The sequence below is a fragment of the Boleophthalmus pectinirostris genome, unplaced genomic scaffold (genome assembly GCF_026225935.1).
Source record: "Boleophthalmus pectinirostris isolate CB_2022bp ecotype Guang Dong unplaced genomic scaffold, ASM2622593v1 HiC_scaffold_1, whole genome shotgun sequence".
NCBI classification, from domain to species: Eukaryota; Metazoa; Chordata; class Actinopteri; order Gobiiformes; family Gobiidae; genus Boleophthalmus; species Boleophthalmus pectinirostris.
In genome coordinates, this window is record NW_026570970.1 from 10,297,076 (window position 1) to 10,369,164 (window position 72,089).

Consider the following 72,089-nt stretch of genomic DNA (forward strand, 5'->3'; position numbering starts at 1 on the left):
GACTGAACCAGGACTGAACCAGGACTAAACCAGGGACTGAACCAGGACTGAACCAGGACTAAACCAGGACTGAAAACAGGACTGAACCAGGACTAAACCAAAACAAAAAGGACTGAACCAGGACTGAACCAGGACTGAACCAGGACTGAAAACCAGGACTGAACCAGGACTAAACCAGGACTAAACCAGACTGAACCAGACTGAACCAGGACTGAACCAGGACTAAACCAGGACTAAACCAGGATTGAAACAGGACTGAAACAGGACTGAGCCAGGACTACACGAGGACTACACCAGGACTGAACCAGGACTGAGTGTTGGGACTGGCCCAGAGGTGCACCCACATACGCTGTCAGGTCATAAGAACTGAGACCAGACCGGGACTGAGACCAGATTAGTCCTGGTTCAGTCCTGGTTTAGTCCTGTTTTAGTCCTGGTTCAGTCCTGGTTCAGTCCTGTTTCAGCACAAAAGTTCGGCATCGCAGTTTAAGTCATGGAAACGAGAAACGGCCATTATCCGTTTTTTCCATTATTCATTTAAACACAAAATCGAAAACTGAAAAACAAATCGTTATCCGTTTTTTCATTTTGGTTTTGGAGTCAAATAATGAAGAAAATTGTTGTTTTTTCATTTTCTTATTTGTGGTTTTATTTTGAAAAACGAATGAACAAATGATACACAGATTCTTTCGCCCTGTAAGAATGTTCACCTCATCAAAAACATATCCGGAGTTTTATTTTGTTTGATTTCATTTATGTTTGTATAACTCTTTTTTATTAGTCTGTTTACATCTCCAAATCTCAAAACCCTCTGTTCCACCTTGTAATGTCATAAAGCGGTTTTCAAGTTAACAGCTCCTTTTATCTTTTGTGTAGTAGAGATTGGGAATTCCCGGGGTTGATATTATCCAAATGATTCTAGTGAAGGTGTATAGAGTTTTAAAACACAGTGGAGCACTTCCTCTATTACCACTTGACATCACAAGGGAACAGTGTTTATACATACTGCGCTGAATAACTCAAATGTGATTATTTAAATGCCATTACCATTGTACATGTATCATTTTGATGCCTAACTTTGTGCACTGCGAAACTAATAATGGTTTATGTTTTATAGGCATCTAACTGTACCTCATCTATGTCTCGTTGTGACTCTTATTTTTACTCAGTTTCTTGTGACAGCTAAAATTGTCATTAAAACTCTCTGACATTTTCGTTTTGTAACTGTAGCTTGTGAGGAAAAAGTTTGGAGACCCCCTGTTCTAGACGGTTTGCAAAAACCCTGGAAGTGCAAGTTCGGGCACCAGCCAATCAGCGAAGAGCCATATATTCTGTGTTGTCAACGATTCCCGAGATTGAGGATTTAAAGACGGAACAAAGAGAATGTTTGGTGAATTTTATCAAGGGGAAAGACGTTATTGCCCTTCTTCCTACGGGATTTGAGAAAAGCTCAATACAGTCGTCCCTCACTATAATGAGGTTCACCTTCTGCTGTCTCGCTGTTTCGCTGATTTTTTTTTTTGTGCAGGTTTGCATGCGTATTGCGTATTACGGGCGGACAGTAATTACACATGGGTGGGTCAGGACTAAACCAGGTCTAAACCAGGACTAATCTTGGACTTAAGAGAGAGAACACTGAAGCAGGGTGTCTGCAAAGCACAATCGGGCAATTGCCGCATTTACCTATGTGAGGTGCAGAGTTCTGCATCAGTCCTTTCTCCTGCGGTCACCTCTGAGCCTGTCCCGACGGTGAGTCCTGTTTCAGTTCTGGTTTAGTTCTGGTTCAGTCTTGGTTCAGTCCTGGTTCAGTCCTGGTTCAGTCCTGGTTTAGTCCTGGTTTACCCCTGTTTTAATCCTAATTCAGTCCTGGTTTAGTCCTCCTTGTTCAGTCCTGGAATCAGTCCTGGGTTAGTCCTGGTTTAGTCTTGGTTCAGTCCGTGCCGTATGCAGCGCAAAAGTTTGATATAATCTCGGGTGTGGTGCTGTAGTGCACGGGTACGGGTCTCCAGAAATGGACCCGTGCAGGTTTCTGCACTGTGGGCTCCATTACGGAATAAATTAATCTTCAGTTCGTTACATAAAGAAGGAGGAAAATAACAAAAGGTCGACAGCAGCAATAAGTTTTAAGAAAGATGCAGAAAGGGTTGTAAAAGTCCTGTGTGAGAAAAGTGTATAAAGTGTGTGCTGAGGGGTTTTACAGCCTTAAAACAGATATAATAATTGTAAAATATAAAGCAGACCACTTCACGGATTTCACCTATAGCGGCTTTTTTTTAGAACGTAGTTAGTGGCACATTACAAATAGCAGCGATTGGTTAAATAAAAAAGTACCTGCCTACCGTCGAGCGAACGAATTCCAACGCTGTGAGGTCAGACGGTTTCTACAAAGTGAAACGGGTCAATGAATCAGGTTAGTTGAACATGTGTGAATGAAACAAAACACAATACTGAATAACAACATCGAAAATCTTCCTGATATTTGGCATTGTTTTTTTTTCTGGGCTGGTGTCGAGTTGCATTTCAATTGTGGCCTTATTATAACAGTAAGGCCAATATGTGGAATACGTCACCTCACGATTAGGGATTAATACAAATAAAGCCGTGTTCAGCATACGGAGTGACCTTCTTTCCTTTCTTCTTGGTCTAATACTTTGTGTTACTGCCTGGAATCGTATTTCCACAATTCAAGATTATGTGACGTAAGTGGAGCTGACAGCTGTTGACATATATACAAGAACTACTTTTCCGAAAAGATCAAAACTCAACACCCCGTCCCCGCAATGTTCTACTGCGGAGCTCAGCTAATGGAGCAGGAATCAAATTATCCAAAGAATCCTCCATTGTTTTTCCAAAGAAGATAATGAATTTAATATTTCCTTTGATGAAATGCCAAAGGGATTTCGCAAAAACTTCAGCTACAAGACAGAAGAGTATCAAATACCCGTGACTAAACAGGGGGTATTACGCAAAATTGACTTCTTGGAATGTTCTGCCATGTTATAACGCCGTTCCCTCATCAAAAACATCCCGAAAGTGGCATTATATGTCATTCATTCATGTTTGAGTCATCTAGTGATCTCTCCCAGGCCATAATCGAACCCTCCTTGTGCAATTCTGTCCAAAATAATACACCTCGACTTCACAAACCTGACTCGATGTGCAGGAGTTTCATTAGCAGAGGACGTGCTGATTGTGTTGTGAAAGCGCTCTGACTGGGGAGTGACTTAGCATAGGGAGCAAAAGGAAAAGTGGCTCAGGGCGTCAAAAACAAATCTGAATTATCATCTTATTTAACTATTTGAAAACGTTATTTTTGGTTTTCCCGATGTTTGTTTTGTTGAAATTATGTTTAAAGTATCAGAAAATTCACAAGGGAACGGTGTTTTTTTTTTTTTTTTTTTTACCAGTAGCTCGCCATGGGATTTAAAAATTTTATTGTGCTGAATAAGTGAAATTTGATTATTTATATGCCATTACTATTGTACATGTTTCATTTTGTGCACTGAGAAATTAATAATGGTTTATGTTTAATAGGCGTCTAACTGTACCTCATCTACGGCTCGCTGTGGCTCTTATTTTTACTCAATTTCTTGTGACAGCTAAAATTTGTAGCTCTCTGACATTTTCGTTTTGTAAAAGTAGCTCACCGGGGAAAAAGGCTGGAGACCCCTGCACTTAGACGGTTTGCAAAAACCCCGGAAATGCAAGTTCGAGCACCGGCCAATCAGCAAAGAGCCATATATTCAGTGTTGGCAACGATTCCTGAGATTGAGGGTTTAAAGCCGGAACGAAGAGAACGTTTGATGAATTTTATCAAGGACAAAGACGTTATTGCTCTTCTTCCTATGGAATTTGATAAAAGTACATTATTATGGGCCTGGTCAAGCAGAAGTAAACAGCAAGGTCAAAAATTCAAGTTAATGCATCTGATATAAAAATGTATTCAACAGATACATATGTACTCTAGTTTATGAAACTGTTGACCTTTTTTCTGTACCATTTTTGGTTCTAAATTTACATACGTTTTAAACAGACCATGTATGAAACATGGAACAAAAATTATTTCAAAGACCTGCAAATTATGTAAATAAATGGATGTATTTCATCATATCTTGTGTTCTTCGATCTTTGAACTGTTGATTAAGGTACATGATTTTTCAAAAAAAATGTATTTAAAATGATAAAAATTTGCTTGAAAGGACTGACATATTTTATAGAAATAGTTTCCTTTCATTTTGAAGTAATATTAAAGTATTCGGAAGAAATAAGATGACAAATTATGCAAAATCCTGCACCTTCTACTTGTTTGCACAATTTTCCCTCCGTTACTTTTCCCTCCGTTACCATGACCTTTCTTAATAAAAAAATCTCATTACTCAAAAATTAAGAGGTTTTTCAACCTAATCTTGTACCATATGGTAGAAAACTATATGAAGCAAATATTCAAACCAGTTTGTTAAGGATATGTAAGTGAGAACCGCTAGTTATCGCTGTTTGTATTTATTGCCCAAAAAGTGCTGCATATTTCATTCCCTCTCTTACCGAAAAAATCTGCCCGTTTCCCTCCATTACCACTGGACCGGACCCTTATATATAAGTATTATTTGTACAATTCTGTCCAAAATAATACACTACGACTTCACAAACCTGACTTGATGTGCAGTAGTTTCATTAGCGGGATGCACATTGTGAAAGCGCTCTGACTGGGGAGTGACTTATCATGGGGAGCAAAAGGAAAGGTGGCTCAGAGCGTCAAAAACAAATCTGAATTATCATTTTATTTAACTATTTGAATATGTTATTTTTGGTTTGGTTGGTTGAAATCATGTTTAAAGTATCAGAAAATGTCTTAAAATTTGTAAATTGGGCCAAACTTTTGGATAAAATTCTCATCAATGTTTTAAAACTATCTTCTTAATATAAAAACTTTTCTTCCCAAAGTGCTTTTGATGGCAATAATTTATACCGACAATAGCTATAATCCCAATAATTTACGTCAAAGTGAATGAACGAGAATCATAAAAATCTGTCATGTGCACTTTAATAACAGGATTTAAAATGTCAGGGAAAAAAGTCGAATTTTTATTTCCTAGCAGACAGTTTTGCGAGCGCACCGTCCCTTGAATATTACAGTAATCCCTTTTCAAGCATCAGTAGCTCTCCCCGGGGTCTGCCTAAACTTCTGTCAGGTCACAGCCAGCCATGTAGCCTCTTTAATCTAACTATTACCATAATCTGGATTTTCACCGTAATCGTTGTTTGTGCGCGTTCTCCGTGAATATTGTTCCGCGGCGTTACATGATTCCCATTTGACTGAAATAACCCCAAACGCGGCGGCCTGTCCCCACATGGCTCCAGCGACACATATCACACACCAATCAATATAAATGTGAGGATTCGGAGCTGGAATAGGAAATGAAGGCTGATGCGGGAGGGTGAGGGAGTGTGGGGCTTTAAAGGACATGGATTAAAGTATATGTTCTGATGAAAAGCTAAATGATGGTTTAAACGATGGGTCATACAGTTCCTTTAAGGTCATAGTATGTTAAACAGACATTTTAAGAGCTTTGCTTTGTCATTTACCCACTTGAAGTTGTATTTAGAGTGATTTATGCATGGTTGAAAATATAGCTTCAAACATTTCTCTTTGCCCTACCCCATGCATGTTCACGGCTTTGTATTTACCTCATTCTCTTTTGTTTTGTTTTTTGTTTGTTTTTTTAATCTGTCATACATGTAGAATTCAGCAGTGTTGCATTGTGGTGCAAATTTGAAAAATCTTGAAAAATCTTACTACTATTAACTGTTACAATAACGATGATGTAACAATAACCAAAATATCGTGATATCATATCGTCATCGTCAAAGTTCTCACAGTAATATTGTGGACCATCACAATATATCGATTTGCTTCTCTTTGCTTAAATTAAGAGCTATGGTGCAATAACTAAAAAAAAGACACAGGGAACCACATTGACCATGATCCTTTGCTCCATTTCAGTGCAGACTACATGAAGAAATAATAGTTCTAAGCACTTTTATGTCTTTGTTCTTTGGATTAAGTCAAGGCATTTTAAGAGGAAAAAGTAGCATATTAACAGTTTTGTCAGCCTCCACAAAATATCACAATAAATATTGTACCATGAGGTTCACACCATGACAATATCATATCGTGAGCCTTGGTTATGGTTACACCCCTAGTTAGGGGTGTAACCATAACCAAAATATTGTGATATTGTATTGTCAAAAGTCTCAATAATATCATAGACCATCTCAATATATTGAATCACAAGTTTCTTTGCTTAAATTCATTGTTATGGTGCAGCAATAGCTAAAAACATCAGAGGGAACTACAGCAACCATGATCCTTTGCTCCGTTTTGGCACAAACTACATGAAGAAATAACAGTTCGAAGCACTTTTAAATCTTAGTTGTTTGAATTAAGTCTTGTCAAGGCATTTTAAGAGGAAAAAGTAACATATTCACAATTCTGTTAGCCTCCACAAAATATCGCAATAAATATCGTACTGTGAGATGTATATCATGAAAATACTGTACTGAGAGATTTTGATATTGTTACATCCCTAATCGTGAGCCTCCCCAACATAACGTGAGCTTTCCCACGATATCCCAATAAATATCCTGACGATATCGTATCATGAGACTTGGACCAAAATATCGTGATATTGTGTTGTCTCTCAGTAATATCATGGGCTATCACAATATATCAAATCACAAGTTTCTTTGATTAAATTCATTGTTATGGTGCAGCAACAGCTAAAAAACCAGAGCGGACTACATCAACCATGATCCTTTGCTCCGTTTTGGCACAAACTACATAAAGAAGTAACAGTTCTAAGCACTTTTAAATCTTAGTTCTTTGAATTAAGAGGAAAAAGTTGCATATTCACAATTTTGTTCGCCTCCACACAATATCGCAATAAACATCGTACTGTGAGATTTGGATATCGTTTCATCTCTATTAACTGTAGTTATGTGTTTGGCAGAACCTCACACTTTGACAAAACTTTACAAAGACGTGTGGGTCAGGAATCTGTCTTAATGATCGTGACTGACAGATTAACCAATCATAGAAAGAGATTAATCAATGAGAGAAATACTCGGTCCAGCACACATTTCTGCAGTCAAGTGTCTGTCTTCTGTGATACCTAAAAGGGCAAATTGGATTTAATATTTATTATTCTGCTTTCCTTCACATCCTATAAAGAAAAACGACGTAAAGAACACAAACAAACAAAGACAGGAGGCAGCTGGTCACCGCCTCGCTGCTTGTGGACTCTTCTCCGGTGTCACGTAAGGTCACCGGGTGGGGGCAGGCTGAGGTCAAGGCCAAACCCAAAAGGTCAACCAAGGATCCCTCTGACACGAGGAAGTAAGCTGCCATTATACTCCAATACAGAAACCTGACCCAAATATCATAAGCCCGAGAATTAGCCATTCAGGGGATAAGTCATGCAAAAGATTGGAGCACATGATGGACCTTCTGCGTTTTCTATTATGGTTCATTTTGCACACTCTCACAGGCCCAAGATTTACTTATAATTAAATTAGTCAATCAGAGAAAGCTTAGAGAGGATAATTTGGTAATTTGTAGTCACAATATTTTTTTATGTGAATTAAGCTTTATTGAAAATGTATAAGCATATAAGCAGGTTAATAGTTTTATAGGCTGCTTTTGTAGTTTCAAAATAAATCGAAGTTGTAATTGTAATCTTAAAGGAACATTTCTTTCAAACCTCGTTAACATAAATTTGACAAAGTAAACATTTGTTAAAGCTGAACTGTGTATCTTTGCTGGGGAGGGGGTTCTGCCAAGTGCTTGTCTCCATGGAGATGGTATTGCATTCTTTTATTAATCAGATTACAGTTTTTTTTTTTTGCTTGGATTCTTACCTTTAGCTGCGTCTTTCCACATACCTGACTTATAACTGGACGCGTGGTGACACCTGCTTGAATCTATGGAAATGGAAATAGTTTAATGCCACATTGTGAAACATTACAGGCACCAGAAAAGCTACATAGTGCACCTTTGATTTTTATATCCCATCCACAATATACGGTGCTACAAACAATGTGACACATGGAAGCGCTGATGTTTAATCTGTTAAGAAAGAAAGGAAAATGTAAAATCTGAAAAACAGAGGTGGGGACTTGCACGTTGTGATTTGGACTCGAGTCAGACTTGAGTCACTATTTTTAGGACTTGAGACTTGACTTGATAAAATGGACTCGGCTTGAACTTGAAGGTCAGTGACTCGGGACTTGACTCAGAGTTGAGGCCTGTGACTTGAGAAAACTTGATGCTTCTCCTGAAAAAATATATGTTTTATAAATGCTAATATCTGTTTACAGTTGGTATATGTGGTACTTAATTTTAAAGGAACAAACTGGAACATGTCCCTCCCACTTCTCTATTTTGTTACTTTGGATGAAACTGAAGTACTGTGATGTGTCATCAAATGTACTACAGTAATAAACGGTACAATACAGTAAAAAAGAGGGAACCACAAAGAACATTCTTTCTATTCTGACCGTAATGATTCACACTAAGATCTTGTTGACATTTAAAAAGAAAAAAAACTGCATTTCTACAACTACTACAACTAAATACTCATATATAAACATATCATGACTTTTCAAGTACAATTGCAAAAATTTAAGCACTTTAGTTTAAAGAAATTACTTGAAGCTCAAAGCAGATGACTTGGACTTGACCTGGCGTTATGGGCCAGTGACTCGAGACTCGACTTGGATTTGCCTGTATTTGACTTGGGACTTGACTCGGACTTGAGTTCAGAGACTTGAGACTTATAAAACAACGACTTTGTCCCACCTCTGATGAACAAAATCTAATAAAATAAAATCTAATAAAATTAAATAAAAATCTAATAAAATAAAACCGAATAAAACAAAACAAAATCTAATAAAATTTAATTAAATCTAATCAAATCAAACTAAAATCAACTACAATCAACTAAAATAAAATAAATAAAAAGTAAAATCAACTAAAATAAAGTAAAATAGAATAAAATATTAAAAGATATAACTATCCATATAAACCTGATGTAAAAAAAAAAAAAAGCAAAATGTACATACAGTAAATCTATCCAGATAAAAAAAAAATCCCCAAATATTACTATATTATGGTTTTGTTATTCCATGGTTTAAAAAAAAAAAAAAAAAAGTAACGTAAACAATAACAACATTTCAAGATATTTAATTTATATATTTAAAAAATATATATATAATATATATAATAATCTTATTTTTTGTTATGTCTTGTTATGTTTATTTTGTTATTAATGTGCTGGGAAAACATACACTCAAAATGAATCAGAATTATAACAACAAATCTTGCGTCATCGTTAACTCTACGGATCTTACATCAGTTCGCCGAGCATTACTCAACAGCGCGGCGTGGTTAGGTCCATCTTGAGCTTGTGGTGCCACCAGCTGCCAGAAGTGTCACAGGGTTAGTAGGCCTGGAGCCACACACATAATCAGCTTTATTAGTGCTGCCGCTAAAACCAATTTAAGAGCAGACTGGAGGGATCAGACGGGCCAGCTGTCCACACCAGCGCCCGCACAAAACACCAAAACAACACACCGGCTCGCCAACAGAGCGCGCTTCCAGCTTATTAGCATGTCAACACCAACATAAAAGAACACAAGAAAAGATTTTGTTGCAAAGATTTGGTTGGAAGGAGGAGGAGGATTTCGTGCATGCCGGATGTCGGAGCGAGCCAACATTTTCTGCTGGTGAAATAAAAGCGGAATTTATTATGGGAATTCGCAAAAATGCACTCATGTTTTCTTTTCAAGCTGCTTGTAACTGAAAATCTCATGCTGACATACTAATAGTCCCTGTGTTACGCTGGCTCCGATAACCAATAGGAATGCAGGGCTGTGTGTGACAAATATTTCATTGACTGGACAATTACAAATACGCTGCTGTTTCCTGAATGTTACTTCTATTCTACTGTTTTTGTGGTTGTTTTCTTTTAAATCAGCACGATGTATTTATTGGTAAAGGAACCGGAAGTTGACATTGATAGAAAGTTTTTCGGTTCCAGTACTACCTGACTTGCAAAAATATCGTAATATCATTTAATGTGATGATACAGTATTGATATCGTGGGCTGCGTATTTTTTGGTATATTTGACTAAATTATTTTGTTACAATGCTACAGTTTTGTTCCTTCTTTAGTGCTGTGTTTCCTACTTTTTTTTTTTTTTCACTAAAGAAGGAACAAAACTGTAGCATTTTAATGCTACAGTTTTGTTCCTTCTTTAGTGCTGTGTTTCCTACTTTTTTTTTTTTTCTTCACTAAAGAAGGAACAAAACTGTAGCATTTTGTTACAATGCTACAGTTTTGTTCCTTCTTTAGTGCTGTGTTTCCTACTTTTTTTTTCTGGGGACCCATATTTTGAAAGTCACAAACCTTTGGAAAATAAAGGTGGATTTGACCATTAATGAACATTAATGAGGATATTTTATTGTTGACTGAGTGTTACTCAAGTTTTAAACAATGAAAAACAGTAATTGAGCCAGCAATAAAAGGATCAATAAGTCGCCTATTTGGACTTTAAGGCCCCATCCACACTACTACGTATTCGAGTCGTTTTCGTTGTGGATGCAGTGTTCGCCCACACTAATCCGATGGAAGACGGCTCTAGAGATGGAACAATCTGGTGCCGCCAGCTCCCACGAATTCATCTGAGTGCGGCTCTGATCCGACACTGTGTGGACGCCTGAAAACGTTGATACGCTGACGTCACTGACTTGCGCCTTCCTGATTTGCTGGGTTTGTGACATCAGTCATGTGATGCTAAACAGTTTAAACAAACTATAGACAAATGGGAAGCAGCGTAGCTAGAACTACTTGCTAGTGCACAGTCCACGAAAAGACTCAGCTCGAAATCAGCTGCTGCAACTTATTAGTGTTTCAGGTGATTTCGCGTTAAAGTGCGAAGTATAGTTCTGTAGGTCTGTGCGTATGACCTGCAGACGTATAATCTCTGAAAAATTTAACATAAAGCATCTCCAATGCGACAGAAGCACAGAACAGACTCACCATCTGCAGAACACCCCTCTGTCACAGAAAGAACACTCATATTCCTCTGAGTCCTTTTTAATCCAACAGAAGCTGAACCGCATCAGCGCACAAGGAGCGAGCTGTTTTTTGAGTGCTTTTTTTCTTTGAGTTTATGCAAATTTGCCATGTGGTTTTAAGTTTTGTTGCTGTAAAACATAAACAAATATGCGCAAAGCTGTGTGGATAGGGAAGGCTTGCGGACACAGAAATGACATGTCTGGACGCAAATCCTTTCTGATACGGTGATACGTTTCAGTGTAAACATAGTCTAAATGTAGCCCATTTCTTTTTCTTTTCAGCATTCAATTGAACCAGCAATATTGGAACAAAATAGTCAGTAAAATAATTACAAAAAGATTAGAAATTATACAAAACATGTATTAACATTTCAACCTACATGCAGAAGGTGACCCCCCCCCAAAAAAAAAATCTCTTGCGACCCACCTGAGGGTCACTGTTTTCATAAAAATGTTTGTGTTTCATATTAAATTTGCACAAGAAGACTTTTAGTTTCACTGCCATGATTTAGCTTTTATTTTTATTGAACTGTATTGAATCAATTTGAAATATATCGTATCCAATCAAAACTATTGAGGTATGTATAGTATCGGCAACTTCTTGATACCCAGCCCTAGTTTTGGCCAGTAGCTGCAGGCAAAACATGTCAACAAAGTAAGTACACCTCCTACTGTATTGTCTTTAAAAAGAACCCAAGAAGTTAATGTACATAAGAAGATTTGCTGTGCAGTTTTGTATCATGTTTTTGTGTATTGGACAATATCTTTTAGCTAACGGTAAGGAGGATTCAAAAGTGCCCAGGAAAGATCGCTAACTTACTCAAACATGTTTTCTTTTTTTTTTTTTTTTTTTTGCCCCAGAACTGATAAATTGTAAATATATATGCGTATGTGTATATCCAGTATCTTACTCCATTGCAAGCTTACATGGTTCCAGAAAGTTGTGAACCTGCTTCTGTTTATCTGTCTTTTATATGTGACTAATTATGAAGTGTTTTCATCCTTTGTCAACCAGGAAGTTACACTGTTGGAAGCTGGTTGTTCTTAGAGTTTCTGTGACAGCCAAACTATAGCTACTTGGTCCCAGGAAGTTGTGAAACTGCGTATGTTTATCTGTCTTCTGTATGTGATTAATTATGAAGTGTTTTGATCCTTCGCAAACCAGGAAGTACGCTGGTGTGCTGTTAGCGTGCTAGTGGTTGTTATTAAAGTGTTTGCTCGGGCCTCTGAAAGTTATGAAATGTGCTTGAATACAGAATCGTTTGTATGCCAAGAACATGTTAGGAAAGTGAGGAATATCTTTTGTCAGCTTGTAAAGTGTTACAAAATTAAGAAGTCAGGTAACCTACAGAGGAACTATTTTACTTCTGTGGGGTATTAACTATTGCCAAGCTGGCGCCACCTAGTTCCTCCGCTCAATTTCATTTCTCTCCAGCGACTAGGTCAGGAATAAGAATACACTAGACGGTTCACAAAAACTCCAGAAGTGCAAGTTCGGGCACCAGCCAATCAGTGAAGAGCTGTACATTTTGTGTTGGAAACGATTCCCGAGATCGAGGATTTAAAGCCGGAACAAAGAGAATGTTTGGTGAATTTTATCAAGGGGAAAGACGTTATTGCCCTTCTTCCTACGAGATTTGGGAAAAGCTTAATATACGAGCTACCGCATTAGAAACGTGACGACCAAATAGCAGCGATTGGTTAAATGACAAAAAGTACCTGATTACTGTCAAGCGAACGAATTCCAACACTGCGAGGTCAGACGGTTTCTACGAAGTGAAACCGGCGGCTGAATCAGGCTATATTAACTAGGGATGTAACAATAACCGAAACATCGTCAAAAGTCTCACAGTAATATCGTGGACCGTCACAATATATCAAATTACAAGTTCCTTTGCTTAAATACATGGTTTTACAGTAGCAACAGCTTATAAACATCAGGAACTACATATCCCATGATTCATTTCAGTGCAAACAACATGAAGAGATATGTTTTCACTTGAATTCTTGGGATTATGACAGAAATAATTCACACCAAAAAGTGTTCCATCTACAATTACATTAGCCTCTTCAAAATATTGCAATAAATATCGTACTGAGAGATTTGGATATAACCGCTAACACATAACATCTAGGTCACCATTTTTTATTTTTTTTTGTGTTAAAAATGTTCAGTTCGCAGAGAGCAACATATTGTAAGTTGCACTTTTGTTTTTGATGCTCTGAGTCTCTCCTCCCTTTGCTCTCTGCACTAAGTCACTCCCCCTTCAGACCACTACCTCAACACAATCAGGACGGAGCACTACAGTTCTTCCATAGGTGGTTAAAAGATTAAACGTGCATTGTGTAACTTTTCTGGCGGAGGGTCCGTCACCTGCTTGTTTCTATGGACATGTCACTTGCTCAGCTTGGAATGTTCCACAGTGTGACATTAAACAGCAGCAGAAAGGTTTAATGCCATCCTGTGAAGCATTCCAGACAAAGCAATAACATCTCCATGGGGTAAAGCATTTGACGGACCCTCCACCAGAAATGTTACACAATGCACCTTTAAAAATATATATATTTAAAAGTCTTTTGTTACTCTTGAGAACTTTTAGCCATGTTATGATCCTGTTACTTCCTCAAAAATGTTAAGGTGCTCTGTGTATGCACTGTTCCACCTCGTGATGTCATTTAGTGGTAGTTTAAAGGTTGACCGAGCTACTTTAATCTTTTTTTTTTTAGTTGAGATTGACGATTCTGGGGCTGAAAACATCCAAATGATTCTAGTGAAGGTGTATGGAGTTTAAAAACACAGTGGAGCATTTACTGTATTACCGCATGACATCACAAGGTATTTTAAAGATAAACTCAGCCTAAATATGCGGGTTTTGTGTGTTTAAACATGTGCGAATGAAACAAAACCCAACTCAGAGCCTTGTATGTTTGGAGCTCGGTTTGGTCATATGGCTCCATCAGTGCTGTTATACTTTCCACACTCATTTTCACAGCACACTATCCTCGCCTCATTAACAAGTCGCTGACCCTGACAGTGACCCGGCAGCAGCCCTCTGACCTTTGAGCGTTTCCTCTCCTCCACCCACAGCAGCGCTCTTCTCCCGCCGCACGACCTGCCCACGCCGAGGCTAATTACAGCACAGAAGCAGGCTAACCCCATATTAGACAGAGGCAGCTACGGGAGTGACTGTGGTGTTACGTCAGGTGAAGGTTCGGATTTAACCAGTGAATCGAGGACTGTCCCTGGTCTGGTCTGCACTCCAGACAGTGACAGGGCAGACAGATTAGCTCAGAAAGGGTGAGTTTAAAAGGGATAGGAGGACTTGTGATTGTAGGTCAGTGGGACATAAGTTACGCACAGCAATTGTAAGACGACAAGAAACTTTATTGTAGGGCAAATGTTGGATGGACAGAAATAAGGTTAATGGAAAAAACTTTCAATTTAGTTGGAATCAGTGGAAGAAAACCAGCGACAGTGGGTCACATCAGTATAGTAAATGTGATGTGACGTCAGATAGCATCCATAATATACGCCCACGTTTAAAGAGACCTTTCAATCTTTGTTATTACAGCAACAATCAAAGGTCTCAAAAATGTACAATGTCTGTAATACACATGTAGGTTATGTTAATCTTTTAATGTAAAGTTTAAGAGTAACATGGTTGAATTTGTTACATTTTGCATGGGTTCTCTGAATAAGTCAAACTTTTTATTTGTGCTAATACAGATTATATTAATGACATGTCATTACATGTCACAGAGTGTGAGAAACCTGAGGGAAGCTGAAGCAGCTGCTACCACAGTGCACCTGTCAGTCAGAGGAGTGTGACCGGCGTCTTCAGGACAATGCCATTACAGTCATTACAGCGGAGTTAAGGATTAAGGAACACAAGCACGAACATCATAATTGTTAAACAACAGAGCTGCTCCGGGGGAATGCGGGCCATCCTGGGAATGACACACATGTACTTGTTTTTCCCACACTGTTGTGTGTGTGTGTGCGTGTGTGTGTGCATGGTGTCCATGTGTGTGCACGCGGCACATGTGTGATGCTGTCATGCATCCATGTGCACGGGATGTGAACAGCAGATTCTTCAGAGGGAGGATCTCACTTAATCTGCAGTTAACGGCTGTTTAAACAAGCTCCATAAATGTTTAACGGTGCTGCTCATGCCCTATTGAATAGGAGGCATTTTCCTTCATGTAAAAACAGGCGACCGGGGGCCTCACGGGCCCCCGACTGCATTTAATGTGTGTAAGAAGGCGGCCATTATCAGCAGCACAATGACACAATTCAGCAGGCTGTGTGTCTGCTGTTCCATTTGGTTTGTATCAGGGCCCCAGCCTCCTGATGGTCTGCTAATGGAAGAGTTCATCAAGAGCTAATGTCTGCAGAAATGAAGCCTTCACGCTTTTCGCTCAGAGACTTTTCTCCTGTAATACGCCCATTAAAGACCAGGTGGAGATGAGACGGTGAAGGAGCAGAGTACTTCACTGACAAACAGGTCTTTAACTTGACCATACATCTGATTCAGTGTGTCATATTTATATCTCGTGTTTCCAGATCATTTAATAAGTCCGTTTGGGAGCTGCCTGTGATGTGTGACGGTGGCCCACATGTGAACTGATGCTTCTCATGCAAATGCACATTACATCACCGGAACCTGCTTCTTAACAATGGACCACAGAACAATACAAAGTGACATCGCCAACTCAACGTCTTAATGAGCCTCTAATGAGAATTATCCCCAAGCACTGTTACAGTTATTGGGACTACGGCCATTTTATTCCTTCACGGGTTACAAATTCTATAGAAAATGTGCTTAGAGTAACTGTCCATCAAACATATATATATTTTATGTTTTTAATAATGATAATTTAGACCAGAGAAAATGTTAAATTCAAGGTGAATGTATAATGAACTACATCTCTTTCAGGATGTAGTAGTACTGCTATAACAGAACAACACAAAGAAATGAGGAACTTCAGTGACTAAAAGTTGTATTGCAAAAAATGAGAAGATTCTGTACACGTCAATAATCCAGTGACATTATGAACAAACATACAAAAGATGAGTGTTGTATTTCAACACTTCAGTGTGGAAATACAGGGAAATACCTTGGTCACATTTGCTGTAAACTCATAACTACAAACAACTTGAACAAAAATGCACGTGTTACATAAAATGAAGAAAAAACAATGTTGCATACAAATGACAATCAGCAGCAAAAACTATTGGAGCTTATCAAAATGTGTTTAAAATGACATAAATGAAGCACTGTGTGTAAGTAACTGCTACCTTAAATGAAATGACAATTCAAGTCTTTTTATGAGTTCACCAAAGTGTTTGTGCCGACATCTTGTGCAACTATTATCAAAAAGATGTGTTGAGTTAGCGGCAGGTCAGTCAAAAAAATCTAAAAACCTTTTCAAATTATTCTCAAACAGATCCAGTAACATTTATTTACGTAAAAGATCTTTAACTTGGCCAGCAGAACTATTCGCACGATATTTGTGTGTTCACAAACTTGCAAGATTCCAAAATCCAACTGGTAAATTCCAGCTGTTGTGATTGGGCCTGGGCCACCAGTTGTTCTGAGTCTGGACCAATCACAGAGCAGCATCGTGCACCCAACGAACCAAAACAAACATGGCTACGCTGATGGACACACTATTTTAGTGGGAATTAGAAAAACGTGCAGAGGGAAGCGCTTTGTGCATTTGTGGATGGAGGAAAAAATTATTATATTTTTTTTTTGTGCTAAAACGGACTTAAAGGTGCACAGTGTAACTTTTCTGGTTGATGGCTGCAACCTGCTTTTCTCCATGTTATTGTTGAGATGTTATTGTTTTGTCTGAAATGTGTCACAAAGTGGTATTAAATCTTTCTATCTTCATGGAGATAGAACCAGACCAAGTTACAGGTCAGATCTGTGGAGAGGCGACCCCGCGCACAGCCAGAATGTCTGTTTTTCTAGGTATTTTGAGCTTTAAAACCACCTGTAATTCAATAAATGTAAGGTAGCGATGTTTAATGTCATATTATGGAATATTCCAGGCAGAGCAATGACATAACCACAGAAAGAAGCAAGTGACGAACCCCCAACCAAAAAGTCACATAGTGCACCTTTAACGTTCTTCATTAGTCCCAACCTCAGACTACAGGCGTCCACTATCGCCGTCTCTCCCCGTCCCCCCTCCACACACACACACAACCCACACAGCGGCCGTTCTGTTGACGTCGCGGGCCTCCCTCCTCTGGGCGCTGTAGGGGAGCACAGTGATTTAGTGTTCCTCTCAGCGCTGTTGTAAACGCCGCCCGCTCCCTAATGAGCCCCTGACAGGGCGCGCGGTCCGCCACTGTTTTCCTTTGGCAGGCTGGCGACGGGCGCTTGATTGCTGCCCCCATTAAACGGGGCACTGGGACGACACCGCTCGCCCGCCTTCAGCCATATGCACTCAGGCATTACACGCAATCAACCGGGGCTGGGTAACAGAGAGAGGGAGGGGGCACCTGCTGGAGAAGGCTGTCCAAAGAAGCTAAGAGGAGAAACAGTAAGAAATTGATACTATAATGAAAATGAATAAATAAATAAATTACTCTCCCCTAACTGTGCAGTGCTGTATTTGGTAAACTGATACTAGCCCATATATATATCAGTATTTTAATTACGCCTATTTCTAACACATATTTATCCTGAGTATTTTATTCTAGGGTACTAGTGCTCTCTTGAACTTTGCTGTTACAGGTCAGAAATCAGGAACACACTAGACGTTTGCAAGAAGCCCGGAAGTTGTAAACCACTCACCAGCCAATCTGCGAAGAGCTGTGAAGCCATGATGTCAAGCTCAAGCGCCTGTCTGGGTTCCTTTTGTGGTTCAGCACAACTTTCTACTAAAATATTTTAATTATGTTTTCTATTAAAATATTGATAATTTCCTGTGCCGCTGAGCATAGCAGCGTCTCCAGTGTCTCTGTACGTGGCCCCTCCCACCAGAGCAGTCTCTTTCCAAACGCTCTTAAAGGACGATCGTTTTGACTGTAGACCGTGACACCCTCATCAACAAAATATCACAAATGAGAAAAGTGGAGCTGAGTGGAGGATTTTCCAAGAAAAATTGATTTATTCCTATTTACATAAAAGTTCATGTTAAAACATTGTGTTGAAATTGCATTTTTCTTAAAGTTTCAGGTTGTTTGTAATTTTATAATATTTTGTTAAAGAAAGAATTTATCAATAAAAAAAAAATCTGTAACAGATTTGCATTTCTCTGCACAAATATTTTAACATATTGTTATTTTTGGGGTATATATACCATGAATTTTCTGATCCAGGCCCTTTGGGGTCAAAGTAGGTTGGATACGGCCCACGGACCAAAATGATTTAGATGAAGTCATACATTCTGTGTTGGCAACAGTTCCCAAGATCGAGGGTTTAAAGCCGGAACAAGGAGAATGGTTGGTGAATTTTCTCAGGGCAATAACGTCTTCCCCATTTCGTCCTACGGGATTTGGTGCATTACACACGTCACAACCAAACAGCAGCGATTGGTTAAATAAAAAAGTACCCGCCTACCGTCGAGCGAACAAATCCAATGCTGCGAGGTTTCACTTCGTGGAAACAGTCTGATGAATCAGGGTAGCAATTTTCCCCCTCGGGTCAAATAAAGGTTTTCTTATATAAACAAAAGACAATCTGGCAACACTTTATAATATCTACACTTTAATTAGCCTTAATAAACAATGAACAGAAACTAGTTGATTAAGAATAATTCAGGCTTAGTAACTACGCAATTAATACCCTTACTCCTAACCCTTTAATTAAAGTGCACCTATTATGCTACTTTTAAGAGCTCTTAACCATGTTATTGTGTTTTTCTCACCGTATACTCACCCGAAGTTGTATTTGGAGTGATTTGTGCTTTTTTAACCAATCTTTAATCATGTTTTCAACATTTGCCGACTTCACTACCTCTCGTATACATGCACTGCTGTGTACTTACGTTCTCAAATTGTATTTTCTTGAGCAGTAAATTGGGTAGGATTTTGCAGAGTTGCAGCTATCCATCGGAGGTGCCAACAACTTGATCGTGACCATGTTTATGGCAACATCAGCTCCCAATGGGCTCTGCAGTTTTCTAACACAAAGATCAGCAGATTTGTTTCTTTTTTTAAAGTCATTTTTTATGAAAATTGTGATTTAAAATGCCTAAGTGATGACATAATGATCCACCAAGTACAATGTGTATTCTTTAAGTCTTAGTTCATGCTTTATTGAGGCTCATTCAGGTGTAAGTGTATGTGTTACTGAGAGTTAGAGTCAAATTTTGGTTACTTACCAACTCAGTAACATTTACAGATCAATAGTAAAAAAAAAATAGGGTTAAATCTCAGACTATCATAACAGCTACTAAACAACTTTTTGCTCAGACTGCACATGACGAGCTCCAGTGGCACTTACCTCTTCCACGAGCTGCTCCTGATACCAGTGTGTTTGAGATTCCTATAATCCATAAAAAGTCCGTAAATCCAAAACTGAAAATTTCACGTGTTTTACATCCATTGTCCGAACTCATACCAGGCATTCTGCACAAACCCTAGATAGATCTCTTATGGACAGCTGCTACCACCTCAGCTCATAACCTTGTACGTGATCCGTCACAACGAAGCTTTGTTGGAGACCCGGTCGGTTTTCTCAGTCCCCTCGTGACCAAATCCTCTCTCCAGGTCTGTCTGTCTGGTCTGGACCTGCCGACAGCCCCGAGGAGGAAGCCCACGAGCCAGCCAGACACCAGACGACGCTCCACTCTCTCTGCTCATGACCGTGGATTACTCTTCTACCACCTGGTTCTCCAAGACGACAACTTTGGACCAGCAGGGTTTGATTGATGGACAATTTATAAGGTTTGACCATTATCAAAACTCTTTACTTGTGTGAAATAATCTCCGTAATGTACTTTTTGCATTTAACGTTGATTGTTAAGAGGCAAATTGCAACAGAAACATGCATGGTTTTATAATTTATATATTTCCAAGTCTTTTAATGGTCCTCTCTTACGCACAGTTGACTCTTGTGAGCTTTTAGTCATGTTTCAATGTTGTGACCTCCTCAAAAACAGACCTGGAGTTGTGTTTTGTTTCATTCATACACGTTTGAGTGACTCTTTATTATTAGTCTGTGCTCTGTTCCACCTTGTGATGTCATGAAGAGGTAGTTTTCAAGTTAACAGCTACGTTTTACCTTAAGTTAGTCAGTAGAGATTGGCGATTCAAGGACTAAAATGATTCTAATGAAGGTGTATGGAGTTTAAAAACACATTGGAGCACTTCCTGTATTACCACATGACATCACTAGGTGGAACAGAGTGGTTTTCTGTGTGAGAGGGGAACTGTAAATATTCAGGTTTGTGTATTAGAACACGTGTGAAAGAAACAAAACACAGCTCTAGATCTGTTTTTGACGAGGAAATGCCATTATAACAGATCAGAATTTGGGCCCTTTAAAGTCAGTTCTTTGTGAAATAGTCCACATGTTGATAAATCTCCCAGAACGAAGCATTGTTTGTGTTGTATAGAGTATGTGACAGGAGATGCTTGTTGGGAATTAAAAGGGGACAGTGGAGCATTCTTTGTGATTTGCGTAGCATGTGAGTTAATCCGTCCTCTCCTTCTGTTCTGCGTCTCCTCCAAGGCACTTGTAGCTGCATGAGACTCATGTACCTAATTACAATGGAAATTAGAATGACAAGTTCTTTTCAGATTTTGGAGCCATCGTGAATATGTTATCTCCCCTATTTGCATAACCGAAGTGAAGTCCCATTTACCTCAAGGTAACACTTAAAGATTGACCATTCATAAATTCCCAAATAAGGTACAATTGGACGATTGAGACAAAATAGCTTCTATACATTCAAAAGTTTAAAGTGATCGTTTGTAATTTTCTTGAGGAGGAAAGTCACCTGCATGATTCTATGGACAAACCACATTTTTCCATGGAGATAGTGATATGTTGTGATACGTTTTATGCTGTACTGTGGAATATTATTAGCCAGGCTGGCACCACCTAGTGCCTCCGCTCAATTTAATTTCTCTCCAGCGACTAGGTCAGGAATCAAAATACACTAGACAGTTTGCAAGAACCCCAGGAATTTGTAGACCGTGCACTGGCCAATCAGTGAAGAGCTGTGAACCTATGACGTCAAACTCAAGCGCCTGTCTGGGTCCCTTTTGTGGTACAGCACAACAGTAAACTAGAAAAGCAGAGAGCGCAGACCTCCGCCAAGGACTACCCCCATTTTTTATATAAATTGCGATAAAATCAGTCTTCTGGATCAGATCCGGATCAGCCTTTGGAATATGAAAGAGGATCCCATTGTCCATCCCTGAGTCAAATTTCATGGGGTTTGGTCAATAATTAACCGAGATATTGAGAAACAAAATTTTTGGCCCCATTTACCACAATGTTAACTAAAATTTCAAAGTGATCCAGAATCCAGGATTTCTTCCGGATCACCCCCAAAAATGAAATCAGTTCTTCCTTTTCACATTTCCAACAAATCCTGAAAATTTCATCAAAATCGGTCCATAACTTTTTGAGTTATGTTGCTAACAGACAAACAAACAAACAAACAAACAGATAAACGCCAGCAAAAACATAACCTCTTTGGCAGAGGTAACAAAGCCGTCGAGATGGATGTAGACAAAGACAGACATTCTGTGTTGGCAACGATTCTCGAGGTCGAGATTTAAAACAGGAACAAAGAGAATGATTGGTGAATTTTATCAACGGGAAAGACGTTATTACCCTTCTTCTTCCTACAGGATTTAGTGCATTACTTACATCATGACCAAATAGCAGCAATTGGTTAAATAAAAAAACTATCCGCCTACCGTCATGCGAAGAAATCCTAATGCTGCGAAGTCAGACGGAGTGAAACCGTCTGATGAATCAGGCTAGAACATTATAGTCAAAGAAACAACATTTCCATGGAATCGAGCAGTATAAAGCTCTCCCCCAGGCAAAGAAAGTGTTTGTTTTAGGCTACGTTCAGACTGCTGCCTGAAGTGACCCAAATCTGAATGACACAGACCTGATTTTTTCAAATGCGACCCAGGTCACTTGGATATGTGCTCCTAAAACTGAGACATATCCGATCTTTTGACATGCGACTTCAGTCTGAACGGCCAGGTCGCATTCATCCCACCTACACGTTATCAGCAAATGACAAACGTCACTATTCTGCGCTGAAGTAGGCAGAAACTAGGTTCACACAAATGTTTTTCTCGTCATACGGAAACTGTGTCTGAACTCTGTGTCAGTGAAGCCGCGAAACACATAACAATCCCACCACTCTTGGCTGCGACTCCGCACCCACAAGTTCCTTTCTACGGACGTTTCTGCCACCGCCCCACAAAACGCCACAACCGAAAACCTCGTCCTTCTCAATCTCCTCTTTAAAACAAATAAGTTATATGTTCTGTTCATGTTCTGGCTCCGATACAACAGCAACTTTAAAATTGCCAGGTGCTCAATGCTGCATCCATGTTTAGGCTACTCTCATAAGCACTGATGCGGGACACTTTTGGGGCGTTTAAAGTTCACACTGGAGATCACAAACAAGTCACATTTAATTAGAAATGTGAACGACCTCACAAAAAAATCTGATGTCACAAGAAAATCCAAACTGAGCATAAAGCCCTGCAGTCTGAACGTAGCCTATTTTATGTCAAAACATCACAAGCAAAGTCTTTAAGATCCATACATTTATTGGCCTTTGACTTGACACGACCCAGTAATTATGTTTTTTAATGCAACTCGGATCGAATGGTATCTGTATTCTGCTGAAATACCAGAAGTTACTCATTTAAATACATTTGTGAAACCCAGTATTTCCCCAGAAAACATTCTTTATTCCACTTTTCAACCGTTTCTGAGTTCCTTGAATGAGAAATAAAAACAACAACAACAAAAGCACACTGTTTTTAGCCCGTCTCCTCGCGTCGTTGTAAAAGTCACTGTGCCCTGCTCAGTCTCCCCGACAGAACGTTACACTTTAACTGCTCGAGCTTTATACCGCAGATTCAATAAAGACTCTTCATTTGTGGTAAAAGTTAATTTATTTTTTTAAAGGCCATGCCATTTTAGGAGCTAATTAAAAACGCGCCATTAAATTTGCAATTCGGGTCTGTACGCCAGGTTATTGCTTCAAACCACCAAACATTTGCTACTGTTTCATGAATGGACATAATCTACATAATCTGCAGTGGGATTAACGTTAAAGGGGCTGTACTCACTGTACCCAAATGTAATAAAGTAAAATTGGTTTTGCCCCAGCACAGATATATTGTTAAAGCAGCTCCTACAGTCCAAATTAAACAACTTTGTGCTGTCTGCATGTAATTATAGAGCGTTTTATTCTTTGGGAGACTGAAAGTTAGCTGTTTGCATGCTAGTTGTTGTTAGTATTACTTGTGAAACGCACTTACAAACTCGTCACAGTGAGTAATGAGGATGCTTTTACATTTTTAAAATGGTAAAAATCACTTTTAATACCTTTAAAGGGCCCATATTGTGCTATTTTCTGATCTATATGCTGAATTTCTTCATCAAAAACAGACCTGGATTTGTGTTTTGTTTCATTCACACATGTTAAACACACAAACTCTGCACATTTTGAGATTTTCTCTCAAATTGAATATTCTTTTCCACGTTCTACTGTGTTTTTAAACTCCACACACCTTCACGAGAATCATTTGGATAAATTCAGCCCTGGAATTGCCAATCTCTACTGAAGGAAAGGTAAAAGTTAGCTCTAAACTTAAAAAAAAAAAAAAAGTACCACTTCATGACATCACAAGGTGGAAGAGAGCATTTTGAGCTTTGGAGATGCAAACAGACGATTAATAATGGATTACTCAAAAGTGTGTCAGTGCAACAATACCAAGGGTGGAAAGTAACAAATTACATGTACTCACGTTACTGTAACTGAGTCGTTTTTATGAGTAATTTGTAATTTTTTAAAGTAGTTTTTGTAATAGGTAATTTTACTTTTACTCAAGTACATTTAGACCCAAGTATTTTACTTAATTACACTGGAACCCACCCTCGTTACTGAGTAAAATCAGATGTGAAAATAAAAACAACAATCTGCCATAAATTAAAGGACAATTTTCACTATAGAATGTTCAGTCATCGTACAGAACCGTCCGTCTGTCTTGGATCAACTCGGATGATGCTGGTGCCGAGCCGCAGATTGAGGTCGTCATGGTGCGTTGAATAATTCTCGAGTGGAAAGCGAAGGAAACCCCTGGCTAAACCTCGGACAGTTATTTGAGTTCAAACGCGAAATAGGGAATAACATCATAATGCAAGTCGAGGAGAAAATTCTGTTTGTTGACTGGACACAAGTTAGTTTGGTTGAGGAAGTTTCGCAGCTCATCCAAACTGCTTCTTCAGTGCTTCTTCACGTCACACTTCTTCTCCTCGACATGGATTCTACCTGGACGACTGAGGGATTATTACATACATGATAATGCAAGTGTTAAAATAGTAAGTGTTGGTGAGCTCAGTTGTCTTTAAAATGAACCAAGTTTGCACTGTATCACCTAAACGTTGATTAAAACTACTTGTGCTGGATTAGATGACATACTTTTACATCAAATAATTGAAAGTATCTAAGTAACTTTTATTCAAATTCCATTTTAAACGAAGTACTTTTTTACTTTTACTCGAGCAGATTTTTCAAAGGTTAGTTTTACTTGAGTAGGAATTAAGCAAAGTAAAGATATTTTTACTTAAATACATTTTTTCTGTACTTTTTCCACAACTCTAGGTCTGTTTTTGAGGAGGTAACAACATTATAACATGACTTAAAGTGCATTGTGTAACTTTTCTGGTGGAGAGCCCACCATCTGCTTGTTTCCATGGTAACGTTATTGCTTTGCCTGGAATGTTCCACAGTAAATAGCAAATACTGTATATCTTATATTTATTCAATTAAGTTTTTACTTCGCAAACATACCACAAAACACACTTGCAATATTACTATGAGTGGGTCCATTTCTCCACAGATCTGACCTGTAACTTGGCCTGATGATGTGGCCTTCATGGAAAAATGTAAATTAAGTGTCATACTGTAGAACAGGCATGTCCAAACTATGGCCCGGGGGCCAAATGCAGCCCTCAGACAATTTTTTCTTGGCCCTCAGGCTTCCAGGTGAATTGACCCAAATTACCTTGCATCAATTAAATTTTTTTTATTTTTTTCTGCAAGTTTGTTGAAAATCTGCCTTGATAAAGCAAATATTTAATATTTAGTGTGTGGTTTTAAGGATCATAGCATGAATAAAGACTGATGGTTCATTCCAACCTGTTAAACCTGCACATATTTCAATTATTCACTGTACTGAGAACCAGTCTACAGCCCTCGATCGGTCCTCTGCTTCGTCTGTGTTTAGATATGTGGCCCTTGATGAAAAAAGTTTGGACACCCCTGCTGTAGAACATTTCAGGAAAAAAACAACAACATGGAGTCAAGCAGGTGACCAGAAATGTTACACAGTGCACCTTTAAAGCTCACAAGAGTCAATTTGTTTAATATAGCGCCTAAAAAATAATAATAACAATAAAAAATCTCTCCATACGTACATCCACACTGTACTAGTAGTGTTACAGTGGCGTTTACAATAAGAGTCTCTGTGTGCGTAAGCCTACACCAGTTTTTCCTCGGGGGAGTAACCCAAACCGCCATGACACACGTCTCCGGGGACCCGCCGTATATTGAAATCTGAAATATGTGTCGCATCAGGACCAAAACACCTGACAAAGGCTTTATAATTCACATGCTATTGATACTACAGTGAGACACAAAGGAAGCAGGAGGGAGGTAATCACGTTATAGCTGGCGTAAGACCTTTGTGGCCTCTCACACGATTGGAACAAAGAGGCCGGACGGATCGCGATTGGTCCAGAGCGAAGCATTGTGAGAAGTGGTTCTGAAGTGCATCCTCCAGTTTAAAAAAAGACTCTTGCAATAAGCCGGTGGATTTAGAAGGACTGGGTTTAGTTTGGGTGTGAATAAGAAGGTACATAGGATTTATGAGTGGACAATGCGGCGAAAGACTGGAAGGCTTATGCTTTTTTACAATTAGAGGTGGGAGATCTGTTGAACAATGGATAACTCTGTAATTGTTGTTTCATAGATGTGCATTTTTATATCTTGTGTGTGGTAGAGTATTAAAACTATTAAGAATGACAACCAAAAAGCACAAAGACTAAAGATTCTAGTCTAATCTCCCAGTCAAGGGTACAGTTTTATTTGTGTGATACTTGAACCTTAATCAAGTCATATTTTAGCACATTTCAAATGCATGGTGAAAATATTATCAATATATTGTTACTGAGGCAAAAACTGAGTTATTATTTTTTATCAGTGATGATTTATGGCACAAATTTGACTTATTATAGCACTGGGTATCAACATTGGCATAGTTCAGGGGTGGGCAAACATTTTGACTCTTGGGCCACAAAAGGTTCTAAAATTTGACAGAAGGGCCACACCAGGAGCAGATGGATGGAGTTTTTTTGGTAATCCACCTCATAAGAGAAAAAAATAACAGGTGAAATATAGGAAACATGTCCCACATTATTGAAATATCCCATAACTGATAATCATTACAAAGCATTACAACAAAATATCTATCTTTCAAGTCCCACGGTATTTACTATTTATAGAAATTACTTTTAAAATACTGAAAATTATTATTATTATTACTGTTATTCAAGTTCGGCAGGCCAGATTAAAAAGATTAAAGGGCCGCATATGGCCCCCGGGCCGTAGTTTGCCCACCCCTGGCATAGTTGCAAAGTGGGATGCTCACTCCCCAAATAGCAGGAAGGTCCAGGTCAGGTCTTTCTCTCTCAGCACTGAATGTTCTTCCAGTGTGTGGGTGGGTTTCCTCCAGGTTCTCCAAGCACTCATCGTACACACTTATACTTCAGCTAGGTACTCATCAGCTTTCTTCACATTTGGGCTATGGTTTTTCTGTAACCAGGCTTGGAAAATACCATAAAAAAGATTAAAACAATTAGATGTATTGTTTCACCAATGATTGTTGCATCTCAAACATTTATTTGTGCTTTCATGAGACGCCAAGTTGGTTTTGATATAGACCAGGGGTCTCCGACCACGCTCTCCACCCCCTTTCAAGTCGCTCGCCAGGGGATTTCTGAATCATACATATTCTGCTGAATGACTCAAATTTGATGAACTCCCATTGTACATGTGTCATTCTGATGAATAACTTTGTGCACTAATAAATGAATAAAGGTTTTAGGTTTAGGTTAGGTTTAGGTTTATTATAGGTTTCTGTTCTTCATCTAAGGCTTTCCTATGCTCAGTTTCTTGTGAGTGCTAAAATTCGTAGCTCTTTGGCATTTTCTTTTTGTAGGTAGCTCACTGGAAGAAAAAGGTTGGAGACCGCTGATACAGAGGTTCCCTTCATTTCACAGATTATTTTAATACACCTTTCAGTCATGTCTGTCGGAGCTCAAGAAGATCACACAAGGTCTATTTAGAGCAGAGAGTTTCCAAACTTTTTCCACCAAAACAAACACAGAGCGAAGCACCAGATACAGGACGATGGAGTGAATCATTTAAAATGATGCATTTCACATAAGTTTGACTGTCACCGCACCTTTCATAAGGTCTGGAATGGTTATGTTAAGTCTGATTTACATAATGTTTGTTTTGTAAATTATAAGAGCTGAAATGTTCATCATTTGCAGTTAAAAGTATTTTTTGTCATTTGGGCCAATTCAGGAAGCTCGAGGGCCAACAAAAATTGGCCAGTGATAAAAAACCATAAAATATTTTTATTCTGATCTTCAAAGAACACCATCAGTCTAAGATCTGTGAATTATTACATGAATAAATCAATACTACCACTTCAATGACACACAATAACTTACATTTTGGCTTTGTATTTCAGCTTTACAGAAGCTCCACCATCAGTCAGACATAATCTGATCTGAATGTTGCCCTTTGCTCTCAATGCATACGCCTGTCTCCTATTAAGTTGAAAGAAAAAGATCAGAAGATGACACCCAATCCTATATTTTGACGTACTTTCCTCAATTTACCGTGCCCATATTACATTGTTTTGACTCAAACAGCAGTATTTCACATGTAGAAATTGTCAAACACCCATGACATAACTTTGATACTCCCTCGCCGCTTGTGAAGTCCCTGGGGTTTTCCCTGATACCTGTGACACTATAGACTGGGGTCCCTGCCCTGCACCACAAGCACCAAAACTCCAGGTCTGCGCAGGTGAAACTAGCCCCGGGCCACTGCGCTCTGGTGGGGAGGAACAATACAGCGTCCTCCCAGTATCACCAGCTCTAATAGATAGCAGGTGAAGGATGAGAAAAACCAATGTCAACACTGCAATTGGAGCTCGGACCTGGCAGGCATCCAGTCGCCGCTTAGCTCTTCAAATCAAGTACTTCGGAGTACTCGGGAGCGGTGTACTGCCAACATGTGCGGGCAGGGAGGCGGGCAGGGAGGGGGGGGGGGGGGACAGAGGGGTGGGAGGGGGCAGAGGGAGGGCTGGGTTCTTGGTGGCCAATCAAATACGTCATGTGGAACAGATTAGAGTGAGAACCGAGGGTGTGGGCGCAGAGAATGTGGCGTACAGACCGCTGACCCTGACACGCTCGAGGAAGATGGACAAAAGCTCAAACCGACAGATGCGTACTTCCTCTTTTGAGAGACGAACAGGAAGGTGGATTAAGGAGAAATCTGTAAAAATGGTGGTGTGTATTAGAAACAGACGATACGGGCTGACAGAGAACAAAGTGGACTTGTCTTGAGTATGAAAAATCAAATACTAAATCAGATGCTCATTTTAGCTGGTATCAATACTATAAAATGTTAGAAGGACAGGACAGAAACGAACCTTTCCTGAATAGTTTGAGAATGATTTGAGCTGTATCAGAATAAGTATAAGAGCACATAGACGCCAATGGACCACTATGGAACCTACATAAATGACTGAAGGATTAGTAGTAGTAGTACAAGTAATAGTAGTAGTAGTAGTAGTTTATTCGGTCATTTGCAGCACTACAAGGACATATAACCCCAAGGACTATAACCCCATTTGGATCATGACATGACCAAAAGAGTTTAGGCCCATGGTCCCTGATCTTTTTTCAACCACGGACCAGTTTCATATCAGACAATATTTCGTGGACCGGAGGGGTTTGGGGTGCGAGGTCTGGCAGCGTGGTTAAGTCCTGGCTAAATCCTGTTTTAGTCCAGTATTAGTCCTGATTTTAGACCTGGTGTAGTCCTGGTTTAGACCTGGTGTAGTCCTGGTTTAGACCTGGTTTAGTCCAGGTTTAGTCCTGGTTTAGTCCTGATTTAGTCCTGGTTTAGATCTGATGTAGACCTGGTTTAGTTCTGGTTTAGTTTTGTTTTAAACCTGTTTTAGTCCTGGTTAAGTTCTGGTTTAGTCCTGGTTTAGTCCTGGTTTAGTCCTGGTTTTAGTCCTGGTTTAGACCTGGTTTAGTTCTGGTTTAGTTTGTTTTTAGTCCTGTTTTAGTCCTGGTTTAGTCTTGGTTTAGTTCTGGTTTAGTCCTAGATTAGTCCTGGTTTAGACTTGGTTTAGTTCTGGTTTAGTTTTTAGTTTTAGACCTGTTTTAGTCCTGGTTTAGTTCCTGGTTTAGTCCTGGTTTAGTCCTGGTTTAGAACTGTTTTAGTTCTGGTTTAGTCCTGGTTTAGTCCTGGTTTAGACCTGGTTTAGTCCTGGTTTAGTCCTGGTTTAGACCTGGTTTTTAGTTCTGGTTTAGTCCTGGTTTAGACCTGGTTTAGACCTGGTTTAGTCCTGGTTTAGTCCTGGTTTAGTCCTGGTTTAGTCCTGGTTTAGTCCTGGTTTAGACCTGGTTTAGTCCTGGTTTAGATCTGGTTTAGGGGCAGAGTTGTACTTCCTGATAGAAAGCTCGGCAGCGGTAGACTGATATCACCTGGCACCTGTCTTATTCGATGCAATGCAAGGTTAGTTTTATTTGAAATATTAGGAAATCAGGTCCTATGTCAAAAATTCTGGACTGTCCCTTTAAAGAATCCAGATACTGTGTTTTGTATAAGCTGCTCGAGGTCAACATAAGTCTCCTGTGTACTGTTTGCATCTGATTACAAAGCTTTTTAATGTCCAATAATCAGGGAGTGTGCTGTTAGCATGCTAGTTGTTGTTACCGTGTCTGTAAACGCCGCTCTGGCCTCTGAAAGTTGTGGAAAAGCACTTACAAACTCATCGCACTGAATAATTACGACGCTCATAATGCATAATGCAAATGAGGAATTGGGCCTCTGCAAACCGTTTAAAATGAACTAGTTTTGTTTTTACGTTTTTTTAAGACGGTAAAACAAATCCTGTACAGTGCTTTTAACTGTATTTGGACTTGAAAAAACACATTCTTGAGCGTAATCAACAAGTGACAAAGGACGGACATCTCTACTATTGTCATGTTAATGTGTGGCCCCAAAAAACTTCCAGTAAAACAAAAATGAAACAATATATGAGTGTCAGCGCTGTCATCACTTATAAGCTGAACAATAGAATGAGGCCTTTGACATGTCTTTTGTTGCAAGGCATGACATAAAAAGGAAAGGAAAACATTATGAGGGACACTGTAAATCTGAAACATGGGCTGTGTCCGCATGTCCACTCTAATGTAATCCCTAAACCCTCATTCATGACAAAGGCCCGCACTATTATCCGAGTATTTAGTGCACTCACTCTCAAAGCGATTCAGGCACACAGCTTACTACTTTTGTGATGTGACTCTGGTGTCTGGGTGAAAAAACATCAGCTAAACTCCAATAAAACTTGATTTCTGTCATAAATAATGATCAAAATAAACTGGCACACAAGTATTTATGGGCAAATAATGACCATAAAAGTTTTTGTCTCACGCAAACGGGCTGGATGATTTGATTTTTGTGTGAAACGTGGAAATGATCATATTCTATCTAGCACCTTTACACCACAACAGTTTATTTAGAATTAGGATCAGCAGTGCCATAAACCAGCACTTCTTTCTGCTTCGTTCAGTCATGTTGTGTCCAGTGACTTGTCTCTGTCCGCTTGTGTTTTTCCAACTCCTCCAAAGCATCGTGGTCCACCGATGCCACTAATTTTTGAGGTGCAGTGTGGGAAATTTTGAGTGCACTACTTTTTCACCTGCTCGTTAATTGGACACCTCTAAAAATTAGACGCACTCTTAAGCCTCCAACCCCATCAAAAAACGACTGCACGCCCCACAATCCTGAGCGTCCTATACACGAATCCACTCGGGTGTCCAAGCACGACTTCAGTAAACTACAAAGCCGCAACACCCGCAGCGCACGCAAACACGCACGGAGCAGATAGCGACCGCGCAGCGAAACACACCCGCAGCCACACTCATCACTCCACGCCGACGAGGAACGGAACGAAGGAACGAACCGAAAAAGCGAGTGCAATGTGCCACTTCTAGACACAACTGAACAACTGAGTCACTGCGAACACGCCGACAATCCAGCGGTCCCAGACAGCACCCTCCCTACACGCCACAACTGAACAAAGCCCAGACTCACCGTGAACGCGCCAAACAAAGTCCCACTGACCCATCCAACTGTTGTGTTAGAAAAAAGTTAGAAAATAGACCATTTAATGACAGTGCGCCTTATAATCCAGAGTGCTTAATAGTGCGGAAAATACGGTAGGAACAGTGCATAAGCATGAGGATACAACTATAACTTTTTTTTTTTTTTTGCAGCTCTGTACTAGGGTGTAACGGTACATGTATTCGTGTCGAACTGTTTCAGTGCAGAACATTTGGTTCGGTGCAGGCCTGTGCATGAGTGAGTTCGGGCAATTTGTGTGTGTTTACATTCTGCCACTACATGTGCAGCTACTCAGAAGGCTCGGCTCTTTAACATCCATGAGGGAACTCGTCCATGATTGAGGTGGTAGTGTTTCCCGCAGCGCTTTATATTTAGGGCAGTCGCCTTTACAGCAATTGCCCCCAACCTAGACTACGTCTCTCGTGAATCCTCGCAAAACTAGTGTCGTCGTGGCATGGTCCTCACTTTCGCCTTTCGCCGTCACAGAATCATCCCCCCCATTCCACAGTGAAAGTGTATTTTCAACCACTGGTGACATTGTATCTGCATTTACTACAGACAATATGGACAAGTTGTTTTTTCTGGCCAAAAATATAAAGATTGAGTAAAACTTCATCCTGGAACTGTTAGTGCTGCACTTTACTTTTTGTTTTACTTTAAGTTTTGTTTACTGTTTACAAGGAATTTTTTTTTAATAATATTTCATAATTAGTTGCTTATTTGAAAATATTTTATGTAACTTATTAGTATCACCAAGCAGCACTTTGCATTTATTTTATTTTCCCGTTTGTATAATGTTAAAACAAACTGTTGCTTTAATAAACACACAAATAATCAAGCAAGTAAAGGTTTTGCATTTTGTTCCCATACTGTACCGCAAATGAACTGAACCGTGACCTCAAAACCGAGATATGTACCGAACCGTGATTTTCGTGTACCGTCACACCCCTCTACACGCTCTCTATGCCCATTTCTTCCATGTATTTGAGCAAAATTCATCTTGACCCAGTACAGATATGTTGTATAAGCGGCTCTCAAGATCAAACGTCTGCTGTGTACAGTCTGCATCTAATTATAGCATTTTATTGTTTATTTATTTATTTGGTTCATTTCGCAGGGACAGTGACATTAATCAACATTTCTGTAAATCTCCCAGAATTAGCCACAGAGTCAATTTTTCATCTGCAGTCCCTGGGCAGATGGTAAACATGGTCACCCTAAAAACACCACAATAAGAGTCATACAAACCGGCGCAACAAAACAGTGCAATTATACAAAACAGTTGTTCAATAATCAGGAAATGTACATTAGCATGCTGGTTGTTGTTCGTTTTTCCGTCATTTCAGTATTAAGGAATGGACTCAATACTGATTACGATACCACAATCATAATTAAAAACACTTTCTTTTCAGCATTCAATCATAGTAGGTCGCAGGGTTAGGCGCATGTTAGTTGTTGTTCGGCTTTTCAGTCATGGCAAAACTCTGCTCTGATTTCTGAAAGCTGTGAAAAATGTTCGATAACCAGGAAATGTGTATTAGCATGCTAGTTGTTGTTAGTGTTCCTCCGCTCTCATTTCTGAAAAGGAATGCGAAAAGGAAACATCAGGGAGACTCACCAGAACACAAAAAGATAAAGCAGAACTGGAAAACCTAAAATCCGCCATATCAGACACTGTGAAAGAAATAACCACATTCTGGATCGGGTCGGGGCTCGGGTCATTGGATCGGAAAACAACAAATTCAAACGCTGGATCAGGGAGGCCATTGAAATCAGGAAACGAGGCACTCACAGCGTTAACAGTGATGACCCTCCTCCAGAGAACAACGGGCGACGGGAGGTGTGGTCAGTCTGAGCGACCTGCCAGGTCCATCAGGTCTGACCACGCCTACAGGAAGTAACAACAGCTGATATACGACACGTCACCACCAACACCGGGGATACTTCTGAAGATGGCTTGTAGCAGCAGCCGTAACATTTCAACAAGGTAAACACACTTTACTGTATTGTCTTTAAAAAGAACCCAAGAAGTTAAAGTATATAAGGAGACAAAATGAACAATTTCTGAAACTGCGAATCTTTAAAAATGAACAAGTTCTGATTTGAAAGTCTTTATTTGGCTGAGAAAATGGAACATTCCAGGCAGAGGTATTACATATCCATAGAAACAAGTCAGTTGACAGACCGCCCACTAGAAAAGTTACACAATGCACCTTGAAATGTAGATTTTTTTTTTGTCAGATAACCTTATTTTTGTAAAACCTGTACCTGTATATACAATCTACAACTTGCAGTAAATAGCAATACTTCTTAAGGATCATTCATATCTTTCTCAGCCAAATAAAGACTTTGTGAAAATCAGAACTTTTTAACTTTTTCATTTGTAAAGATTCGCAGTGGTACAAAGTTATTCCACACTTACCTTATGCATTTCAGGCATCTTAATTATTCAGAAATATGAGTTTATAAGCACTTTACTGTACTGTCTTTAAAAAGAACCCAAGGAGTTAAAGTATATAAGAAGACAAAATGAACATCTTTGGCTCATTTCTGAAAGTTGTGAAAAGTGCTTATAAACTCATATTTCTGAATAATTAAGATGCCTGAAATGCATAAGGTAAGTGTGGAATAACTTTGTACCACTGCGAATCTTTAAAAATTAAAAAGTTCTGATTTTCACAAAGTCTTTATTTGGCTGAGAAAGATATGAATGATCCTGAAGAAGTATTGCTATATACTGCAAGTTGTAGATTGTATATACAGATACAGGTTTTACAAAAATAAGGTTGTCTGACAAAAAAAATCTACATTTAAAGGTGCATTGTGTAACTTTTCTAGTGGGCGGTCTGTCAACTGGCTTGTTTCTAAGGATATGTCATACCTCTGCCTGGAATGTTCCACTTTGGTAAGCTACGAAGCCGCACCGCTTGATGGATTGTCGTGTCCTTTAGTTCGACCGAAGCTGAACCGCATCAGCGCACAAGGAGCGAGCTGTTTTTTTCAGCGCTTAGAGTTTCTGCAAATGAGCCATGTGGTTTTAAGTGTCATTTCATTCAAAACATAAACAAATGTGCGCAAAGCTACACTGAACACATTATTACTCGATGTATATTTGTATATTTGAGTCCTCCTCGTAGGAAATAAAAAAGCAAACTTAAATGATCCACTCACTTTCGCATTCATAATACACATTCACCAAGACAGGGAGGAAACGCCGGGCGAATTATGCCATGATTTGCCGATGGATCGTAGATGTTTGTTTCGCTTAATGCGTTTTATAATCCGGCGCACCTTATAGTCTGAAAAATACAGTACAGGTGGTTTTATAGCTCAGAAAACCTTGAAAAAGCGGCATTCTGATTATGAGTGGGGTCGCCTCTCCACAGATTTGCCCTGCCACTTGGTTTAGTTTGGTTTCCATGACGATAGAAAAGTTTAATCCCATTTAATACCTTTTCTTCCTAGCTGTGATCCTGTAGTTTTGCTGTGTCACTGAAGGATAGTAAAGACGGACGAGGAGGTTGGAAATCTGAAGCAGTTTTCAGTTTGATTTATCACCCCGACTGTCAAGACTACACGCTTCTCCAATACTTCACCGAGACATATGGCCTGGGCCCACGTGTTAATCTCCCAGAGTTCCAGAGGGCGTGATTGACAGGCGGATTCACCAATCAACAAACATGGAGTAAAAATTAAAGAGGAAAAAGTGGACTTAAGAAACATCCATCCATTTTCAGCGGTTTAAGCAGGAACTCCCAGACTTCCTCCAGTTCTTCCGAGGGGACCCCAAGGCGTTCCAGGGCCAGCCAAGAAACATAGACATAAAGACTTAGCACTTAAGAAACATCACTGACAAATAAGCCTCTGTTACTTTGCGATAAATAAAGCTTACAGTGACACTTGAGTTTATGGACCACAGATTAATCGCTAAATATGTGGTAATTTGTATCCTCATTAGCTGCTACTTAGCTTTTAGTTGGTATTTATCAAACAGATGTATTAATGCTTATCAAGATTTTAATGTATGTACAAAAATATCTATTGCAATCCCCACTACTTTAATGCGAAGAAAATAGTCAGAGGTTTAATACTTGCAAAATACAGGCTTAGAGAGAAAAAATACATTGAAAGTACTTTATAAATAGTAACAAAGATGTAATTAAGCACTTAAAGCAATTACAAACTTGTAATTTAAGACGAGACTTAATACCGGGAGGGGACAGGGCCTTCTCTGTGGACGGCCCCAAACTCTGGAACGCTCTAAGCCAAAGATGTTCATTTTGTCATCTTACATACTTTATCTTCTTGGGTTCTTTTTAAAGACAATACAGTAAAGTGTATTTACCTTGTTGACATGTTTCGGCTGCTGCTGCAAGCCATCTTCAGAACTGCAGAGGTCATTGGTGCTAGGCTAGTGCATGTCAATGGCCATAGTTATCCTGCCATTAAAAAAAGTCTTACCCACTCCACAAAACACCCAAGGCAAAACAATTATTACACCAGACTGTCGATGTGAAGGTCTGTGTTGATAGAATAATGTTTGAAGTAAAACCTACCTTGCATTTGAAGGATTTATATCTGCGCAGCAGCGAGTTGTACTTCCTGATAGAAAGCTTGGCAGCGGTGGACTGATATCATCTTACCGGCAAAGTTAAATTCCGCTGCTGCAAGGTTAGTTTTATTTCAAACGTTATTTTATCAACACAGACATTCACAACGACAGTCTGGTGTAATAACAGATTTACTTCAGGTGTTTTGTGGAGTGGGTAAGACTGTTTTTAGTGGCAGGATAACTATGGCCATTGACATGCACTAGTCTAGCACCAGTGACCTCTGCAAAAACAAGGACTGGATGGAATATTTAAAAAAGTGTCTCCACACGTCTCCAACACTCTGGCTCACTAGGAAATGAGGTCCTATGTCCAAAATTCCGGACTGTCCCTTTAAGTTAGATAGAGCTTTATTTTATATTTCTATTGAATATGTTTTATCTGTATTATGCACCACTTTGGAAACTTATTATGCATTGTACTAGTTAGCTATTAATATATGGTCACTAAACCAAAGTTGAACATATCGTTTGGAAAGATATGCAGATATTCAAAAGGAGATTTTGAGCACATTCTAGCATTTCTGGAAAAAACATACATACAATGAAACAGCTGTGATTGCTGCTTGGATACACGAGATGCTGAGTTAAAGTAGCCTGATTCATCAGCTGGTTTCACTTTGTGGAAACCGTCTGACCTCACAGCATTAGGATTCATTCTCTCGACGATCGGGCAGGTACTTTTTTTATTTAACCAATCGCTGCTATTTGGTCATGATGTGTGTAATGCGCCAGAACGCTCAGTGGTGTCCAAGTAATAGAAACAGCAAATCCTCGATCTTGGGAATCACTGCCAACACAGAATGTTTGCCTTCGTCTACGTCCTTCTCGACCGCTTTGTTTACTGCTGTGTTGTTCCACAAAAGGGACACAGACAGGTGCTTGAGTTTGACGTCATGGCTTCACAGCTCTTCGCTGATTGGCTGGTGTGCAGTCTAAAACTTCCGGGGTTCTTGCAAACCGTCCAGTGTATTCTGATTCCTGACCTAGTCGCTGGAGAGAAATGAAATTGAGCAGAGGCACTAGGTGGCTAGAGTTAAAGGGCCCATATTCCGCTATTTTCTGATCTACTGTATGTTATAATATTGTTTCCTCACCATAAACATATCTGTAGTTGTGTTTTGTTTTACTCCCATACATTTAACCCTCAAATCCTGCATATTTAGTCTGAATTTTTCTCTTAAACTGAAAACAAGAAGAGCTACTCTGTGTTTTTAAACTCCATTCACCTTCACGAGAATCATTTGGATCATTTCAGCCCTGGAATTGCCAATTTCTACTGAACAAAAGCCAAATCTTAACTCGAAAACTAAGACTTCATGACATTACAACCTTGAATAGAGCATTTTGAGTTTTGGAGATTAGGACAAATTAAAAATACAAGTTTACTCAAACACATGTGAATGCAACAAAACACATTTCCGAGTATGTTTTTGATGAGGCAACGGCGATTATAACATGGCTTAAAGCTCACGAGAGTCAATTTTGGAATTTTAGTATCGTGACAACACTAATATGTACAAGAAAATTAGCTGTGGGCTGGGATTGAGTGAGATTTAGCAAAACTCCAAATACTCCATCTTGCCTCGGTGACCTGTTTTGCTTCACATCGCTTTCACCAAAAGTAGGCCTGTGAACAATTGCCTTCCCCCTTTTTTTTTTTTTTTTTTTTCCCTTGACGGATGGATAGCAGCATTCTGACTACATGCATTTTTCAAAAGCTAAAAATATCTGCTAAATCAAGTTCTCGTTATGTCCCGATGACCTGCGCTTAAGGTTACTTCCCTACACCATACCCTGTACATCTAATCTGTATACTTACAATCGCTATGTTATGTACCAACACTTGTATAATACCAGAGTACAGTGAACACATCTCATCAGGCACATGCCCTCGTTTCTAAGGACACCAGTCTAATATTATTTTATCACGGCCTAGTTTTACGGTATCAGGACAGAATTTCAGGACAGTACTTCATTATTATCAACCTTAAAAACACCAAAGGGGGCTGGAGGGGGCTGGTCTGAACCTCATCACGTCATGTTGTGTCCCAGGACGGTTTAATCCATGTTTGTCCCGAACACGGAGAGCTGTGATTCAACATAGGTGCACTGCAAAATAAAATAATAATAATAAAAAAGTAGATTAGTTTGAATGACTCGGTTTCTTATTTTGTGTATTATGCGCCAGTTTAGATGTATTTGAGTAACTAGTTTGAACAGGTTTAACTAGTTTTAATGTATTGCTTTTTATTCCGACCTCACTTATTTGCAAATGGGGTAAGAAAACTGTACTTTTTCGTGATTTTTTATTTTTATTTTATTTTTTTAATATTAAGTAATACGGATGTAACAATAACCGAAATATTGTGATATCGTATCATCAAAGTTCTCACAATAATATCGTGGACCATCACAATAAATCTAAATTACAAGTCTTTTTGTTTAAATGATGAGTTATGGTGCAGCAATAGCTAAAAAAAAAAAAAAGACAGAGGGAACTACATAGACCATGATCCTTTGCTCCATTTCAGTGCAGACTACAAGAAGAAATAACAGGTCTAAGCACTTTTAAGTCTTAATTTTAATTAGATTTTAAGAGGGAAAAGTAGCATAATATCGCAATAAATATCGTACCGTGAGGTTCATACTGTGACGCTATTGTATCGTGAGACTTTGATATCGTTACATCCCTATTAACTAATGTACTTATATATTTATTAGTATTTTTTTATTTATTTAATTTTTTTTATTAAAGACGTTGTACCTGATTGTTACTCTCATAAAACGTGAAACAAAACAGAAGTTATTCCTCACTAATGGTAATACTAATGTTGTGGCATAATAAACATTACAACAATACCACAAACTGAAGAATTTGACATATTAAAATGATTCATCTTTATTTAAATTAATTGAATTTAATCAAAGTGACTGTAAGTGTTGAGACACAGTGATCTGGTTAACGTGCTGCGCTGCACAAAGACTATTATTCACTGTGATGAGTCATGGACACTTTTCACAACGTTCAGAGACCAGAGCGGAGTTTGCTGTCACGATAGAGCTAACAACAACAAGCATGCAAACATGCACTTCCTGATTATTGGACAATAAAACACTTTTTAATTAGATGCAGACAGCACGCACCGGACATATTTTGACCTCAAGAGTTGCTCATATGATATATGTGTACTGGGGGCAAGACAAATGTTGCTCGAGTACATGGAAAACAGGGTACAGGGCCTTTAAAACAAATAAATGTGGCATAAACAGGAGAGAATTTTAATCACTACCATATAAATAAAAACTAGTCCAATTTATTTATTCCTGCCAAGTCTGTACTCTGCTCTAAACCACATGCTTTTACTGACAAAGGATTGGCTGTAGACCTCTGTATTAAAAAGACCTAAGCCGATCATTGACGATTTGACTGGATTAAAAACTTTTTTAAAATGATATTATTTGCACAGCTGTAATTCAAATCCACATGAAAGGTCCAATATTACACAAAATTAACTCTCATGAGCTTTTAGCCATGTTATAATGTTGTCACCTCATCAAAAACATATCCAGGGTTTTGTTTCATTCACACATTTTTAAGTAACTCATAAGCCTGTCTACATCTCTAAAAGCTACATGTTCCACCTTGTGATGTCATGAAGTGGTAGTTTTCAAGTTAACAACTTGAAAACTGGAAAAAAAAAAACAACTGGAAACGGCAGGCCAGAAAAGATTGGAAACATTTTCAGTCCTGGTCTGGTCCCGGTCTGGTCCCGGTTTGGTCCCAGTGTCAGTCCCGATCTCAGTCCCAGTCTCAGTCCCCGTCTGGTCCCAGTCTTAGTCCCGGTCTCAGTCCCGATCTGCTCTCGGTCTGGTCTTGATCTCAGTCCCGGTCTGGTCCTGATCTCAGTCCCAATCTGGTCCCAGTCTCAGTCCCAATCTCAGTCCCGGTCTGGTCCCAGTCTCAGTCCTGATATCAGTCCCGGCCTGGTCCCGGTCTGGTCCTGATCTCAGTCCTGGTCGGGTCCCAGTCTCAGTCGCGATCTCAGTCCCGGTCTGGTCCCGATCTCAGTCCCGGTCTGGTCCTGATCTCAGTCCCAATCTGGTCCCAGTCTCAGTCCCAATCTCAGTCCCGGTCTGGTCCCGATCTCAGTCCCAGTCTGGTCCCAGTCTCAGTCCCGGTCTGGTCCCAGTCTCAGTCGCGATCTCAGTCCCGGTCTGGTCCCGATCTCAGTCCCGGTCTGGTCCTGATCTCAGTCCCAGTCTGGTCCCGATCTCAATCCCGGTCTGGTCCTGATCTCAGTCCCGGTCTGGTCCTGATCTCAGTCCCGGTCTGGTCCCAGTCTTAGTCCCAATCTCAGTCCCGATTTCAGTTCCGAACTCAGACCGGTCTAGTCCCAGTCTCAGTCCCGATTTCAGTCCCGGTCTGGTTCCGGTCTCAGTCCAGATTTCAATCCCGGTCTGATTCCGGTCTCAGTCCCGATCTGGTCTCAGTCTTGTCCTGATCTCAGTCCCGGTCTGGTCCCAATCTCACTCCCGGTCTGGTCCCTGTCTCAGTCCCGATCTGGTCTTGGTCTGGTCCCGATCTCAGTTCCAGTCTGGTCCCGGTCTCAGTCCCGGTCTCAATCCCGGTCTCAGTCCCGGTCTCAATCCCGGTCTCAGTCTCAATCCCGGTCTCAGTCCCGGTCTCAGTTCCTGTCTGGTCCCGGACCTAGTTCAGTCCGGCATCACAGTTTAAGTAACAGAAAAAAAATAAAAAAATAAAAGAATCATTATCCATTTTTTCATTTTGGTTTTGGGGGGTCATTTTCTTATTTTTGGTTTTATATTGAAAAACAAATGATACACGGATTAATGTCATACTGTGGAACATTCCAGGCAGAGCAATGACATATCCATAAAAACAAGACAAATAACGCTCATTATTCCTTTTTTTATAGCGTACGAAACGTTTGTAAAGTTAGTACGCACATGCCCAGGCCAGAGAGTTCGCCCATTCTTATTTTGGGTAGGATTTTTATTTATTTATTATTTTTTTTTTAAATGTACCAAATCCTCAGTCCACTTTCACTGATATGGCGATGGGTTATGCAAAGGTTGCTTTAGCCGGATTATAGCAGAAGCTCTTGTTCGTATCTGGTGGTAATTCGGTGAGTCGTGTGCGGAGGGAGCCAGAGATCAGTCCGTCTAGACTCAGGGAGCGCTGTATAATGGGATTCGGTCAGATTATTGTGATTACACTAGTAGTTGTAATTCAGGCAGACTTCTGGACAACAAGCCATGGTCCAGTTCAACAGCTCAGGGCCATACTAGATAAGCATTTTTACAGTAAGCCATAGCCTGAATAGCGGAAAGATGAGAGAGAAGCTTAGTAATTTGTTAGCGGATGCCCAGCTGTGGAGCAGATCGTGGCCATGTAATCACCATGACTCATATCATTTGCCAAATCAGGATAAACATGTTTCTACTACAATTTCGATGTGAAGATTTCAGATGTTTGTGAGTAAGATGGCGAGTGGTGACAGTTCTATGCAAATGTTTCACTCTAAATGATCCATGCTAGAGATTTAGTTGTTTGGTTGTACTGCATTTGGTCGAAGTAAAATGTCCATGTCAGCTTTGGGTTAAAGGTGCACTGTGAAACTTTTCCGGTGGAGGGTTCTCTACCTGTTTGTCTCCATAGAGATGTTATGGCTTTTCCTGGAATGGTCCATGATAACACATTAAAGGGACAGTCCAGAATTTTGGACATAGGACCTCATTTCCTAGTGAGCCAGAGTGTTGGACACGTGTGGAGACACTTTTTTAAAATATTCAATCCAGTCCTTGTATTTGCAGAGGTCACTGGTGCTAGGCTAGTGCATGTCAATGGCCATAGTTATCCTGCCTCTAAAAACAGTCTTACTCACTCCACTGTAGCCAGGCCGGCACCACCTAGTGCCTCCGCTCAATTTAATTTCTCTCCAGTGACTAGGTCAGGAATCAGAATACACTAGACGGTTCACAAGAACCCTGGAAGTGCGAGCTCGGGCACCAGCCAATCAGCAAAGAGCCATACATTCTGTGTTGGCAACGATTCCCGAGATTGAGGATTTAAAGCCAGAATAAAGAGAATGTTTGGTGAATTTTATCAATGGGAAAGACGTTGTTGCCCTTCTTCCTATAGGATTTGGGAAAAGTTTAATCTACCATTACATACGTCATGACCAAATAGCAGAAATTGGTTAAATAAAACAAGAACCCGCCTACCATTGAGTGAACAAATTCTAACACTGGGAGGTCAGATGGTTTCTATGAAGTGAAACCGGCTCATGAATCAGGCTATCTCCACAAAACACCTGAAACAAATTTATTTATACGCTAGACTGTCGATGTAAATGTCTGTGTTGAAAGAATGTTTGAAATAAAACTAACCTTGCATCGCATGAATCGTCGCATGTTGAGGGACTATTTTCTCAGCAGCAGAGGAATTTTAGTTTGCCGGTAAGATAGGTGCTAGGTGATATCAGTCCGCCGCTGCCGAGCTTTCTATCAGGAAGTACAACTCGCTGCTGCTGCTCAGACATAAATCCTTAAAATGCAAGGTTGGTTTTACTTCTAAAATTATTCTATTTACACCGATGGTCTGGTGTAATAATAGATTTGCTTCAGGTGATTTGTGGAGTGGTTAAGACTGTTTTTTATGGTCGGGAAAACTATGGCCATTGACATGCACTAGCCTAGCACCAGCAACACTCTGGTTCACTAGGAAATGAGGTCCTGTGTCCAAAATTCCAGACTGTCCCTTTAAACGTATAATTGTGGCATTTATTCATTACAGGTGTTTTTATTGCTCAGAAATACATTAATTTGTACTGTCAATAGAGGCGACTCTCCACAGATCTGAATTGTAATCATAGACTGTTTGACTGGCTCCTTCCGACTCTGGCTCCCACTGATTTACATTGGAATATTGTGGCCCCTCTCTCTGTAACTGCTGCTGTGAACCTCGTCACTTTGGCCTTAAAATGTTCGCATTGACCCGCTCTACATAATCTGTGTGTTTTTATTTTGTCAAATGTTTTTCTCCATGGAGATGTTATTCCTTTGTCTGAAATGCGTCACCATGTTTATTAAACCTTTCTATCTTCATGGAAAACAAAACAGACCAAGTTACAGGTCAGATTTTCTTTACCTAGATTTTCTTTTCGAGGTATTTTGAGTTTTAAAACCACCTGTAATTGAGTAAATGCAAGGTAGAGATGTTTAATGTCACACTGTGGAACATTTCAGGAAGAGCAATGACATATCCATAGAAACAATCAGGCGATGGACCCCCAGACTTAAAGTTATTTAGTGCACCTTTAACAAAATAATTATCCTTAAAAAATGATAAAGGTTTTTTAGTTTGGTTCACGGACAGACTTTTTGTAGAGTGACCAGATTTTCAAAATTCAAAACTGGGACACACCTGGGTTGGGATGGTTGGTATAAATAAAACTGTGAAAAGACCGTGTAACATTGTCCATTCTCGACTCACTTGTGGGTCAACATATAATCAGAGGGACTTGCATTTTTGCCTTGTGTTCATTTCAAACATGGTTTTCTGTATTTTGGCTAAACAAATGACGATCTGTTCCCGTCTTTACTGTTAGTGTGTATCAAAAATGGGGACACCTGGGACACTCTTGTACAAAACTGGGACAGATCACTGGTTTGTATAATTCTGCTGGGACAGGGGACAAACTTGGACTGTTCTGGGTAAATAAGGACATCTGGTCACCCTGTTCATGACAATATTTTGATCCAGAGGCGATTACTGTGAAAGACGGAACACTGAACTGGTCAGCTGGACCAGGATCACAGGGTGGAGGTGATATGTGGCATTCCTCTAGGACAGAGGGTCCCTCAGGTGGGTCGAGACATGAGCTGAGGTCATGATGATCTCAAGGTATAATTTTAACATTCATGTTTTTAAATTGGGAACAGTGTTATTTGATCCAACAATATAATACACTGTTAAAATGAGCCATATTAAACCTGATTTTACACAAGGTTCATGGTGAATTTATTATCGGCATCAGTTTTGCTGTGGGGGTTCCGGGTCGGTGGATCAAGGCCTCAAAAGTCTGGAACTATTGCTCTAAGAAAGTCATCAAGGCATCATGGATTATTGCAGCCTGATTCATCAGCAGGTTTCACTTTGTGGAAACAGTCTGACCTCGCAGCATTAGGATCCGTTCACTCAACAGTAAGCGCATACTTTTTTTATTTAACCAATCACTGCTATTTGATCGTGACATATATAATTTGCCAAATCCCGTAGGAAGAAGGACAGTGATAAAATTCACCAAACATTCTCTTTGTTCCGGCTTTAAATCCTCGATCTCAGGAATTGCTGCCAACACAGAATGTCTGTCTTCATCTACATCCATCTCAACCACTTTGTTTACTGTTGTGCTGTACCACAAAAGGGACACAGACAGGCGCTTGAGTTTGAGGTCATGGCTTCACAGCTCTTCGCTGATTGGCCGGTGCACAGTCTACAACTTCCGGGGTCCTGCCAAACCATCTAGTGTGTTCCGATTCCTGACCTAGTCGCTGGAGAGAAATGAAATTGAGTGGAGGCAATAGGTGGCACCAGAATTATTGAACACTGACCAAGAAAAGTAATGCAGATTTGAGGAAGGCCACAATTTACAATCTCAGGGAGAAATGAAAGAATGTTTTCTGTTGATTTTGATTTAGGCAGTGGCTCAGTGCTCCTGTTTCGGACACAGGCACTGACAAGACACTTTACCTGGCATATACCAGACATACATGTGAGTGACGACTGGTGGCCAGTGACACAGACTGACAGCCTTGTTTCTGTCAGAATACCCCAGGGCAGCCGTGGCTACAGGAGTAGTTAACACAGGGTGGAGTACATCACTGGCAGTGTTACACAATCAGAATAGTTAAGTTCAATTTGTATTGGCCTTCTGCTCCACTTTATACTTCACTGTTCTCCATGGATACAAGAAAAACAAACCGTTTATTTCACAAAATCCAACTGTCCCTAGGCTACGTTTATATGATGACGGTCTGAACAGAAGACGCAAAAGTGGTGTTGTGTCTTCACTTTTTATTCCACATTCAGACTAGCAGACGCAAAAGTGTTTGGAATTTGAATGAGTATGCATGCCAGGCGGCTCGGTGGTGGCACTGAGTGGTGATGTATGTGATGTAAACGCGTACGTGACGTGAGCAGATCTGACCAGAGTTTTGCGTCTTGGGCAGTGCAGACGGAAACGCTACGGCGGAGCGTATTCAACTTTTCCACTCTGGAGGATGGTTTCAGATTTTTGCGTTTTTAAGCTCCAAAAACGCTGTCACCATCTAAACGAAAGGCACTTCTGATAAAATATTTTGTCGTTTTTACCCACAAGGGTTCTCGTGTAAACAGGCCCTTACATTGTGTCCTTTGAACTGCACATGTTGGACTTCTTAGTTGGTTAAAATCCCATCATATAAAAAACAAAAACTTTCAAAAACTGCTGTGTGTGAGCTTTAGCCCCAAAGGCCAACTACTCCTTTGCCAAGTGAATGTATGCATTTGCATTCATCCACAAAATGAGCAGCACAAGCCTTCACAATCTGTTTAGTGTATCTAAGTATTTCATGTGCTGTAAATATTTCACTAAAAACCCGGGCCCCCCCCCTCCCATACATTATCAGCCCTTAAAGATTTCAGATTTCTTTAAGGAGGACACACCATAACTTACAACGTTACTACGTCCGCTGCACTTACAACGTTTTTCTTGGCTGCATCGGTCTGTTACAGTCATCATATTGTACATCCATCTCCTGTACTCTGCCAATCTCGCATGTCCTGTCACACAGAAACACAAATTTTGCGTTCTCAAATGAGACGCTTATGTTGATTCATTCTCCATAAGTGCACATGTTGCTGTAGATGTTGTTTGTAGTTTTGTCTTTACGATTTGATGTAGTAAGTGTTGTAGTATGTAGTGCGGATACGAACTTGTGGATTTGTTTATTGCGCCTGAATTATGGGCCCGTCCCTTTTGCCCCTGTGTAAGCTCATCGAGAGGAGATATCTATCATGGTCAAACCTGAGAGGGGCAGTCATGGGATTCTCAAGCAGAAAATCCAGCTTCCATATGTGCATTCATTTGTCATTGTTTCGGACGAGTTTAAACAATAACACGTGGGATGCCTGTACGAACAAATGGCACAGACGTTTACATCCTTGAATGATTTCCTATAGAGAAACAGGCCAGCTATGTATTTACATTAGGGGAGGTTGTCAGATGGTTTGGTATACAATGTAATGGGATTTCGTCTTTGCTTTCTCTCCAAGGGCAATGTAAAGAGTAATGTAACAAGTTTAGATTAAGTTTGTGTATAGTTTTCTGCCAAAGGGTGTCTGTAAATCACCAGGGTTTGTGGTAATAAATGAAGAGAATGTAAAAACAGGGCTCTTCCAATCATTTATTTCTCTCTAACTATAACATCAATCCATCTGTGGTATATATTACCAAACAGAAAATGCTTAAAGTTTTCTAACTTCTTACACTGTCTACCTGACCTTTGTCTTGTAGATGTAACACGATGTACAATGCTACTTTAATTTCTAGCAGAGGATCAGCCATGTGATTTTTCCATGGGAATATTATTGCTTTGTGTAGAATGTTTCACAGTATACCGTATTTTTCAGACTATAAGGCACACTGGATTATAACGTCCAATATCAATAATGTTGAATTCTCTCATCTATTTTCATACGTAAGGTGCACCTGATTATAAGGCGCATTAAGCGAAACAAATGGACGACAATTGAGACTGATCCTTTAGCCCAGGCGTCCACGAGCCATTGGCAGATCGTGACGTAATTCGCCCGGCGTTGCCTCCCTGTCTTGGTGAAAGTGGATTATGAATGTGACTGTGGGTGGATAATTTAAGTTTGGTTTTATTTCCTACGAGGAATATTCTACTTATTCTTACTTATTATTAATATTCTACTCTAATATACATTGCGTAATAATGTGTTTAATGCAGCTTTGCACACATTTGTTTGCATTTTACAGAAACAAAACTTAAAACCACATGACTAAGTTATATAAACTATAAGTTCTGAATAAAACAGCTCGCTCGGACTTACTCCACGAGGCTCCTGACTACAGTAGCCATAATGCTCCAACAATCCATAAAGCGGTACAGCTTCGTATCTTACCAAAGTTGAACTAAAACATTTTGATAGATTTTTGAGCATGCCGTGTACCACATAAAATTGGTTCAAGGTCAGTAAACACAACCAGAATGAATACATAAGGCGCACTGTTGACTTTTGAGAAAATTAAATTATTTCAAGTGCGCCTTATAGTCCGAAAAATACGGTACATTAAACTATCACAAAGCAGCAAGCAGGTTACAGCACTATGCCACTTTACAGTTCAGATCTGTGGAGAGTCGCTCCTATTCACATAAGGAATTATTCCCATTTTGAGCAATAGAAGCCCCCATAATGAATAAATGCAAGATGGATCAATGGTTTACTGTCTTACCATTGAACATTCCAGGCAAAGCAATGACAGTGCACATTTAAGGGCACTGTATCCGACTTGTCTTAAAAAGGTAAAAACCAGAACAGTCGTCCAAAGTTACTCCTCACTTACTTTATGCATTCCGAGCATCCTGATGATTCACCATGATGAGTTTATAAATGTGTTTCGAAATTTTCAAAGGCCAGAGCAGAGTCTAGAGTGACAGTAAAGTAAGCAACAGTTAGTATGCGAGCAGCGTACTTCCTGATTATCGAACCAGAAAACGTTTTATAATTAGACACAGGCAGAACACAGCAGTCTTAGTTTTACCTCAAAAGCTGCTTAGAATATACTGTATATCTGCTCAGGTTACTTGTTTTAATTATATATATTTAAAAGCGCTATGTAACTTTTCTGGTGTGGAGCTCTGCCGCCTGCTTATCTTTGCCCAGAAAGTTCCATAGTACGGCATTAAACCTCTTTGTCTAAATCTTACTATCTTACTAAATAACATTTGAAGTGGTTTTATTGCTAAATAAGTGACAAGCATGAAATCGTACTGTAAGCAGGGTCGTAACTCTGAAGAACCAACGTGTAACTTGACCTAGGGGCTAGTGTGGAACATTCCAGGCAAAACAATGAAATCTCCATAGCGACAATCACACAGTGGGCCCCTCTACCAGAAAAGTGGAGAGCCCACTACACATACATTTGTGTTCACTTTAGTTCACACTTCAACACCTGCAAATTGGAAAAAAAAAAAAACAAGACTGTATTTTTCTAAGGATGTAATTTCATAAGCTGCATTGAAAAAACATTTACATACAAAAATATAACCTTGTTCTTAAAGGGCCTACTTTAAGTGTTTATGTTTAACATGAAAACTACCACTGCTAACTAACTTTGGAGATGTTGACAAATCCATGTATTATTCCTTCATCCGTTTTTCAATATAAAACCAAAATTAAGAAAACGGAAAAAAATATATTTTTTTGTCATTATTTGTCTCCAAAACCAAAATGAAAAAACGATTAGTTTTTTCAGTTTTCGTGTTTAAATTAATAATGGAAAAAACGAATAACAGCTGTTTTTTTCTGTGACTTAAACTGTGATGCCGGACTTTTGCTCTGCATACAGACTGAATCAGAACTAAACCAGAACTAAACCAGGACTAAAACAGGACTAAACCATTTTCAGTCCTGGTCTGGTCCAAGTCTCAGTCCCGGTCTCAGTCCAGGTCTCAGTTCTGGTCTGGTCCCGGTCTAAGTCCGATTTGGTCCCAGACCTGTTTTAGTCCTGGTTCAGTCCGTATGCAGCACAAAAGTCCGGCATCGTAGTTTAAGTCACGAAAACGGGAAACGGTCTTTATCCATTTTTTCCATTATTCATTTAAACACAAAATCAAAAACTGAAAAAATGAATCTTTATCTGTTTTTTCATTTTGGATTCAAATAATGAAGAAAATGGTTGCTTTTTCATTTTCTTATTTTTGGTTTTATTTTGAAAAAAAAAAAAAAGACCAATAATAAAGAATTACTCAAATGTGTGAATGAAACAAAACACAACTCCGGTTCTGTTTTTGATGCGGTAACAACAGTATAACAGCTTGAAACTCACAAGCACATAAGTAAGTACAATATAGTGAACATTTTATTCTATTTTACATATTTTTAATAATTATTATTTTTTATTTCATACTCATCTGCACTTCTCCTCGGCAGCACACTTGCACTTGACCCAGTTCAATGTCCAGTCATGTGAACGACCTATAGGGAAACCTGCCAAAAAAGAGTCTTACAGATCCTCTAAAGAGGCCACCCAGCTCGTTGTGTCACCCTCTCTCTCGCGCACTCACAGTACACCCGGCTTGTTTCTGTGAGGTAAACGGGGTTAAGAAGCTCCAGACACTCCAGGGACCTCACCATAAAGAACCGTCCAGACTGAGTGGCCTAGTCTGGGCTTCCAAAGCAGCCTACATGTCGTGCTGGGAGAGCTGTTTACCACCAAAAACAGACAAGGGATTTCTCTCCGAAGTTCCCGGACAATAACGATCCATTGTGCGACCTTTAAAACACCGGTTACAAACAACACTGGACTCATCAGATCATGTTTGCTCGGCGTGTATCATGTAGCAAATGCACCTGCGAGCTCATGTGTCCCGGAGACGTTTTCCGCCCACCTACAAACTGTATACGTCGAACATCAACAACACAGCTACATTTTCACGGCTCGCGAGTCCCAGCAGGCCGAGCGCCATACAAGAGATAGTGAGTGACGCGCTGTTCGGTCATTGGGGAGCTCGACTTAGGTGGTTGTAAGTGCACCCTTGAAGCAAATCCCCATTGTTGCTTGTTCGGATGCTAAAAGCTGTTTTTACAGTAGGTCTCACGCTGCTGACAACACAATGGCCGCCTTCTTTCATCGTCATTGGAAGATCACTCACCTGTCTGAGAACCCACGCACTCCGCCTGGGTCTATCATCTCGTCGCCGGTAAGCCTGTTTAATGGTACATCAAAGCGGGTTCCACTAATCACCCAAGCTGCATAACAGACCACAACAAAAGCTCGAGAACAGTAGGGGAACTCCGCAACCTTTGACCTTTCTCCCTTCTGTGTCTTCCCTTGAGGATTCAGAGCTTTCAGATGTGGCACACAAAGCCTTCATTTGGACCCCTACCCCCTTTCGTCTTGGTGCGGGCCGAGCCGCGTTCATGACTGTGCAAGGAACCGGGTCAGTTATTGCAACTGGATCGTATCAGAATAAGCCCCCGGTTCTCTGGAGACCACGAAACGCCCAGGCCTTCAGAGGGAAATGGGGAGGTAGAAATTCTAAGTCCAATTTCCTTGTCTGTCTCGGAGCTTGAGGTTCCCAGACGGTTGGGTCATATGGGAAAAACAGCCAGGAAGCATCAAACTGGCCAATCAGAGAGGTTAGTGCGTAATATATCACAGGCTGACTTTAATAAAAACAGGGAGGAAGAGATGTCAAAGAGGAATGGCCTTGATCTCCACCATCTGCGGAGCGTTGTGGTAGCGCCATCCGGACAGGTGTCTCAGAGCTCTCAGAAGATGGTTAGCGATTGGAAAAGGTATGAAGACTCCCCGGTTTTTATGGTAGGGCATAATGTTAACTACCAAACAGTTACTAAGCTGCTCACTCGGGTATGAAATCACGGTTCAGTGGTTGTGTATCAAAGTTTAGGGGCAACAAGGGATTCACTGTGACACTCAAGGTAAAGAAAAGAACACTGATACGTAATACAGAAAATCTCAACTGTGGATCAATTCATAAATGCTTCAAGAGATTAATTTAAAGTGGATGTGACAGGTTGCAAAATCAAAAGTTAATTCTGTTCACTGGACAAAAGTTTTTTGGAGTGAATGATGGTTGAGCTCTAAAAACTTTTGCCCAGTCGACAAAACTGAATTTTTCTTTTTTTTTTTTTTTTTCATGGAACATACCTGGACAACTGAGGGATTACACAGACATATGGCTGGTTAAACCATTTTCACTTAAACATAGTTAAAGGGACAGTACATAACACTCTAGAGGAGGCACATCATTTACATGGAAATACATTTAAAAATATACTTAAGAACAGTCTCCGAGGAGATAAATATGTTTTATGCCATACTGTGGAATATTATAGCCAAAGGGAAACATTTTCATGGAGTTAAGCAGCAGGAGGGACTGCTCCACGCCAAGTAAGAGTTTGTGGAGATGCAAAGCTGCTGACAGTAAGGACTGTGGCTTTAACATAATTACTTTTTATGGACTATTTTTTTTCTTTTATTCTTGAAAAGTTCTGTCAGTTATGCCACAACTGTTGTACTTTTTTTCCCCTTTTGTTCTGTTTTATTCCCATATGTAAAACAAACTTTTCAATAGTAAAAAAAAAATCTTGAGAAAATTGATTTTGCACACAGCTTACCCTTTGACTTGAGGAGCACACTTCACAGCACTTCAATAAAGCCGTTTGGAATTTGTCCAAACTCAAGTACAAAGTGGACTGGCATTTTTGGCGAAGAAAGGTCAAGAGGTCACGACGAGAGCACCTTTCCTCAATCAAGCCAATTTCACACAAATATGTTGCAGGATCAAGTAGCAATTTATATACGAAAGGTGAAAGGTCGCACAACTGTGACTGCATGTTCTTCCATAAATCTACAACATGTCTGTGAGGGTGAGTGAAGACGTGCTTTTGTCTGTAAGGTACATACAAAGTGAATTATCCTTTATCTCGACGGTCCTATATTATGCAAAACTGACTCTTGTGAGCTTCTTACCTCATCAAAAACTTACCCAGAGTTGTGTTTTGTTTCATTCACGTTTTTTAATCCTAAATTATTAGTCCGTCTGTCATGTAATGGTGGTTTTCAAGTTAATATCTACCTTTTACCTTTATTCAGATTGATAATTCCAGGTCTTAAATCATCCAAATGTTTCTAGTGAAAGTGTTTGGACTTTTAAAACACAGTGGAGCACTTCCTGTATTACCACATGACATCACAAGGTGGAACGCAGCCTTTTCTGTGTGGGAGAAGAACTCAGCCTAAATATACAGGGTTTGTCTTCATATAAATCACACTGTTTCCAAGTACTTCTCTCTGCATAAATAGATCTTCCCGTGCATGTGTGTAGTCTTGTGAGTGCAGTTTAGGTCATTTGGGCGCAATTAGCAAATCGCAAACGCTGCAAGTTTTGAAGTACCATCATTTCCTCTACAAACAACAAAATATCTTGTTATTCTGCATAAAAACTGCTAACCCTGTAGTTTAGATTTAAAATGTAGTTTTGTTATGATACTAAACTGTCTCTATTTTGAGACTGTACCATTATGATACTAAAAAAAACACTCTTTCTTCACACAATTAAATTCAACATTAAATCATAGTGCTTTCTTTTATATCTGTGTAGTGTATTTTTAGGACTATAAGGCGCACCGGATTATAAGGTGCAATATCAATAATGTTGAATTCTCTCGTCTATTTTCATACATAAGGAGCACCAGATTATAAAGCGCATTAAGCGAAACAAACGGACGACACTTGAGACTGATCCCTCAGCCCAGGTGTCCACGATTCATTGGCAGATCGTGGAGTAATTTGCATTGCCTCCCTGTCTTGGTGAATGTGTATTATGAATGTGAATGTGGGTGTTTGTTTGTTTGTTTTTGTAATTTCCTATGAGAGGGACTCAAATATACATTGAGTAATAATGTGTTTAATGCAACTTTGAGCACATTTGTTTACGTTTTACAGAAACAAAACTTAAAACCACATGGCTAATTTGCATAAACTATAAGCGCTGAAAAACAACTCGCTCTTTGTGCGCTGATGCCTTCAGCTTCTTTCGGACTAAGGACTGTAAATTGGGCATTACTCTGCGAGGTTCCTGACTACAGTAGCCGTAATGCTCTGACAGTCCATCAAGCGGCGCAGCTTCGTAGTTTACCAAAGTCGTACTAAAACATTTTGACAGATTTTTGAGCACAGTGTACCTGTAGCAGCTTATTGACCAACCTCATAGCCGCTCGGGAAGATCAGAGTGGGTCCTGGAGTCGTAGTTTGTGACGCGCATAAAGGCTATTGTAAACTAATACGCTGGGATCCAAAATGCATTTTGTATATTATTTAACAGACATACAGCTATCCCAGCGCAGAGAAGAAGATGGATAGAACCAGTTAGAGAATAAAGGGTGAGTATAGAAAAGGAGTGGCAGTCAACAAAAATTACGGCTACCCAGCCCTGACCCTTAAATCTGGGTAACAGGTAGGTGCACATTTTTAAATCCTTCCACAGGCACACATGCATGCGCACTTGTCCCCTCGAACAATACACCCACACCCTCAATCACACCGTGCACCAGTTTTGTCTCCTACAGTACCACATAATATTGTTTTGAGGTCAGTAAGCACAACCAGAATTAACACATAAGGTGCACCGGATTATAAGGTGCACTGTTGATTTTGAGAAAATTAAAGAATTTTAAGTGCGCCTTATAGTCCGAAAAATGCAGTAATCTTTCAATTGTCCAGTTATGTTCCGTAGTGATCTATGTGCTCTTATACTTGTTCTGATACAGCTCAAGATCATTCTAAAACTATTCAGCAAAGGTTCATTTCTGTCTTGTGAATGTGACTTTTTTCAGTGTCTATACCTGCCTAAATGAGTATCTAGTTTCAGTACTATTTTCGTTAAAAAAAATAAAAAAAATAAAGTATGGATTAGTATCTGGTTTTCAATACCACTGACAACCTTAGTACAAAAATGTTCTGAGAAGTGAATCTTCCATTAGTTTGACTTCATATTTCAGTCTTTTGGTCACAGAATACTAATACTAATATAAAATCAAATCAAATAATTTTCATATTTTTACCAAACCTTTCAGGCCTGTTGCAAAGTATGAACACACTCTGACTCTGCATCTCATGGTCCTGTTTATCCAGCCAGGACAATGAATGCAGCAGTTGTAATCTACAAAGCAAAGGTTGTAAGCGCCATTCTTGAAAGCAAAAACAGCTGACAACTTTCAATCCTGTGTTATTCATTATAGACAACCTTTCTGAGAGACACAAACCATCTTGTGAACTTTTGGACCCAAATGTTCCTGGACATCCACAGAAAATAAAAGCAGATTTAGTTCCGTACAGCTACTTAGTGCATGCAGCAGAGCAGATCATGAGCAAAAGCATGCGAGTTTCAGATATACCAGGAAGGAGGTATATACGGGAAGACAAAAAAAGAGTTTTTAGATAGTTGACACGAGGTGTATATCAAGATTTGGGGTTTAGATGGAAGGATCATTTGTTTTCATGAGTTGAATAAAACTACCATATTTTCTGGGCTATTAGACGCTCTGGATTATAAGGCTCACTGTCATTAAATGGTCTATTTTCGAACTTTTTTTTACAAATAAACCCCACTGGACTTTAAACGAAACACAACAGTTGGATGGGTCAGTGGGACTTTGTTTGGCGTGTTCACGGTGACTCTGGGCTTTGTTCAGTTGTGGCGTGTAGGGAGGGTGCTGTCTGGGACCGCTGGATTGTCGGCGTGTTCGCAGTGACTCAGTTGTTCAGTTGTATCTAGAAGCGGCACATTGCACTCGCTTTTTTCGGTTCGTTCCTCCGTTCCGTTCCTTGTCGGCGTGGAGTGATGAGTGTGGATGTGGGTGTTTTTCGCTGTGCGGTCGCTGTCTGCTCTTTGTGTGTTTGCGTGCGCTGCAGGTGGTACAGCTTATTAGTTTACTGAAGTCGTGCTGGGACACCCGAGTGGATTCGTGTATAGGGCGCTCTGGATTGCGGGGCGCGCGGTCGTTTTTTGATGCGGTCGGAGGCTTAAGAGCGCGTCTAATAGCCCGGAAAATACGGTACTAGATAGCCCCCATGTTGTGAACAATGTTACTGTTTTGGTTTGATAGTCCGCACCTGCTTCTCTCCACAAAGATGTTATTGCTTTGTCTGGAATGTTCCACAGTACAGCTTTAAAGAGGAACACCCGTAAATGAATAAATGCAAGATATATACATGTATTACCATATCCAATAACATTTACATGGAGACAAACGTGGCAAACCCCCAGAAAAATTGCATAGTGCACCATGGACCAAAACATGCAAGATATTTCCATTATATTTATCAGATATATGTTTATTTAACCTTTCTCCTGTCCACACAGGACAACAACAACAACAACGTTTTTTGGTCGAAACGGTGAAGTTTTTATTCGTTTTGACCTTTTGTTCACACGGAGCCGGTCATGTGAACATGGCCTAAGAGCATGTTCTTATGAACGATATCAACCTGTCGGGAGAAGGGTTCATATCTTGATTTATAGACAAAATATGTAAATGTTAAAATTAAAACATCAGGATTATATAAAGTGGGCTAAAACATATTAAGACTAAAAGGACAAGCCTGACAGCAGCAGTTACAGAGAGAGGGGTGCAGCCAGCAGTGCTCCCACGCTCACTTCCTATTTGGATCGCACTGGCTTTAGCTATATCCATTTATACTGGTGTATACAGTCTATAAGGTCTATCCAGCCGACACAAGAACAGTGTAGTATAAAGATGATACTACAGCAGGATTAGACTAAAGGTTCAGGAAACAGACTCTACCATTAAATCAGACTGCACTAGTACACTACATGCTAAGGTTGTGCAATTAATCAAATTTTATAGTGATTTCAAACAATCTCCAAACTCATATAATCGGGTTGAAAAAAAAAATCTAAATCAAAACTTTATTTCTATAGCACCTTCCAACAACCAAAGCAGACCAAAGTGTTGTACAACATTAAAACAAGATAAAAAAAAAACAAAAAAAACAATAAACATACAAATAGGTCAATAAAGCACATTACACCATTAAAATAAAGACAGTGTCACAGGGCCACTAAGTGTTAAAAGCCATTCTAAATAAGTAGGTTTTAAGTTTGGCTTTGAACAGAGGCAGGTCAGGGATGGACCGTAACTCAATGGACAAAGAGTTCCAGAGTTTTGGACCGGCCACTGCAAAAGAACGATCACCCCACTGTTTGCACCGGGACCGGGGGACCTCCAGCAGATGTTGCCCGGCAGATCGTAGAGCTCGGCTGGGTTGGTGAGGGGTCAAAATCTCACACAGGTAGGAAGGTGCGAGACCATTGACTGAGCTGAAATGATTTACGTGCCGGTGAAAGTGAGGATCAGGGTGCGCCAACCGTAGTTTTGCGAGGATTCACGTGGTGCCCCCGCAAGCTCTTGGTGCCTTACACTCTATGCGTAATGTGCCTAATGGGAGCTATGGTACTGATTGTATCCATAAACTCATGGAGGCGCAAGTATCGCAGCAGGATTCATATCTGTCTCACTCTTTAATAGATATTTCTGCCATTGGACTTATTTTCTCCATTAAAACTTTAGCTCTGCTGTGCCCTAAAGCTTAACCAAGTTTAGTCCAATTAGATTCATTTGGTCTTCCGATATTTTATGTTATTAGGTTCTTTTTTTCAGACCTAGAGTTTTGTTTCATACCTGACAGTTTCGTCTTCCACAGAGTGGTCACGTGATGTTGCTGTGACGTGTCTGGTCAGCTGATTTGGGACAGAGGAAAACAAACACCGTCGCTGGCTTAAAGAGGCAATCGAAATACAGAAACGTGCCTACAGGACTATAAACTGGGACAAGGGGGCTTTTTTTACTCTTACACACCTGAGATACTATCCCGAGGAAGTCAGACTGCAGATGGCGCTGTCGTCCTGCCTCCACTGGTAGAAAGACAGCGCCAAAACTTGTTTAAATCAGAGTTATCACGTGACCACTCTGTTAGTGAGCAGTTGAAAAACTGTCAGGTATGAAAACAAAAACTTAGGTATAATAAGTTTTTATTCAGCTGGATATATAGTTTATTTTGGATACATTTATGTTTTTCTATGCCTTATTTTCATGTTCAAATTATACTGTATTTTATTCATTTTATGTTTTATACATCACAAAACTGCTCTAAGGTTCATATTTGTAGCCTATATTTTCAATTTGAAAGTTTTGCGTAAATTATCAATAACAAAGTGTGGGTTTGTTTTGTTGTTGTGGTTGTTGTTTTGAGAGAGAGAGGGAAACGCTGAATAAATGCAACGTGTAAGAAATAGATAATCGTTTGAATAATAATGATTTCTATATTGACCAAAGTAGTCGTGATAAAGATTTTTTTCCATAACTGAGCACTAAGCAGCACTTCCGCATGCACTGAAGTACGCTGATTTAGGATGGGATGGACTAGGATAAAATGAGTGTCACTTACAAATACAAAGCATATAAAAGCACACTGCATTAGGTACACTCTAACCTAAACCCATTGAAAACACCATATATCTGATTCAATGGAACACTTTGGAACACTTTGGATCCGAGCTCTACTTGAGTACACCCAGGACCGAAAGAGTTACATCCACACCGCCAACATTCGCAGCTGATAACGCAGATGAGGGAGAGTTTATTCCCTCTTCGTCTGTTGTCCTTTCATTGAGCGATGTCTATCTCCACGTTGCTTGCATATTTGGTCCGTCTCCCCTCTGGCCACACTGTTTGGGCCAGCTTGAAAGAGAGTTGACAGTATTCAAAGTACCGTGACGGGGTTGACGCACAGAGCACCGGACGGTTGTTATCTCTCCATCGGCAGCTGGGAGAGAGGATTCAGCACATGCCCTCTCACGTTTCGGGGGGTTAGTGGCTAGCAAGCGTCGCCCTACCCACACTGCAAAAACTAAAATCTAGACGAAACTTTTGTTGGATTACAAAAGTTTCATCATGATTTGAGTAAATTAAATCTGACGAGTAAAATGATCTACCAATAGAACAAGACTTTTTGTGCAGAAAATATGAAAATACATCATGTTTTACTTAAAGCTGCATTGTGTCACTTTTCTGGTGGAGGGTCCGTCACCTGCTTGTTTCTATGGATACGTCACTGCTTTGCCTGGAATGTTCCACAATATGACATTAAACAGCTCTACCTTTTTTTTGTGTGTGTGTTTGTTGTGGTGTTGTGGGTGTTGCTTTATGTTTTTGTCTTTGTTTTATGCTGAATATTTTAATTGTTAAATATTGATTGTTGTTTTATTTTCTAAATGTTATATTCTGTTACAAAACAAAACAAAAAACAGCTGTACTTTACATTTATTCAATTACAGGTGGTTTTATTGCTCAAAAATACCTCGAAAAACAGGCATTCTAACTGTGAGCGGGGTCGCCTCTCCACAGATCTGCCTTCTAACTTCAGGTTTGGTCTGTATCAAGACGAAGCAATAACATAACCCTCCACCATAAAAGTTACAGAATGTGGGCGCCACCTAGTTACTCTGCTCAATTTCATTCTATCCAGCGATTAGGTCAGAAATCGGAAAACACTAGACATTTTGCAAGAACCCTGGAAGTTGTAGATCGCACACCGGCCAATCAGCGAAGAACTGTGAAGCCATGAACGTCAAACTCGAGCGCCTGTCTGTGTCCCTTTTGTGGTACAGCACAACAGTAAACAAAGCGGTTGAGATGGATGTAGACGAAAACAGACATTCTGTGTTGGCAACGATTCCCGAGATCGAGGATTTAAAGCCGGAACAAAGAGAATGTTTGGTGAATTTTATCAAGGGGAAAGACGTTATTGCCCTTCTTCTTACAGGATTTGGCGCATTACATACATTAAGACCAAATAGCAGCGATTGGTTAAATAAAAAAGTACCCACCTACTGTCGAGCGAACGAATCCTAATGCTGCGAGGTCAGACGGTTTCCACACAATGAAACCAGCTGATGAATCAGGCTAACAGAATGCACCTTTAAAATATGAATATTCATCTCGCTACACTTAAGATAAGAAAAACAACAACTCTTTGCACTTAAAAAGTCCGAGTACCATTTGTTTTTTTGAATTGCAATGAAGAACGAAAAACAATAAAATGGGAAAACAGTTCGTTATTTCACTCTTCTGCTTCAGTGTCCAAAAAAACAAAAAAACAAAATCAACCTCTATTTATATATCTCCAGTGTTTAATTTAAAGTTTATTTCAAATAACACCAATCAAAAAACAGTCTCAGTACCTATTCAATTTGGATATTTTGTTCTCTCTGGTTTACATGTGTGACAGACTGTAACAGATAATACTCCCTACAACTGCACAACAACTCACCCTTATGTAATGGATAATACTCCCTACAACTGTACAACAACTCACCCTTATGTAATGGATAATACTCCCTACAACTGTACAACAACTCACCCTTATGTAATGGATAATACTCCCTACAACTGTACAACAACTCACCCTTATGTAACAGATAATACTCCCTACAACTGTACAACAACTCACCCTTATGTAATGGATAATACTCCCTACAACTGCACAACAACTCACCCTTATGTAACAGATAATACTCCCTACAACTGTACAACAACTCACCCTTATGTAATGGATAATACTCCCTACAACTGTACAACAACTCACCCTTATGTAACAGATAATACTCCCTACAACTATACAACAACTCACCCTTATGTAACAGATAATACTCCCTACAACTATACAACAACTCACCCTTATGTAACAGATAACATTACTTCCTGTCAATCATCATATCATTGTTGCACTGTTTCCTATGACCTCTTGTATAAAGCTGTGATTTTATATTTTATTATTTATCTTCTATCTTTCTTTGTCTAGGTCTAAGTTTATCTGCCCCGGAAGTTCTCCTGCTAGAAGGGAATAAAATATCAAAACTGAAATAAGCACAGAGACTTTTTTTTGATTGGTGTTGTTTGAAATAAACTTTAAATTAAATATTGGAAATAGAGGCTGAAATCTGTTTTTTTATTTGACACAAAAACAGAATAATGAAATAACAAACTGTTTTCCCTTCTTATTGTTTTTTGTTCTTAATTGAAATTCAAAAGAACAAATGGTAAACAGAACTTAAAATAAGAAACAAAATCGAATGTGGCTTGAATTAAGAAAAACGTGCGCATTCCATCGGTAGATCATTTCACTTGTCACGTTGAATCTACTCAAATCGAGCAAAACGTTCTTAATTTGAGTCATTTTAACGTACGTGGATATCGCGTTTTGCAGTGCAGATGCAATACTGAGTAAAAAAAAGAAAGAAAGGGCTTTATAGGTCAACGGCGAGCTGATTTATGAGACGTTCGCCGCACAATGAGCAACCAGCGCGGGCCGGGACCATCAGGTGTGTCTGGATCTACGACGGCGCGTTCTCGTGGCGAGTTTGAAAAGCCGGGTTATCTCACATGGTTGGTAATATAAAAGATGACATTTGCGTGAACTTGGTTTTCATGGTCTTGACTTTGTATATGTAAACATGACATACTGAATCCATTGTAGAGACTGGTATTCTGGTTTAAGACATCTGGTGGTGGCGCATTTCAAAAGCGCAAAACCAGTAGAGCAAAACAAGCAAACTGCAGCTACACATGTTATACAATATACAGGAATATGGAGGAGTTTGCACGTTAGGACGCTCAGGTTTCCCACATCAACTCAAAACATGCACAAAAGGGTCAATGCCAGATACATGGTCATGAACCTAGCTTCAGATTATTGTGAGAAAAAACACCATGATTTAATGATTATTTGTGATTTGTAATTGTTGACACGGCGGCCGACCAGCTGTTCCGTTTAGTTAGCTGGTCAAAGTTTTCAGAAGGAATTCGTTTGGGCTTTCAAGGCAAACGAAGATTGGCAGATTTTGTTAAAGGCACAGCACCGTATTATTACCAATTTAAAGGTGGATTGCGCGACTTTTCTGGTGGAGGGTCCATCACCTGCTTGTCTCCATGGAGATGTTACTGTTTTGCCTTGAATATTCCACATTATGGAACAATGGAGATAAGATTAATGGTCAGTAAGGGTTGGCGAAAATATTGAAATACCGATATATTGTATCGTTTAGTGTGATGATACAGTATCGATATCGTAGACTGCTGTTTCGTTATTGCTGTTCGAGTATTTTTTGGTATATTTTACTAAATTATTTTGTTACAGCTACAGTTTTGTTGCGTGTTTAGAGGAAGGAAACTCAACACATTTGACATTTTCACAGTTTTGATGATAAAAATGTTTGTGTTTCATATGTATTTTGCACAAGAAAGTGGTTTAATAAAGACGTTAAGTATTACAAATATTATTTTTTATTGAACCTTATCGAATTGATTTGAAATATATCATACTGAATTGAAAGTGCACTGTATCGAGGTATGTATCGTATCGTGGCCTGTGTATCGAGTATCTATCGTATCATGGCCTATGTATCGAGGTATGTATCGTATCGTGGCCTATGTATCGAGGTATGTATCGTATCGTGGCCAATGTATCAAAATATGTATCATATCGTGGCCTATGTATTGAGGTATGTATCGTATCATGGCCTATGTATCGAAGTATGTATCATATCGTTGGCCTATGTATCGAAGTATGTATCATATCGTGGCATATGTATTGAGGTATGTATTGTACCGTGGCCTATGTTTCGAAGTATGTATCGTATCAGCAACTTCTTAATGAAGCCCTAATGGTCAAATCTATGGAGAAGCAATTCTTCACATGGTAAGAATTTATGTTTAAGGTATTTTTGAGCTATAAAACACCTGAACAAATGCAAGGGAGATATGATCATTTAATGGCCGACTGTGGACCATTGCAGGAAAAGAAATAACATCTCCATGAAGAAGCATGTAGCGAATCCACCACCTTAACAGTTATACAGTGCACCTTAAAAATGTAAAACACAAACACAAGTTGATGTTAAATGGATTGCAGCGGTCCAGAGTTATACCTTTTTCATTGATTCTAAACATCCTAATTATTTCCAGCACTGAGTTTATAAGATCTTGAACTGTCAGAGGATAGAGCGAAGTTGCACCACTACAACTAGCATGCTAATAGAGTTACTTCCATAGACTGTCTTAAAAAGTGGACTAAGCAAGTGTGACGTCACCCACAGAACTATAATAAAATCTGGAAGATGAATCCAAGATGGTGATTTATTGTTTTCTGTGGCCTGTGCTCATTGGTGCATGGGCAATTTTTCATTTCCACATTTACTTCCTCATTATGTGCAAGAACTTCCACCCTGGAGCATTTGGACCAATCAGAGCGAGAGCTTCTAGAGCAGAGCTAGTACAGGATCAGAGTGGGACTAGGTTAACTTTTTAGAGTTTAAAAAATGTTAGAAGTTTATGTTGTGAAAATAGAAAAAAATCCCTACAAAATTTGACCTTTGTGAAATTTGTCGATGTCCTGTTGTGCCAAACACGGACAGCTTGAATTCCCAAACAATGCATTGTGCTTTTACGGGAGAATTTTTTTCTGGGTCCAAACTCCTGGGAGCTGCAGTACCTGGAGCGGCCACTCGTCGGTCTCGAGCCGGGACAGATTGGGAATGCCCAGAATGAATCCAGTTTTTTTATAGATCCATGGACACCACCAATAGCATTCAGCACCACTCAAATGAAGCTCCCGTTGCTAATGGTTACAGGAGCAAATCTGGAACCAGGCTCCATATTTGGAAACCTGTGAGTATCATAACAACCAAAAGAGCCAGTCATGTTTGAGGTTATTAAATGTGCCCACCCTTCTCACCGGAAAGTGGGAAGGGGACATGGATCTATTAAAACAACAAGGAAGCTTACTTGGCAGCAAAACGCACTAGCTGTCAGTCAAACCTGTTCCTAACGCTGGCATGAGCGACCACGGGGAACGAAGGCATCTGATTGGTCCGTTATTTATGTTCATATCTTAATTTAGCGACAAAATAGTGAAATGAAAACTTCAGGGTCATGTAGAGTGGGTTAATACGAACATTTTAAGACCAAAATCCCATATATACAGTCTATGGTTACTTCACGTTACACGGACGATAAAGTTTTCTAATAAACTGCAATTAAGCACATCGGTCTAATTCTGAGCCAAAGAGCTGCTTTTACATCATCTCTGTAAAGGTAATTAAAACTGGTAGCCTAAATAAACTGTGCACAGCATCTTTAGTTTATTTCTTTCGCTATGTAAAAAACAAATGCTCGAAAGGATTGCAAAGTTTCTCGCTTCTTTTTTTATTTCATTTAACTTTTATTGATTTTTACAAGACAAAATATACAGTTTACAGTCAGAAGCATTTGATACACTTTTTTTCCGTGTGCGCCATGGTCTCTTTCACTTGTGTGCGCAGCTCGGAGGATAACCACAGCTCGAGAGGATCTAACAGAGGTCAGATCTGTCAACAGTCCCTGGGAGGGCTCCATCAGGACAAGGCCTGGAGGACACGTGTGACGGACTCTGGCTCTGAACCGGACTGGACGGGCTGGGGAGTCTGGATGTCTCTGCTCAGACCGCTGGCCCTGCTCTGTCCCGTGGTCGACAGTTGAAGATGGGTAAAGTTGTGCATGTAAGTTCAGTGTGGTTTTGTGGCATTTTAACAGAATTAGTGTTGAGCAACAATCAGGAAGTTATTCGTCAGATTTCTCTAAAAAATTGTCATAACCAGGAAAATGTTCAGGAAGTTCAGACCACTGTATTATTGTATTTTTGCTGACGTCTCTTATTATTTAGTACATTTCTGTTATTATATTGCACATGTGAAAGCTGACCTATTATGTAAATTTGACTTTTCAGAGCTTTTACCATGTTATAATTGTTTCCTCTCGCTATTTAATCACCCGAAGTTGTATTTGGAGCGAATCTTTAATCTCTTATTCTGCTATTCTCGCTGAATTTTACCTCATTTCATCACAGCAAGTGACATAGTTTATAGTTTTAAAGCACACACAGGCACAATAGGTCCTTTGTAATAAATAATATTTTAGAAACCAAAGCCCAAATATCATCCCTCTGTTACTAAAAAGCTTTTAAAGGGATTTAAATATGTAGAAAATATGTGGCAGTTAAAAGTATACAGACAGTAGAGATCAAATTTTTGCCCTTTGTTCAGTAAAATCTATTTCTGACCAGTACAGACATGATGTAAAAAAGCAGCTATAGGAATCAAAATGTCCTGTCTCCATTTAACTGGACTTAGTTTTTATTGTCTATGAACCAGGAAGTAACAATCAGTGTTGGGAGTAACGCTTTATAAAAGTAATGAATTACTGTAATGTGTTGCTTTTTGCTGTAAAGTAGTAATAAGGCATTACAGGGAAAAAAATGTAATATTTTACTCTGTACAAATGTCAGTAATGAGCGTCACAATGCATTTATAACCTGGATTGAAGTTATGGTTCCGAGTGTCGGGGTGGGCCTGGAGGTGCCGACGGTCCCTGCGGGCGAAAGGACTGGCGCAGAACTCCACGCTGCATGGATCTAAACACAGCTGATGCCCAATCTTGGTTTAGTTCTGGTTTAGTCCTGGTTTAGTCCCTATTTAGTCCTGGTTTAGACCTGGTTTAGTCCTGATTTAGTCCTGGTTTAGATCTTGTTTAGACCTGGTTTAGACCTGGTTTAATCCTGGTTTAGTCCTGGTTTAGTCCTGGTTTAGTCCTGGTTTAGACCTGGTTTAGTCTTGGTTTGATCCTGGTTTAGACCTGGTTTAGTCCTGGTTTAGACCTGGTTTAGTCTTGGTTTGATCCTGGTTTAGACCTGGTTTAGTCCTTGTTTAGACCTGGTTTAGTCTTGGTTTGATCCTGGTTTAGACCTGGTTTAGTCCTGGTTTAGACCTGGTTTAGTCTTGGTTTGATCCTGGTTTAGACCTGGTTTAGTCCTGGTTTAGACCTGGTTTAGTCTTGGTTTGATCCTGGTTTAGACCTGGTTTAGTCCTGGTTTAGTCCTGATTTAGTCCTGGTTTAGATCTTGTTTAGACCTGGTTTAATCCTGGTTTAGTCCTGGTTTAGACCTGGTTTAGTCTTGGTTTGATCCTGGTTTAGACCTGGTTTAGTCCTGGTTTAGACCTGGTTTAGTCTTGGTTTAGACCTGGTTTAGACCTGGTTTAGTCTTGGTTTGATCCTGGTTTAGACCTGGTTTAGACCTGGGTTAATCCTGGTTTAATCCTGGTTTAGACCTGGTTTAGTCCTGGTTTGGTCCTGGTTTAGTCCTGGTTTAGATCTGGTTTAGTCCTGGTTCAGTTCTGGTTTAGACCTGATTTAGTCCTGGTTCATTTCTGGTTCAGTCCTGATTTAGTCCTAGTTTAGTCCTGGTTCAGTCCATATACGACCCAAAAGTTTGGCATCTTTGCTCGCTGATTGTTATTTTGTTGAGAGTAATTTAAAAGTGCTGCAATAGTCGTGTAATGTTTTACATTTTAAATACAGTAATATTGTAATGTAACAAATTACTTTGAAATGACAGTAGTAAGTAAGTAAAGCAAGTAATAAATAACACATTACAGTTTTGAAGTAACATGTCTAACAGTGGTAACAATGGTGCACTGTTTGCATGTTAGTCGCTGTCAGCTTTGGCGTGAAGCCCATAGCAGAAATGTGCTTTTAAACTCATCGCGCTGAGGACAATGAAGAGCAAGATTCTACGACTGCAAACGTTTTCAAAATGAACTCATTTCCTTTTCAAATGTTCAAGGCGGTGAACTGGATACAGCGTCTCAAATACACGATTTCGCTTGTTCTACATAATCTTACTGGCAACATGTTCTGCTAACTTTCTAACAAACAAGAGTCGATATCTTTCTAAACTATTTACATGTAAACGCATATGTTTGGATGACTCAACAAAAAGCTTGCGGTGGGGTCAGTTGATAAGTTATTTATGCTAATGCAGTGGGCGACGTGTGGTTTGGTTAATCCCAACCAGACTGCGTAGCCGGAGAACAACAGGATATGCACAGAGACACTTCACAGGCCCAATCGCAGTGAAATCGCACAGCGGATGTCACGGCTGGGCCTTAGGTGAAGATGTGTGTCTATCTGGCGTTCACATCACGGACATGAGTGGTGCAGCTGGGAGGTCCCTCTCAAGGGCCCGAAGACTGTTCCACTTCTAATGGCTTTGAAATGCACTGTCCCAGCACTCACCGTTTCACCTCAAAATGGCAAATTCTTCGCTATAAAATTAGAGAAAAGGGAGAACGTTGTGGTGAGGTAAACTTTGAAATTGTTAAGCTTGAGATTGGGGTAACACAAAGTTCAGAAGTTAAAACTAAACATCAATGAGCATAAAAAGGGAAAATACATAACCAGAGGCGGTGTTACCTTTAGGCAAAAGTAGTCAGCTGCTTAGGGTCCCCAAACCTGGAGGGGCCCCCAACCAATTGCCCTCAGTGCCACTAATGACCGAGGCCTCAGAACAATTTGATTTTCTTAACATTAAATGAGAGTAGTTTACTTTAAAACAATAATCATAAGAAAAATGTAAACAAAAATGTAATTGTAATAGCAAAAAAATAAAACTGCTTTCAGTTCTGGTTATTTAATAGACGACCTAACTAATAAAACATGTTTCTAATCCACCATAATTCAAATAAATAAAGATGTGCGTGTTTCAAGAACAATGGGGAAAAACAGACTGATGAATGAATATATTTAAAAAACAAAACAAAAAAAACAAAAAAACAAATTCAAGTTCGCCTAGAGCCCCCAAATTTTAAACTCCGCAGCTGTGCTTAACCATAAAATTATTATTTTAATTATGAAACAAGACAGATCATTTGTAAATACATTTTGAAGTTTGTGACTGGGGAAATTCTAAATCCAGTATGATACTTGTGTAATCGTTCAGTCTTCGAGGTTCCATGGCAAAAGAAACTCATCCAAGTCCAGAACCGAAGAAGCCACATGGATGACTTTTCTTTTCCGAATACTTTTGTCCAGTAAACTTTCTTTTGCTCTATGTCCAGGAGTTATAAAACTAAAAAGTACCAGAGAGCATCCAAAGTAAAGTCTGAAACTTTAAATATTGTTTTTTTTAAAAGTGTTACAAGTATTTACAGTAATCTTTTGATGGCACGGCCTGTTCACCTCAGGTCTGAGTATGTTTCTCATGGGTACTTGGTTTCTCTCATAAATTTCAAATGTGTCGTATAGTTGGCTGATCTCGCAGCTAAGATCCCATCTGATAATCTGCTCCTGACAGTTTACCCCTGTGGCATTGAAGGATGGTCCTGTGGGGTCGGCAGGAGCTGTACCTTGGACCTGGAATATGAAAACACACCCAGACTGTACCGCACAGCATGGACCCAGAGGCCTATGGAAAAGCAGCTATAGAGAATACATTTCCATCTAAGGATAATGTTAATATCAAAATGATAGCTGTGGCTCCTGGCCCATATTTTCTCGACATTTTTTGTTTTCTATGGAGGCCCATTGCTCAAAATTACTGTAGCTTGTCAAATGGAACACACAAATGGAAACTCAGTGTGTCGCACAATATTGGTATGAGTTAAATACGTTTGTTGTTTCTGACACACGATACAAGTGAAAGTGTTTCCCTGCAGCTCATAAACAGTATAATTAGTCCATGTATGAGCCCAACAGAAGCAGAAGTTAATACCATGCATACTTCACGAGCATGTCAAACCTCTGCGCTTTAGGCCATGTAAAGCTATATCTTAATACATCACCTGTAGTGAATTAGAGCGATCATATCTGTTTTCGACATCAGTCTGTTTGACGAGACATGGCAATTCAGGGCAAGAACATCTGGAGTCAAACCAACTGGTGCAGAACCTGTCGCCCACCACAGAGACGTATTCCGAAGTGCAAAGTATCCTCTATTTTTGCTACAAGAAATGCTTTATCCAAATGTGACCGTGGACTTTGAACGCAAACCCATGTCTCCCGATTCTTCTTTATGTTAACTCCATTTTCCTATACTGCTGAATGTTATTGTCTTTGAGTATCATGGGTTTTAAAAGGCCAAAATGTGTCACAGTTGGACGAAAGTGACACAAACTCAACTAGAGCTATAGTTTGGGTTGTTCTCTTGTTTAAATCCTCTAATTAAAGTATAGCTTAACCTTAAAGACTGGGAATTTCACCTCTATCGGGTCTTAATTACTAACACATATTTAGATCACGTTGTCTTGTTGTCTTCTAAATGCTATATTTGACAACATAACGTAAAACAACTCCTCCCTTTTCTCTCCGTGCTAAGTCCCTAAAGAAGCTACTGCATATCGCATCAGGTTTGTGAAGTTGTAGTGTATTGTTTTGTATCCTGTTATTGTATATTTATGGAAAAGAGCGTGCAGAATTGTATCGCTAAGCGTGAGGAGGGTTTGAATAGGTCCCGGGAGAGATTGCTTAAACATGCATGGATGAAATAAAACCATTTCAGGCATGTTTGCGACGAGAGAACATTATCAGATGGCAGAAAGGTCTAAAAAGTCAAGTTTGGGTTGTAGTTCTCTTTAAAGTCAAATACTAACTAAATTATGACCTTCTTTCATGGACTTTTGAAAACAGAAGTGACAGCAAAACCTATATTTGACAAGTAGATATGACATACATGTTATACAATTTTATCATGACGAAACCATCTCAATCTGGACTTGATCAGAGAGGTTTAGAGTTAGATCAAAGGTACACTAACTTTTCGGTTTGGTTTTTATATCTTAAAAATACCTATATTCTGACTGTGAGCGAGGTCGCCTCTCCATAGATGTGACCAGTAAATTGGTCCTACTTGGTCTCCATGATGATAGAAAAAATTAAAGGTGCGCTCTTCCCTGTTTTGTTTTGAAATGTTACTTTGAAAAATCTTATTATTACATGACTGGTTGCGTTTTTTATCTTGTTCTCTGTTATTATTTGGCTATTTTATCCTAGGAAAGTAAAAGCATATTTGCACATTTATTTAGCTACTTTTCTACTGTTTAAAATATGATTCTGAACCAGTAATGTATCCAAAAATATGTGTACCATCCCTCAGTTGTCCAGGTAGAATCCATGGCAAAAGGAAAAATTAAATTTGTCAACTGGACAAAAGTTTATTTTGGTCGAATAGATTTTGCAGATCATCCAAGCTGCTTCTTCAGTTCTGGTCAGACGCTGATGGACACTGACACTGCCACAGGCCCAGAGGTGTGAAATCTCCATTATGGCTCTGAATGATTCTGCTATTATGACCCTACACTCTGTGCAAGTTCAATAGGTCTAACTAACAGAAACTGTATACAAGTAAGTGTGTTAGGCTACGTTTATATGATGATGGTCTGAACAGAAGATGCAAAAGTGGCAAAAGTCTTCACTTTTTATTCTGCGTTTAGATGAGCATTTTCAGGAGGAAATCTGCATGCATACTGTATGGTGACACAAAAGTGTGTGGAATTCGATTGGATATGCATGCCAGGCAGGTAGGTGCTGACGCGAGGTGGTGATATATGTGACGTAAACACGTACGCAACGTGAGCAGATCTGACCAGAGTTTTGCGTCTTGGGCAGTGTAGATGGAAACGCTACAGTGGAGAATATTCAGCTTTCAGCTGGAGGGTGGTTTCGGATTTCTGCACTTTTAAGCCCCATAAACGCTGTCACCGCCTAAACGAAAGGCACTTCCGATAAAGTATTTTGTCGTTTTTACCTGCAAGAGTTCTCATGGAAACCCTTAGTTTCAGAGTAGTTTCAGTGTAGTTATCTCCTCCCTTCAGGCAGTGTCCACCAGCGTCTGACCAGAACTGACGAAGCAACAAAATAAACATTTGTCCAGTTGACAAACTGAATTTCTTCTTTTGTTGAAGGTGTAGTATTTAACGTTTTGGTTGAGGGTCCCTCACCTGCTTGTTTCTATGGACATGTAACTGCTCTGACAGACATGTTCCACAATACGACTTTAAACAGATCTACTTTACGTGTATTCAATTGCAGGTGGCTTTACAACTCAAAAATACTCAAAAAAAAAAAAAAAAAAAAAAAGCAGCAATTCTGACTGAGTGGAGTTGCCTTTCCACAAATCTGACCTGGTTTGCTCTCCATGATGAAAGAAAAGTTTAAAGGTGCACTACGTAACGTTTTGGTTGCTTGTTTCTATGGATATGTCAGCTTTTTGCCTGGAAGGTTCCATAGTATGACTTTAAACAGCTCTACTTTAAAATTAAATTAAATTACAACTGGTTTTATAGCTCAAAAATATCTAGAAAAACAGGCTTTGTCACGTTGAACAGGGTTGCCTTTCCACAGATCTGACTAACTTGGCTTGGTTCGGTCTCCATGAAGATAGAAAAGTTTAATATCACACTTATCACATGTCAGGCAAAGCAATAACATCTCCACAGAGCAAAGAATTTGACAGACCTTCATCAGAAAAGTTACGCAATGCACCTTTAAGCCAGTCGTGTAAAGTTCTTCAAGCGCTTCAGTCTCACGGCAGCGGGTTGAGTCTATAAAGCCACGGCGGTGCAGCAATTATTACAGTGATAAGTTGTTTACACGGAGCCTAGGGCCAAATGTGTCACTCCGATTCTATTAACAGCTCTACACCTTTTACACGAGACAATCACGACTGACAGCCAACATGCGCCAACGTACGGCAACTATTCACGCTATTGTCCGCGCAAACCCTACACTTAAATTACACTTAAGGGAGACATGCAAAATCAACTTTCATGTTTCGCGCTCGCAACAGTTACTATGTTTACATGCACGACAAAAACCGGATTACTGGTCTGGTACAAGTTAAAGAGGGGGTGTTTTATTTCTATTTTTATGAACTGCTGACATATTTAGATCACCGGGTTGACTTTTGTTGTTTTGAGAGTGCTATATTCCACGAAAACAATGTCTCTCCAAGCTAAGTCACTCCCCCTTCAGAGCGCTATCACAACATAAACAGCGTTGTGTGTTTTGTATCATGCTTTTTTTTTAATATTTATGGAGAATTTTCGTGCGGGAACATGGATGACGTAGGCTTTTGGGCGGAGTCTTGGACCGAATCTTACAGCTTACAGTAAGGAGAGTTCGAATAAGGCCCAGTAAAGATCACTAAATTACTGAAACATGCATGGATGGCACCTAAAACTTCTTGGGTTTCGGGGGTGGCACAGTAACTAGAAAAAGATGTTAAAAAGAAACCGGACGTGGAACAAAAATGTAAGCGTGGCAAAGTGTCCAAAAGAAATAATGGTAACACTTTATAATAACTACACCTTATTTAGCCTTAATAAAGCATGAACAAAGACTTAATTAATAATGAGTCACGCTTAGTAAATACTTAATTACTACCTGAATTAGCACTTAACTTGCACTTAATTCACCTGTGCTGTAAATAGAAACTCATAAGTATTTCTTACTTAATTACTCATGAACTAACCATTTGTGTGTGCATTTGTAAATGTATATTTAAGTACAAATTTGAGTATTTATTAATGATTAGTAAGCCGTGAGGGAATGATTTACTAGTAATGCGTTATTGTTTCTCTGGAATTTGACCAACCTTAACAAATGTTTAATAAAGAATAATTAGTCTTCACTTTAGAAAAGCTCTCAGAAAGACTTAACTAACAGATAACAGCTGCCTGAATTATCATTGCACTTCATTATTAGTAAATCATTCTCTCATAACTTACTAATCATTAATAAATGCTCAAATGTGTACTTAAATATGCATTTGTAAACATGCAAATGGTTAGTTCATGAGTAATTAAGAAGTACTGAGTTACTATTTACAGTACAGGTGAATTAAGTGCAAGTTAAGTGCTAATTCAGGTAGTAATTAAGTAGTTACT